Source organism: Chenopodium album, chromosome 16 (assembly GCF_948465745.1).
Source record: "Chenopodium album chromosome 16, dcCheAlbu1.1, whole genome shotgun sequence".
In the NCBI taxonomy this organism is placed as follows: domain Eukaryota; kingdom Viridiplantae; phylum Streptophyta; class Magnoliopsida; order Caryophyllales; family Amaranthaceae; genus Chenopodium; species Chenopodium album.
In genome coordinates this window covers 20,605,489-20,677,577 of record NC_137849.1, presented here as the reverse complement: position 1 = coordinate 20,677,577, position 72,089 = coordinate 20,605,489, and the positions used below count along the sequence as shown (strand labels likewise).

Below are 72,089 nucleotides of genomic sequence, written 5' to 3'. Positions count from 1 at the left end.
TTGATTTCAAATACCTCCCAAGGGATGAGAATCAATTTGCCGATGTGCTAGCAAAATTAGCCTCAATGATCAACATTCTAGATTACTTAAATATGATGTCATTGTGCGTTAATAGAAAAGACGAACCAGCTTATTGCAACACAATAGAGGAAATAAATGACATCAAAGGGGAAAGTCCTTGGTATGATCAAATCCTCCAATACATTACTCATAACATATATCCTGCAAATACTTCATCAAAAGACCAACGAGCTTTGAGAACACTCGCAGCCAAATATGGTTTATTAAATGAATTATGCAAGAAAGGGACCCAATGGTCAAAGCTTATTGTGTATAGACCACCCGGAATCCACACGCCTTATGGAGAATACTCACAAAGGTGTTTGTGGACCTCACATGAATGGAAAAATGCTTGCTAAAATAATCTCTCGACAAGGGTACTTTTGGTCCATAATGGAACATGATTGTATTCAATACGTCAAGAAATGTCTAGAGTGCCAAATGTTCGCTAATTTACAACACCTTCTACCATCCGAACTATATAACCTCACTTCCCCTTGGCCTTTCTCGACTTGGGAAATTGACATAATTGGAAAAGTTTCTCCAACAAGAGTAGGAGGACACGAGTACGTACTAGTAGCCATCGATTACTTTACTAAGTTGATCGAGGCCGCTTCATACGTTAATATCACTTCTAAACATGTCGCAAAGTTTCTCGAACGAAACATATTTTGTAGATATGGAGTTCCACATGAACTAATTAGTGACCAGGGATCTCAATTCAAAGCAGAAGTTGAGACCCTCTTGGCTCGTTATAAAGTAAAACATCATCATTCGTCTCCATATAGACCTCAAATGAACCGAGCAGTAGAATCGGCAAATAAAAACATAACAGTCATCATTAAGAAAATGGCAGAAAACTATAAGGATTGGTCGAACAAACTACACTTCGCCTTATGGGGTTATAGAACATCCATACGAACATCAATAGGAGTAACTCCATACTCCTTAGTTTTCGGCATGGACGCAGTTCAACCAGTTGAACTAGAAATACCATCCCTACGCATCGTACTCGAAAGTGCGCTACCGGAAGCTGAATGGGTACGAGCAAGAAATGAAGAGCTTTTATTCCTCGCTGAGCGACGATTAAAAGCTTTGCATCATGTACAAGTGTATCAACGACGCATCGCGCGACACTTTAACAAAAGGGTACTACCCCGTAATATTAAAGAAGGTGATTTTGTATTAAAAGAGGTTAGGGGTCCACAAACCGATCCAAGAGGGAAATCCAAACCTAATTAGATAGGAGCATACCGCGTAATTGAAATTTTATCAGGAGGAACCGTTCGATTAATGGATATTGGTGGCGATGAAATCCGTCAATTAATAAACATTGATCGACTTAAAAAGTATTACATATAAAAATCCGGATAAACTCGTTCATTCATAATTAACAATCACGTCTATTAGCATTCAATTAAAGATTCTAAATGTTATGCACTTTACATAATCACACGGTAAAGCTCATAACACTTGGGGGAGAAATTAAAAAATAATAATAATATACCATTCAAAGTATTCAGATTTTTTTCGAACATCATGAAAAAACTCTTCACACTTGGGGGGGTAAGAATCAATCAATCAATCAATCAAAGCCTTAATCCCAAAAGTGGGGTCGGCTAACATGAACCAAATTTGATTATTCCGTGTAGTCATCAACATAAATCTTTCTCCTCCATCCCTTACGATCCAAAACTTCATCCTCACGTAAATCCATGCACTTCATATCCTTCCTCACTCCTTCCAACCAAGTCATCTTTGGTCTCCCTCTTCCTCGTTTAATCCCTCCATGGTCCCACTCTTCCACTCTTCGCACCGGTGCACCCTCGGGTCTCCGTCTTACATGTCCAAACCAACGCAGACGATTTTCCCTTAATTTATCTACAATGTCCGCCACACCTACTTTCTTGCGAATAACCTCATTTCTGATTCTATCTCTTAAAGTGTTTCCACACATCCACCTTAACATGCGCATTTCCGTAACCTCCATCTTTTTAATATGCTCTTTCTTAGAAGCCCAACATTCTGTACCATAGAGCAACACTGGTCTTATGGCAGTCCTGTAGAATTTTCCCTTCAACTTTAAGGGAATGCTGCGGTCGCATAACACTCCCGTGGCCGCTCTCCATTTAAGCCACCCTGACTTAATCCTGTGGGTCACGTCTTGATCAATGTCACCATTCTTCTGGATGATCGACCCTAGGTACTTAAAACATTCACTCATGGTCAAATCCTTTCCATCCAAACTCACCACTTCATTGCTTGTCCCCCTCTGAGTGCCAAAACGACATACCAAATATTCAGTCTTACTCCGACTTAGCTTAAACCCTCTAGATTCCAACCTTTGCCTCCATTGCTCCAACTTGACATTAACCCCATCCTTAGTCTCATCCACCAAAACGATATCATCTGCGAACAGCATACACCATGGAACCTCATCTTGAATTGGTCTAGTTAATTCATCTAGAACCGTTGCAAAAAGAAAAGGGCTTAATGCAGACCCTTGATGCAATCCGATTGTAATAGGGAAATCTTTTGTCAACCCTCCGCATGTCCTCACATTTGTTGACACATCCCGATACATATCCTTAACTAGGTCTACATACCTTCGTGGGATACCTTTCTTCAACATTGCCCACCAAAGTATCTCTCTTGGCACCTTGTCATATGCCTTCTCTAAATCAATAAAGACCATATGAAGATCTTTCTTCTTTACCCTATAAAACTCCATCATTTGTCTTATCAAATGGATTGCCTCCATAGTAGATCTCCCAGGCATAAAACCAAATTGGTTATCTGAAATGCTTGTGCATGCCCTCAACCTTTGTTCAATCACCCTTTCCCACAACTTCATAGTATGGCTCATAAGCTTAATTCCTCGATAGTTAGAACAATCTTGAGCGTCTCCTTTGTTTTTATAAACCGGGACCAAGGTGCTCTTCCTCCAATCTTGTGGGATCCTTGTAGCCGTCCATATCTTGTTGAAAAGGTTTGTTAACCAATCAATACCAATCTTACCCAAACACCTCCACACCTCTATCGGTACCCCATCAGGGCCAACCGCCTTCTTAGGTTTCATCTTCCTCAGTGCAATCTCCACCTCTACTCTCCTAATCCTTCGCACATACTCCATGTTGATTTCTTCATCACTCATAGAGGTATCTCCTATCACAACTCCATTACTTCCATTAAATAATTCATCGAAGTACCCCTTCCACCTGTCCTTGATGCCCTCCTCTTGCACTAGGACCATTTGGTTCTTATCTTTGACACACTTCACCATGCCAATATCCTTCCTTGCCTCTTGTCTTCTCTTTGCCATCTTATAAATGATCCTTTCTCCCTCCTTGGAATCAAGCTTTTCATAAACCTCCTGATATGCCTTTTCTTTTGCTTGGCGAACAGCTGCCTTTGCCTTGCTCTTAGCCTCCTTATACGCTGCAAAGGTTTCATCACTCCTACATTTTCCTAAGGCTTGATAGCATTCCCTTTTTTGCTTAATTACTGCTTTCACCTCTTCATTCCACCACGAAGTATCTCTCTGTACCGAAGTTCTTCCCCTTACTTCCCCTAAGACCTCTTTGGCCACTCTTAGGAAACAGTTCTTCATTCGTAACCAAGTCATGTCCGGATCCACCTCTCCATCCCAATCCGCTTCTTCAATTACCTTTTCTGTAAAAACCTTAGCTTTTGCATCCCTTAGGGTCCACCATCTTATCCTTGGTTCTTCTTGTCTAACTTTTTTCTTCGCCTTCTCTTTCAGACGAATAGTCATTACCAATAGCCGGTGTTGGGTGACCACACTCTCCCCTGGGATAACCTTACAGTTTATGCAACTTTGTCTATCTATGCTCCTTGTGAGCAGGAAGTCTATTTGAGTTGCATTTGCTCCATTCCGAAAAGTTATCAAGTGTGAATCCCTCTTCTTAAACCAAGTATTAGCCAAAATTAAATCATATGATTGGGCAAAATCCATAATAGCTTCACCACCGGCGTCCCTCTGCCCATACCCAAAGCCTCCATGGACACTCTCATAGCCATCTCGGCTCGCCCCAACGTGCCCATTTAGATCCCCTCCAATATATAACTTCTCTGAGTGGTGGACACCCTGCACCACCTCGTCTAGGTCCTCCCAAAATTGTCGTTTCTCTTCTGCATCTAAACCCACTTGGGGAGCATAAGCACTGATAACATTCACAATCTCCTTGCCACATAGCAACTTCAGCCTTATCAACCTATCGTTCTTCCGATAGACCTCGATCACCTCTTTTGCCAACCTCTCATCGAGAACCACACCAACTCCGTTCCTAGCTCCACCATTCCTTGTTCTGTGGCTCGTTTCTTGCCCAACATACCATACCTTATACCCCAAAACCAAGCCTCGAGCTCCTTCTCCTGTCCATCTTGTCTCTTGGAGGCACATGATGTTCACGCGTCGTCTTTTCATTACTTCTACCAATTCTGCTGATTTTCCCGTAAGAGACCCCACATTCCAAGAACCAATCCGCAAACTAAATTCTTTTCTCCCACGCTCCCTCCTGATCCCAACTCCAAGCCCTTGATTATTTGACACCACAATTGGGCAATATGGCGCGTCGCTTCTGGGCGACGACCTAGCAACCCTTACATACTTATCACTGCACCCGGGTCTGGGAAGTGCAGCGCGTCGCTCAGTAGGGAACGCCCCAATGGCACGCCCTTGCTCATTTGACACCACACTCGGGCAATGTGGCGCGTCGCTTCTGGGCGACGACCTAGCAACCCTTGCATACTTATCACTACACCCGGGTCTAGGAAGTGCAGCGCGTCGCTGAGTAGGGAACGCCCCCACGAAAATATCTGTTTGGCTCATGTCATGGGATGTGACGAAGTTTTATACTGGCTGTCACTGGCCTACCGTAACCCTCCTCCTTTATCCAGGCTTGGGACTGGCAGCGGGAAACCCACTGGCGGGAAACCCACTGGCGGAGTTGGGGGGTAAGAATGATTAAAAAAAATTTAAACGCTCGTAGCACAAGTGTCGCGCGCAACTAAATCAATTGCGCACGGATGTCACGCGCAACAAAAGCAGTTGCGCGCGACATGCACGCGCAACCTTGAACGTTGCGTGCGCCACAAAATGACGAACTACGGACCCAGAATTTTACGTTGGAATAAAACTTCGATTTTTACTAGTGATAAAATAAGGGCGTATTTTTTTAAACATTATGTATACTCGGGAAACAACAAAATTAAACTTTGATTTAAGTTATTAAACAAAGTTTAATTAATTTTTCATTTAATTTCTACAAGTAGGATTAAAGAAAAATTACAAAAAAAAAATATATATTTAACTTTTTTTTGCAAAGAACTATTGTAGGGAATATTTCAAGCATCCCACACTTGAGCCCCACTATGATCATACACTTAGGCATGGTGGCATCCAAAGGGAAGGAAGCTAGATCAAAAGAGTCGCCAACAAGTTTTAGGAACTTGTAAACCGTTCACAGGGTGAAGGGTACACCCCTTCACGATCCATGAGATCGCTAACTCCATAATGGTCCGGAACCATGACTGGATATTTGGGGATGAAGGTACAAATCCAACCTAAAAGAGATTGAACCTGCCCTAAAAATAGGCCTCTACTTTATTCTTCTCATATTCATGTGCGCTTTCTGACTAACATACAATCAATATATTAATCCTAAACCTGTTTAATCTATGTTGGTTGAATATTAATGCACAAACAAAACTATTATTGGCCTGGCGATCACTTGAATCAAAATCACATTAGCCAAGAATCAAATTATTAATTATCTTATTAAGCGTGATTACAAGTACAAATTCCCTTTAAACCTGCAAGAGAGGGCGTGATCAAGCAATAACAATAATAATATCAAGCAACAAAATAATAACAATCATCATAATAATATCCTCATCAAAGCATAATAATAATATTATTAGCAAGATCCTAGGAATGATACTAACAAGATTAATAACAAATCCTAGCATGTCACTAAACAATAAAAAATCAAATCTTTAACTCTATCATGATACTAACATGATAGAAGAAAATAGGAAGCAACCTAAGCATGATACTAGAAAGCAATAACATTCTAACATGATACTAGGAATTAAAATAATCTAAGCATGCTTTCTATAGAAATAAAGCAATAAAACAACTTACTTTGTTGCCTCGTATCTCTTTCTATCAAAACAATACACACGTTAGTAACTTCAATGAAAATATTAAATCAAACAATTAATTTAAATAATTAAAATAAGGTTTTGGGACCAAACCCTCATAAATTATCAACCTTTCACGTCTAGGGCGAAGGCAACTTCGAGCTTGGCTATGTGTGTCTAGAACTCGTGAATCCGGAATATTGTATTTGTAAAGGCTAGGTTAGAAAGAAGGAGAAAGAACAAGCTTCTAGCTTTAAGAGAGAGAAGAGATGATGATTGTTGGTGATTGTTGGTGATTAAAAACGAGGAATAAAGACCTTATTTTTTAGGAAAATAGTCCCGAAACGATCAGAAAAAGATCGAATTTGATTCGGAGTAAAACTACTTCCATCGCGGCGCGACAGGCTCCATCACGCTGCGATGGAGCTGTCCTTTCGTGATGGTGAACGCGTTAATTCCAAATTGTACAAAGTCCTTAATCTAATTAAATTAGACTAATTAACGTCCATACTTATCTTTTAAAATCAGATTTAATCTTTCAAAACGCTTGTTTTATTCCAAATAAAATTCTTAATTTTTCTAAAAGATATAATTACTAATCCTAATCCCACTAGAATTTAAGATAACCCTCTAAATTATTCTAGAAGATTAAAGTCAATCCTAATAACTTTAGAAATATTAATTAATGGGCCCTCCACTTAATCATTGGGCCGTATATAAAACTCATTTTAGGCCCAATTTAGTATTTTGGCCACAACTTCCTCATTATTCATCATAATTGGGCTTATAACATATCGTTTGAAAGCTCTTTTCGAGCCCAATCCAACTACACTATTATTGGACCCTCATCATGGACCAAACTAAACTGGACTGGACATTTTCCATAAAAATAGAGTAAGAAAAGAAATATTTTCGAAAACAGAAAGAAGTATTAAAACAACCGCATCACAAGACTTTTCACATTTCACCTTGTTCGATAATCAAATGACTTGAAAGATATTCATCACTGGGTTTGGTTTTTGGGGAGACACTATCAAGTGTCTACAACTACGCAAAGACCTGATTTCGTAATACGAATACGTAGGCAATCTTTATGATTCGGTCATATAAAAAAAAAGAGCTCATTTTTATTCCAATCAAAATTCAAAAGACATTATAGAACTAGATAATAAGTAATTAAGAAAAAAAACATAGTAATGATTACACTTTATTCAAAAAAATTATTAAACTACTAATATTGTGTAACACTATAAGGTTTTACTATGTCTTCAATCGTCATACTTAACGGAGGAGTAGTTTCCATTGCAGTACTTTCGGCAACCTTAGAGCTTTCCCCTTCACCCTTCTTTTTTACCCAAACATTATTCTTCAACTAAGGAATAGGGGGCTTTTCAATTCTCTTTCCCTTGTCCTTTGTATTTGTTTGAGCCTTCTTGCGAGGATTTGGTGAAGGTTCCTTAATCTTCAGACCTTGTTGCGCGGGTTTAGGAGGAGCCTTTCTTTTGGGTTCCCTTGAACGAGCCTTAGGTGATGAGGAGAAGTCTAACTTTCTTCTCACTCCTTTGTTTTGGCCATTAGGAGGAGTATTAGTGGCCAAATGCATCGAAGGCTTGGGTGGATTGCGAGCCGAAGCGGCTTGATTTTGCGATCGAGCCTTATTTAACTCTCCTTTGTCCGCCGCGTTCATCCAAGTCTTGTAAAAGAAAGATAGTACTATGCTCGCCGTAAGATTTGCACCACCCACTTTGGAAGACTAGACCAATATTCCATCCAACGGGAATTCGTTCAGGTTTAAAGTTCACATCCTTAGGGGCATCACAATCCTGTGGGGGAATAATTTGTTTCATCTCATACTGTCTCAGCACCCTGCAAGGAAAGATATAAGAAGTGCTAGAGAGGCCTAAAAGCCTAATGTATGGACAATTAAAACTATTCCCAATCATACTACTTATGTTCCACTAAGGAATCACAAAGCATATGTTAGAAACCCCATGACAGAAAAAAGACGTCCACTCTTCCTCATTCTTATGTTTGTAGAGAATGCGACGACCAGGGAACGTTCTCACTCCGTTGGCCTCAAGATTTTGTGGTTGATCAATGATTCGCAAACGCTTCATGAGCCAAATCTGAAAATAAAAAAGAGAAGAAAACATTAATTTGCGATATTACACCAGCAGGTGGCACGCTCAAAACAATCAATCGCACGCGCCACTCGCGCGCATCCTAGAAGATTGCACTGGTCATACTAGCGCAACTTTATAGGTTGCGCTGAAATACGACATAAAAAAAAACGTACGTGTAATAGGAGTGGACTTCCCGTGAAACCATTCTCGTTAGGGTCTCCTCTAAGGCGATTCAAGCACAGAACAGTTTTCGCCAGAGCTAAGGGAGCAGGTGAATGACACCCTTCTATTTGCTCCACTATGGACACCATAGGTTAATCTTCGTATTCTTTACCTGTCCTAAGCAAACAATTGACAACAAGACAAAAACATAAAGCACGAATTTTAAAACGTTGTTTAGTCAAGTTGTCACGAGGGATGATGAAGTGTTCAATAAATTGAATTAAATTCACACCTTCTTTTGTCCCAATTTTGGCCATATCATTGTCATTCAAGCCAAAAAAATCGTTGAAAAACAGGTTTGGAATCTGACAAGGTAGGGGCATATGTCACGGGGAGAGTATTTGCAGGGAAGCCTAGTAGAGCCTCAAACTCGCCAGGTAATGGGACAATTTCATCCCCTTTAAAAAGAAAAAGATGGTGGTTCGAGTCCCAATGATTAACTGCAGCATGGAAAAAATCAAAATTTATATTAAGTTGCATATAGCTTAATAGGGGATTAAGGTGGTATATTTTAAAAGCTAATTTATCCTCGGTTAAAAGGGAAGTGGCCCATTGTTTCAAATGTTGCTCAAAGGTTTTTACCATTGTTCAAAAAGAAAAAGAGAACGAGTAAAAAAGAGAGCAATAATTTTCTTGATACTATTACTAGCGAATGAATGTGAGATGATCAAAAGCCTACACGAAACCATGTTTAAATAGACCCAAAAGGGGTAATTTTTTGGCAATTTTCGCCCAAAGAAAGTTCACCCACAGGTGGCGTGCGCATCTCCGTAGTTGCGCGCGCCAACTGCGCGCACCAATTTGCATGCGCGCGGCAGCCGAGCGCAACCCATCTAGTTGCAGTGCCCTGTTTTTTCGCGACATGTTGGTTGGTTTATTTCCGTATTTCGGACTATCAAATAACGGAATGTCAACGAAATCTTATGACTAATCCATACACTTGCCTTTGTTAGTTTTGTTTCCCTTCTTCATCCTTTTTATTTTATTTTTTCTTTTTCTTTTCTTTATATTTTCCTAACTTCCTATTTTTCTTATTTCTTTTATGTTCTTTTTTTATTATTTTATTTTTCCTTTTACCTTTTTTCTTTCCCCTTTGGTTTTCTTTTCCTTTTTTTTCCTTTTCTTTTCTTTTTTAGTTGTTTTTTTGAGGGGGAGTAAGTCGGGACCCTTTCCCTCCCTCGGAAATTTTTTCTTTTTCGCTTATTAACACTTATAGAAAAAATATGATATATACAAAATATGTGTCATATGTACAACAATAAAAATAAAAAAAATGTGTGTATATGTACATTTTCCATAAGCAATATATATATATATATATATATATATATATATATATATATATATATATAAAAGAGGAAGTCAGGATGCTCGGCGACTCCCGGATGGTTGTTGTACATCTTGCAAAATCCAAAACAAAGATTAATACACGAAATGTGTAATAACTTTGAACAAAAAAAAAGAAGGCAAACAAACTTACTGCGACCATCCGATGATCACGGCTGGACAAAGCCACAAGGGCTCTCTCATAAGCAGCTCGGAAAGCACGCATAGTCCTCACCATGCCGTTCACGGTCTCCCGCGGAACCTGTTACAAAAAGGTAAATATAAAGGACAGTTATAAAACAAATGTGTATGATATATAAAAAAGAAAAAAGAAAGAAATATACATGTACAGAATAAACATACCGACTCAACTGTCTCCGGTACGAATAGTATGTCCTCATCCTCCACCGCTGGAAGAATCTCACGAATTATCGACCCAAAAGCATCGGTATACGTGATTTCCGCCGTGGGAGGCACCCAACCACCCAGCTCGACTCGCTAAAAATATGATAACAAAGGAGTCAAGGTTCCGTAAAATAAACAAAGAAAAAATACTAACCGGAACGAAAGCTGGAAAAGGAGTCAGCCTAGATGCGACGAACGTCGGGTAAGATGCACCCGGCAGCACCAGCTGCTCCGCTGGATAACCAAGGATCGCCTGAGTTCGATCCTCAGTAGACAGCAGATCCGGACGCAGCATCCGGATCGGAGGATCCGCAAGAACCAAAGGCTCCTCAGACGAAGACTGCTAGAGAACGCGCTCGCCTAAGAACCAAGCATCCGTCCTCTGGAGCACAGGGAGTCCCTGATAAAGTGCTCGAAAACGGCAGCGAACCATACCTTCTCGGACAGCCTCAAGAACCCCGACGATCAAACTCCAAGGACGGAGATCGATCTACAAAACACAACCACATAAGAAAATCATTCAAAAAATATGCGTACATATGAACATGTGTGTTGTCAAAACACTCACCGACGCACTAGTCGTCGAAAGAATCCTCTTGCGAAAGTCGCCAGCTAAAGTCGCTCATTTCTTCCTAATCATGACCAGACGATGGCCGATAGGAAAATGAGCCTCCCCAAGTATCCTGGGGGCTAGAAAAGGCAGGTATGAGTACCCCCAAGCCTAATGAAAAAGAATACGATTAATCGAAAGCCGAAATGATGATGAAAAAAAATACAAAAGATTAAGATACGCAACTTAAGGATACGACCATGCCACGAAATTGAGACCTGAGGCACCTCAGCAGCCGCCGTGGAATCCATCACCCAGGTCACCTTGCCCATAGCTATAAGCATATGAGCATACGACACCTCCGCCCAACTCAAGTTACCCACTTGCCCCAAATCACTAGGGCAAATGAGTAACCCGATAGCAAAACGTTCTCCTAAGATCACTTAGAATACTGACGGAAAGAACATGAGCAATGTATATCCAAGCCAGCTACTCAGGTGTACACTGTCAATCAACCTCATCATCCGACAGCACGTCGGCAAGAACTGTGTACGGACGAGACTCCGCGTACACATGAAGGGTCGTCGCAAGACGGTCCCCCACAAGGTCATGCAACCTCTCGTTTGATCCCTTCACAGCCTCCATAACCACAGGCTCACCTCCGAAAGGAAAACCCGTGATCATAGAAAAGTCGAAAGGGGTAACCGTCATCTCTCCCCATAGGAAATGGAAAGTTTTGGTGGAATCCCACCAAAACTCCAACAACCCACGAAAGAAAGCTGACGATGTAGGCTGACTCGATAAATCCCGAAGAGCCGCCAGCTGGGGGCTAATCCCCGAAAGCTCCACCACCTCCTTTACCAAGTCAGGTAAACTCTTGAAGCGGCCTCTCAAGTCACCCGGGCCATACAAACGCATGCTAGGCTCGCTCTAAAAGGAAGTACACGAAAAAATACGGTTATGGCTTTCAAAAAAAACCCTTATATAAAACAAAACGGAGACGCAAAAGAACTCACTATGCCGCGCCAACTTCGAATCAAAACGTGATGGTCTGGGTCCCACTGAAGGACTTGAGGGTCCCAGTTGGGAGGAGCCTCCCAGACCACATCCTCATGGCGACGTCAATCAGGTTCAACGCGTCGCTCCTGAACCTCTTCACGAGGACGTGTCACCCTCTTTCGAGGGCGAACTTCCTCGTCAGGTCCGAGTCCTCCTCAACGTCGACAAATGGAGGGGAATCCATGCTATAACGGATAAAATTCCTTATTAGTTTGTTTTTTCCTAAAAAGATTAGTATACCTGTTCTAGACTCATTTTGGCAGCATAACGGCTGCCGAAAGGGCAAAACACGAAAATCGAATGCTACCCACGCTTAAGGGCTACGATACCTGCAGTTAAACTCAGTAAATGGGGGCTTTTAACACCCACAAAAGCCATCCTATACCAGTTTTAACTAAAGTATTCTAGGGATTACATTTCTAAATCTCAAATAATCAACTATCTTTAGACGAACAATAATAACATAAGCATAATTATCATCTACCAAACAATCTTGAGGTTCGAACATGGCAAAAACAAGCTAAACTATATACTTCGCGCCATTTTTCGGATTCAAAATATTCGAAACATGATTCATGAAAGTAATTGTAATTCTAAAACTAAAATTCACTTCATAATCAACAAGTATAACCAAAATGAGCAAGTAAAACAACAAATTCGAGCTAAAATTCGAAGAAATATGCCAAAAACGAACTTAAACAAAGAAATGCTCATACAAAGTTCAATACTCAACCATTTTTCGTGAAATTTACTGCAAAACACTCCTTAAACATAGCATAACAACATGGAACAAAAAATTTCAAGAATTATGGAGCAAATAAAAAACCCCTAAATTCGAAAATTGGGGTTTTGCGGTTCGAAAATTCCCTAATTAAGCAAAAAAAAATAGAACAAAACTTGTAAAAACTTACATTGAATTGTGGCAAATATGAATAGGGGACGATATCTACTTCCTTTAGCTTCAAAAAAAAAAAAGAAATCTGAGCTTTTTAGAGAGAGAAAGAAGCGAAAATGGCGAAGGAATGAGAGAGAGAGCGAAATGAAAAATAGCGCTCAGCGATTTTCTTTTTGCTGATTTAAATGTCGTGCGCAACTCAATCCATTTGATTTATTTCTAACGGTTTTTTCTCATTGTTAGACGTAATGGCGTGCAAAATCATCAAAATCTTTTAATTTTCTTTGCATCATGTAGTTTATTTTCTTCTTTGATAGTTTTTTGCATCATCCTGCATGCACACCGTGCTTTGTGCCTGCCCTAAGCATACGTTTTGGACGTTTTTCGTGAGAGTGTCTTAAGACGTTCCGTAGTGGTGCTTTACGTAAAAGCTCCCATAGACAGGTTTGTCATTTTACTGAACTGACTTTAGAAATCTCACGTTCTTTTCTTTCTTTTTGGCGTCCACAGCAAAAAGGATGGCATTATCGTACAACATAAAATTGTATGGCGTAGGTGTTGCGTAAAATTTCACCTCTTCCCAGCAACGTGATCTACCTCTCATAACTTTAACGGTAGAGTTTCTGTCTTTTTGTAGGCGTTATCTAAAACGGGTCGACTGGCACGCTGAACCAATCGAGAACAGAAACTTCTCGATTGGAAGCAAATACGGTAGTTAGTGAGCTTACTATCTTACCGGACAGTTAGGGTGTCCGTCCACCCCTTGTATAAAGAGCGATGTGCGATGTCGCATCTATTTAGGCATGTGTCCCTAGTCTTGGGACACGTGTTTTCATCTTGTGGATAAAACTGCTGAGAGAGTTGCCGATTTTCTTCTCTCTCACTGGATTTGGATTTATGCCTCCAGTCCTAAGACATGTATTTCTATCTTATGGACACCGAATACTGCGTTTTGACAAGCGAGTGTCAAGAACTTTATTCACGTGTTAGGCTACAAATGCCGAAACACCTCTCCTTTTATCATCTTTTTAACTTGTTAAAATCAGACTAAAGTTTCAATGACATATCGAGGGACTTTAGATCAACGATGCCATAATTGAGAGGATATCATCCTCTTTACTGTTTTTTAACCGATATCTTCTCATGACATGACATCACCCAGGATAACCTTTACTTGTAAAAGCGGTCTACATTTGCAAAGGATCAATCTAGATTCTTTAGCGCGTTAAGACTAGAAAATACTTTTTTCTAGCCTTAATATTCACTTGTCTTAAACACTTAACGAATAAAGGATCGTTTCGACATCCTTAACACTATTAAAAGATTTATGTTCTTAGGGAACTTTGCAGAATGAGTCTCGGTTTTATTTCCTTGGCTACTTTGATCCTCGTCTATTCTAGACTCGATCAAAGTAGGGGCTAACTGTAGACATCTACTTTGGCCTCCTGTCCCGACAGGAAGTGCTATGACGATAAATAAAGTCATCTTTGTGTTGGATCAACATGAGGAATGCTTATGGACAACAAATCAAGTCACAAAAATGAAAAATTACTAGCCAAACCCAAAACAAAATGAATTAAGGTCCAAGTCGACTAAGCCCGATCATAATTAGGCTTAACCCCCAGGTTAAAACCTAATTATGACGGATTTAGAGGCGCCTAGGTTAAAAATCAATGTTGTCACAGAGAAATCCGCACGCATCTCAATGAGTCGCGCTGGTCTAGCGCATTCAACTCACAAGGTTACGCGTGACACCCGCAACCTCTAGTGATGCGCTTGTGGAAGATTCAGAATTTCATAAAAATATAAAATTGAATCTTACCATAATACCGCGCGCAAGACATTTAGTTGTGCTACTCATAGCAGCGCATCTAAAAAACTTGCGCTAGGCTGTCGCGCGCAACCCATTCAGATGCGAGTGACACCTGCTGTGGCAGAATACGTGAAACCCTAAATGCATCCATTCCTTATAAATAGAGGTTTAATACGAGGCTGAAACAGACATAAATTAACCTAAAATTCTGGCAGAAACTTTGTGAAATTGTGTACCCTTAACCCTCTTGTCCTAAACACTCACCCCCCCTCAATACTTGTTACTACGGTGGAGGTTCCCGAACAAGAAGGAGTCCATAAGTGTTCTAAACGAAGATCTATCAAGGAGAAGTGGTAAATTCCCCAGCACTTAGATCAATCACCTTTATTTTCTTGTTTAAATAACCTTTAATTAATTCATTAGTGTTGCTTGATCACTTTAAACAAACTTTTAATTAATTAAATCCACATAGTACCTTGTGTTAAGTAAAGAATAGAATTGAATAATTAATTGTTGATTGATCACCTAAGTCAAGGCAAATCTTGTTTATTTTTCGTTCTTTTCACGAATATTGATTAAATAAGAATAATGACCTTTGCAATGTAATTCCTACGTGATTGATGCTTGTAAATAAAATCAACTAACTTAGGTTTAGGTATCACGTTGAATGCATTGTTTGGTGATGAAATTGTGAAAAAGGAAGAGCTAGTAGAAGCCGTACTAGGGCTAGGATAACGATTTCCCCCTAAAGGGAATGTTATTTTAGTACCCTTGCTCCCGAACACATTTCTGGTACACGTAGACCAATTTGGGCATGGGTAAACTTACGATTTGTGCTAAATATCCCTTGAAGTCTACTTGGGAGAAAGGCATGAATGAGGTTTATGAGTTTTCCTAAAACTCATTGGTGACTCATACTTGTTTCTTACAAAAAAGCGTAATGACATAATCAATTCTGATTCAAGGTCCATGGGCATTTAATGAGAAGGATCCCCTACGATGGGCACACCCTCCTTACAGTAGGTGTTTTGGGTGTTTTTGTCCCTTGGGAGAGTTACGTCACAAAGACTGGTCTGGCTCGAGTTTTACCTGCAAAAACAAGGAGACTCCGGGTGGTGGAGCTCCGCCTCCGACGATCAAGTTAGTAACTTGAAGAGGAGTAAAAAGTGCGAAAATTTAGGTGGGGATCTGCTTGGATTCCAAGCTCAGGTATTCTCTGATGTAAAAGAATAAGGATGTAATAAATGATTGTAGATGTCCCCAAAATGGGGGAATATCTCCCTACTTATAGGGTCGTTGGGAAATGTGCCCCTCCCTAGGTCATTCCGACCTATGACAAATGGGCTGCGCCGCAAAGATGCGAATTTTGGGGAATTGGGCCTTTGAAGGCCGCCTTTCAGAGAGAACATCTTGGACCACCACGTGTCATTTGGGGATTGATCTAGGGTGACCTGCCAGCCCTTGACACGTGGCACTCCCTCATTGGTCCGGGTGTTAAGGGTAAAAATACCCCAAACATTTTCCCCTCACAGGGGTGACGTGGCAGGCCACGTGGCGCCTGTGACACGCGTCCCCCCAGGAGGGGTGAACAGTAAAAACAGCTAGTAATTAATGAGGGGTGTGACGGGGATCCCCCCGTTTTACCCTTCTATAAATAGAGTTTTACACCCCCCCCCCTTTTCTCTCACTATTTTTCTTTGTTTTGACTTTCTAGAGAGAGAAAGAGAGATTTTAGAGAGAGATTCTCTGATTCCGGTTGCGTTCATTTCTTCTCAAGACTTCCGTGTGAGCCCTTTGACGTCACCCGGTCACCGACTGTTGCGGTTTTCAGATCTTTTCAGAGCTTAAAGTAAGGTAACCGCCTGTACCCTCTTTCAGCTTTTTCTTCATTTCCGTCTATATACATTCTTTTTTCCGTCTGTATACATTTTTCTTCAAAAATAAAAATGGACTCTCCATCCACACATGGCACTGCCTTGGACATTCAGCCGGTCTCCTGGTAGGCTGAGTCTAAAACCGGGGGTGCCTTTTCTGGACGAACATATCAAAGCTCCGGCTGCCAAAGCCTCTAAGAAGAATCCGCCCACCTATCCCTCCTCTGCCAAGGAGCGTCCCACAATTGGGGGCAAGTCCCCCGCAGTTCTGAAGACTCTGAGTGAAAACTCAAAGTTAAGAGGGAAGAAAAAGTCGGATACCTCTCAGGCATCGAAGAGTGGCGAGCCACTCGATGCTGCAGGTGGTGCTGCAGCGATTGGGGAGGGCGAGACGGCAAAGCCACAGGCCCAAGGTAAGATGCAAATTGAGATTCCTTGGCCACTTGACTTCATGAGAGTCAAGACAAAGGTCGACCCTTCCGGGGGCTCAATTAGCAGCCGGCAAAGAATGAATGCCAACTATGCTGCCACTCTTTCACCAAGTACTTCTTTTGGTGTAGATGCTACATCTGGGCCCCCTGATATGGTGGGCTTTGCCAAGAGGATGGTAAGGACCCTCACCCAATCGGAGAAGAACTCCGTGCCTGAACGGAAGAAGGTAGATTTCGACCGGATCATGGGTCAGCTAGCGGAGGTAAGTTGATCTCAACTTAACACTTAGTCTTTTCTTTTCTTTAATTTTGCAAAGTACTTAACTTTTCCGGCTGACCCCTTACAGGTGATGTTGAGAATGGATGGGCTCCGAGTCCCCTTCAGGCAGAAACAAGATGAGGTAAATGACGCCAAACGGAGGGACAAACAAAACCTCAACTCTGCTGAATATGCCAATTATATGTCTGAACTTGCAATTAAAGCAGTGGAGTTGAAACAGGAGGAGCTGATCCGGAATTTGACGGCTGCAAACGATGTAGCTAACAACCGGGCTAACGACCTTGAGCTGAGATTAAAGAACGCCGAATCGGACCTCAAGGCCTTGGAGGGAGCCGACCAGGAGAACACAACACTCCGGGCGGAAAATTCCCGGTTGGTGTCAGAGCTGGCCACCTTGATGGCTCAGCATAAGGAGGAGATTGCAGGGGAGCAGCACCGGCTGATAGCTGAAAATGAGCGAGACAACGAGGCCCATCTGAAAATAGCTTGGGGGGCTCCTCTACCCAACCATAGACTATGAAGTCTATCAGCTTAGGTATGATTACGCCACTGCGTTGTATGATGCCCAAGCTATTGGGGAGGCACCTCCGCCTCGCTTCAAGGTTTGGGCTGCTGAGATGGGGTAAGAGGTCTCCAATGATGTGGAAGAGGAGCCGGCGGAGGAGCAGGGTACAAAGGATAGCCAACCTCAAGTGGCTGATGATCTAGAAGGAATCATCCCAACCGGCCAGGACCAGCAGAAGGAGCCACCTCAGCAGTAGTTTTCAGCTTTCTTTTCAGCGGTAGTATGCCAACGTGTTTTCTTCTCCAGCCTGCGTGCCGAGTATGTTTGTAGTTTTACTGACTATGGAGTCAGGTTGACAATTTTTCTTTTTTATCTGCACCGGATGTTTTTCCGGTTAACAATCTCATTTAGCCTTGTGCCATTTTAATTTATGAAGTATACCGACACAGTCGGTTTTTATTATTTGCGTTTGATTTTTGAATTTTGCATATATAATTGATATATACTCGACATTTTGCCTAACTTATGAAAAGCATGCGATAGATACTTATCCGGTTATCCTTGCCCCTGGACGGCTGTGTGGTTGGTTTCATCTGAGATTGATTGATTGGTTTGGAAACGTTTGATACTTTAGAGAGTATGGGATGTTTGTAAGCAATTCAATCACAATAGTGATTACCCCAAACCAAGTGCACAGCCGGCCATTAAACAGGCGTTCCAGCCTCTGACCCAGGCGGTAAAGAACCGTTTGGGGTGTAGTGCATAGCCATTACGCGAAGTGTTTTGCCCCAATAGGAGAGTGCGTAATTTAAGAATGAAAAAAGCTTAAGTAAGAACTTCGGTTGATTTCCGGCTGATGTCTTGGGACATCCGGAGTTTCGCAAACTTAATCGTTCTAAAGACTATTCACGTCAGACGGCTATGAGTTGGCCAATTTGGCCGTTCAATTTTTGTCGTCTGCATGGGTACGTAGAGCAAACAGGTAGGCTGCTCTCTGCGACGATTGCACCCGGAGGGGTGTCGCCGGACGCCGTTATCCATGTTGGGATAGGCGATTTTATGATGAAAACAACCATCCGGCCATTGGCCTCTGGTCTAGTTTAAGACCGGCTGCATAGCCACTAGGCGATTTTGTGCCTAGTTTAGATATCTGGCCATTGGCTGCATGTCACCTTGGACAGTAAATCAATTGAAAACAAAAGGCACTTTTTCATTAATACTTTTGTTTACAAAAAATTTACAATACTCAGAAGTAATACTTTTTTAAGTTGTCTACATTCCAAGTTCTAGGCAGGTGTCTGCCATCTGGGGTTTCCAGGCGGTAGGTGCCATCCCTAACTTCTTCATAGATCCGGTAGGAACCTTCCCAATTAGGAGTTAGCTTTTCAAGCTCATTGGCCCTACCGGTTGCCTCCATTTTTCGTAACACGAAGTCGCCAACTTTCAAAGGGCGCTTGTGAACTTTCTTGCTGTAGGCTCTCATCATTCTCAGATGGTATATCTCATGACGTAGGGCAGCATTGCCCCTGCGTTCTTGGAGGGATTCCAATGCCAGCCGCATGGCCTCCCAATTTGCCTCTTCTTCATAGAGCATCACTTTGAGATTTGGCTCGTAATGTTCAATGGGCAAGACGGCTTCAGCGCCGTATACCATGAGAAATGGGGTCTCTCCGGTTGCCCCTTTGGCAGTTGTCTGGATAGCCCATAGGACATGAATCAATTCTTCTTCCCATAAGCCACCGGCTCTTTTAATTTTACTCAAGCAAAATAATTTGAGATCCCTTGATCTCCCAACCAAGTCTTGAGCTGAGGCATCTCAAACTGAGGGCCATTATCGAACACCATAGATATAGGTACCCCAAACTAGGTTATGATGTTCTTCCGGATAAAAGAGATGACATCCTTTGTCTTGATGTTTTTAACCGCTTCCGCCTCCACCCACTTGGTGAAGTAATCCACAGCCACTAAAATATAACGTTTTCCGCCTGGTGCAGGCGTATAAGGACCCAAAATTTCCATGCCCCACTTAGCACATGGGACTGGGCTATGGATTGCCGTCAGGTCAGTAGCCGAGCGATGAATAAGCTTGCCAAACCTCTGGCATTTGTCACACTTCTTCACCAATTCCTTGGCATCTGCCTCAAGAGTAGGCCAAAAATAGGGCCGCCTGGCTCTGACGGCTAGGGACCTACCGCCTATATGGGAGGCGTAGTATCCCGCATGCAACTCTTCGAGAACTTCCTTCCCCTTTTCCAGGGTAACACACTTCAAAGAGGTTTAAGGAAACCCGCCTTGAAGAGCTCTCCATTTCTCATCTCGAAATTTGCTGCTCGTTTCTTCATGATGGCTGCCTCCTGTGGTGAATCAGGAAGCGTTCCGTCTGTTAAATATGCACGGATGCCATCCATCCAGGTAGAGCTTCGGTCCAGGATTCTAATGGGCTCTTCATATATACTTCTTTTTTCCAGAACTTCCCAAAAGACTGACCGAGGCGTATCACAGCAGGCAGAGGATGCCAGTTTGGACAATGCATCCGCCTGGTTGTTATCTAACATGGGCACTTGAATCGGACGGAATTCTTCAAGTGCCCCAGCCTCTTCTTTGATTGCCTGAAGATACTTGATCATAGCCGGATGAGTTGCCTCATATTTTCCCTCATACTGGCTTACGACCAACTGTGAATCAGAGTAGGCATCAATTTTTGTTGCCCCTACTGCCTTACACATGCGGATTCCGGCTAGCAGGGCTTCGTATTCCGCCTCGTTATTCGAGGCCTGGAACTTAAACCGCATTGCATATTCAAATATGTCCCCCTCAGGGAACTCATATATAATTCCTGCACCGCAGCCGTTCTTCGTCGAGCTCCCGTCTACATACACTTTCCAAACCTGATCAATGTTATCCGGTAGTACCGGTCGAGTCATTTCGACAATAAAGTCGGCAAACGCTTGACCTTTCACTGCTTTCCTTGGTTCGTAGGTGATTTCAAGGCTATGAATTTCAATAGCCCATTTTAACATTCTGCTGGATGACTCCAAGGTAGACATTGGCCGCTTGAGGGGCTGATCGGTGTAGATTACAACCGGATGTGCCAGAAAATAAGGCTTCAGCTTCTTGAATGCCATATACAGAGCAAGGCCAAATTTTTCAACCATGGGGTACCAGAGTTCAGCATTTTTTAACACATGGCTAATGAAATAGACCGGGAACTAGATGTTGTCTCTCTCAGCAAGGAGAACAGCACTTAGGGCATGGTCTGAGATGGCTAGGTACATGTACAACTTTTCTCTAGGTAAAGGGCTAACAAGCCTTGGCAGAGTGTGTAAGTGTTCTTTCAATTTCTGGAAGGCCATCTCAGCATCATCCCCCCATTCAAATCTAGTCTTCTTCCTGATTGCTTGGAAGAAGTAAAGGCATTTGTCACCTGACCGGCTGGGGAACCTCCCCAATGCAGTCAGGCAACCGGTAAGTCTCTGAACTTCCTTGACAGTGCGAGGTGACTTCATGTCAATCACCGCCTGTATCTTCTCAGGGTTAGCCTCTATCCCCCTTTGATCAATCAGGAATCCGAGAAACTTCTCAGACTCAACACCAAGGACGGATTTCTTGGGATTTAACATAACCTTATGCCGCCTGAGTGTGGTGAAGGTTTCTCGGAGGTCAGCAAGGTGATCCACCTGCTGCTTGGATTTGACTATCATGTCATCAATATATGCCTCTACATTCCTCCTAATTTGATTAATGAAGACTGTATTGATCATCCGTTGGAACGTAGCTGGCGCATTCTTTAAGCCAAACGGCATCACAGTCTAACAGAATAACCCCAAATCATTGACGAAGGCCGTCTTCTCTTGATCTTTTTTCCACAGGGGTATCTGATGGAAGCCGGAATAGGCATCCATGAAACTCATCAAGGCATGACCTGCTGTAGAATCGACTAAGCTGTCAATCTTTGGAAGTGGATAACTGTCCTTTGGGCATGCCTTGTTGAGGTCTGTGTAAACACACATACGCCAGGTACCATTTGGCTTCTTTACAAGCACAACATTGGCCACCCAGTCGGGGAAATTACATGGCCGAATGAACCTAGCATCCAACAGCTTTTTTACTTCGGCAGCTGCCGCCTGACTTCTTTCCTCGCCGTAATTTCTTTTCTTTTGCCGGATGGGCTTCTTTTTTGGATCCACGGCGAGTTTGTGGACAGCGAGATCCGTGCTGACGGGTGGCATCTCTTCCACTTCAAAGGCAAAAATGTCTTTGAATTCCTTCAGCAGAAGGTGCCAACTTGCACCCAGGGTAGCATAAGCAATAGTCCCAACCTTTATAGTTCGCTCTGGACGCCTGTCATCCAGAGCGAGATCAATGTTTTCACCAGCCGGTTGAGGGTGAAGCTCATCTGACCGTTCCCCGGTCAGTGATTGCTATTTCTTTTCTTTCTTCACCTCCACCAGCTGAGCAGCTTTCCTTTTCTTTCCAGCTGCTGGTGGGGCTGGACTGGCATCCTTGACATTGTCAAGGTCTATTGGTTCCTGCCCTTGGCCGTCTGGGACCACGGTGTCTTTGACGGCTAAGAGGTAGCACTCCCGGGCCGTCTTTTGATCCCCGTTCAGGGAACCAACAGAGCCATCATCCCGCTCATAATTGATGAGCATAAGAGAAGGGATGATTACAGCCTTGGATTCATTGAGGGTTGGCCGGCCCAGAATGATGTTGTAGGTGGTCAGTTCCTCAACAACCAAGAACCTGACGACTATGTGTCATCCCTCTCCTTTTTCTCCCAACCGGATGGGTAAATCAATTCTTCCGGCTGGATAAACCATCCCACCCCCAAAACCAACCAAGGGGTGGGTAACCGGATGCATGCTGCTGGTGTTGTATTTCAGCTTTTGCAAGCACCGGAGACTGATAATGTCTGACGAGCTGCCGGTGTCAATAGGATTCGACCAACCAGCTGGTTGGCGACCTTACATTCAATGACGACCGGATCGTCATGCGGACGACGTATAGTGCCCCTGTCCTTCTCAGTAATCAGTACGTCTGAGAAGGAGGAACTATCTGCCGCCTGATCATCATCATCGTCATTGTCCATCTTTTGAAGATGGCTCTTGGTGCCCCGGATGGTAGGGCCACCGCATGAGAACCCGCCTGCTATGGTGTAGACCGGCTCCTTATCGGTGTCTGAACTACTAGCAGGCTGGGGTGTCTTAGATGACTGCCCCGGGTTCTTCTTATTAGTCCCTTTGGACTTAGAAATGTAGGACTTTAACATCCCCTTGTCAGCCAGACAGTCCAACGCCCGTTGAAGGCTGAAGCAGTCGTTGGTGTCATGGCCAACTTCCTTATGGTATTGGCAGAATTAATTTTTATTCCTTGATTGAATGGAACTTTTCAATGGATTCGGCTTCTCTAGAGACAGCCGGTCCTTGATCTCCATGAGGATGGAGTTGCAGTCCTTGTTAAACTCGTACTTGGGGACGTATGGTTTAAATTCTTTCTTTTTCTTCTGGGACGGCTGGTCAGAATCACTCACCGCCCAGACTTCTTTTCTCTTTTTGCTCTCATCTTTTTTCTTGGCCGGCTGTCTTTTTGCCTGTAGACTTCTTGGAGTCCGACTGGCTACCAGGCGAGCAGAGGTCGGTTGCTTGAATATAGCTTTCCGCCTCCCTCAGGGCCGCCTGCAAAGTAAAAGCCCCTTTTCTGACAAGGTCGAACTTAAAGGTTGACCCATCTCTCAGACCCTTAAAGAAGTCTGTAAAAGCTACCTCATCAGACAGTCCTTGAATCTGAATTCTGGTCAGATTGAACCGCCTAACGTAGGAGCGTAATCCTTCTCTCTCTCCTTGCTTAATGGTGCTCAAGTCAAGACTTGTTTTCTTCGCAGGGATGTTCATTGAGAAGTTGGAAGCAAACAAGAAGGCAAGCTTCTTGAAACTATCGATGGAGCCGGCTGGCAGGTTGCCAAACCATTGTTCGGCAATGCCCTTCAATGTAGCCGGAAAGCATCGACACCAAGTGACATCATCCAACCCCTGTAAATACATTGGGTTGGTGTAAGCCATGAAGTGATCTTCCGGGTTGGAGGTACCATCATAAGTACCCACCAACACATTTTTAACCTTGGCCGGCTGTGCCGCCTCGGTTATTTCCCGGGTGAACGCAGAAGGTTGTTCACCCAGGCGTAGCAGACGAAGCTGCCAGTCCAGTGGCTGGACATTGCTGAATGTCACCTGACCTCCGAAGAGGGCCGACTGCATGTAATGAGGAGAATACGAACCGTAGACCATAGGTGGCACATACGGTGCATTCCCAATCATCTGAGGGCCAGAATGGACGGTATTACCGCCTGTATGGCTCTCATGCAAGGATTGCACATTCCCTGCAGATGTATTCTTAAAGCTTTCTGTAAAGCTTGATGTAGAAGCTGACTCATACAACTGTTAATTCCTCTTGCGGGTGATGATCTCCCGGGCATCAAGAGGTGATTTTTTGTTTCCCACCGGCTGTTCACTCCGGCGGGTATTGTTGGTGTTCCTCTTAGGCAGAAGAATCTTGGACCAATCAATGGTCCCGGTTGCCTTCTCTTTTGGATGCGGAGTTGGCTGCCTATCTCTGACTGACTTCCCCTTCTCCAGAGGAGTCTTCCTTGCCGACTGACCCCTGCTTGGGCCAGCCCGGCTCTTGGTGATCAGATCCATAATTTCACCCTTGAAACTTGTCATGAATTTCATGAGTTCGTCTCGAGTGACGGGAGCAAATCCACTGGCCGTATGGGTTTCCCCTTTCGGCTGTCCAGGGGGTCGGTTTGTACCCGCCAGGCTGGCACCCCGCTCCATAGTGTCTCTGGGCCGGATGCGCTTGGTTATCAAAGAGCCATCACTGGCTATATAAGTTTCGACTTGAGGATCGTCGTCCTCTTGGTCAGTAAAGACTTCCGGTTGGTCTACCGGACGCTCAGGAGGTGGTACAGACTCTTGAACCATCCTTGAGGTACTCTCCCCACAAACGACGCCAAATGTTTTGGGAGTTTTTGTCCCTCGGGAGAGTTACGTCACAAAGACTGGTCCGGCTCGAGTTATACCTGCAAAAACACGGAGACTCCGGGTGGTGGAGCTCTGCCTCCGACGATCAAGTTAGTAACTTGAAGAGGAGTAAAAAGTGCGGAAATTTAGGTGGGGATCTGCTTGGATTCCAAGCTCAGGTATTCTCTGATGTAAGAGAATAAGGATGTAATAAATGATTGTAGATGTCCCCAAAATGGGGGAATATCTCCCTACTTATAGGGTCGTTGGGAAATGTGCCCCTCCCTAGGTCATTCTGACCTAGGACAAATGGGCTGCGCCGCAAAGATGCGGATTTTGGGGAATTGGGCCTTTGAAGGCCGCCTTTCAGAGAGAACATCTAGGACCGCCACATGTTAGTTGGGGATTGATCTGGGGTGACCTGCCAATCCTTGACATGTGGCCCTCCCTCATTGGTCCAAGTGTTAAGGGTAAACATACCTTAAACAGTAGGCGTATTACCGTCACGTGATAACGTAATAAGACTATGATCTAAAACTCAACTCAATAATAAACTTGCATCAGAAAACCCTTCCTTATTAAATACTTAAGATAAACCATTGTTATGAGTACTCGAAACTGAAATAAAAAACATCCAATATCCCTAAACTAGATAGATGAAGCAAATCTCAGGAATCCATATGCTCATTCAAAGACTCTACTTGAAAATGCATCACTAGCTGCTTATCATTAAGTTAGGTAAACAGGGTGAACAAAAACAAATAGAAAATACGAATTAGTAAAATATGCTAAGTACATTTAAGTGCAAGATAAGTAAAATCAATTTATTAGCAAACATGCATTTTCACAACTAATCATGGAAATTCCAATATTTATTCCAATAATTCAAATCTCATAATTCCAAACCAATCCTCAAATAACTCAAACAACTCAATTATCTCAAATAATTCAATTAATGTTTCATATAATGAAAACCTATTCTTTTCAAACCAATTTCTCTCCTAAGTGTATGTGCACACCCACAAAGTTAATATCCATCATTGAGGAAAGACCCGATCATACAAAGTCTTAAGTCTTATAAAACAAATCCACATAGCTAGTGGGAATAATTTAATCATTCTTGTAAAGCTTTAATATATAATTCAACAATTCCTCATAAATTCCTCCATTGAATAAAATCATTCTTTTAATTAATTTCCAACTCAAATCCTTTTTATTTAATTCAATCATACTTTCAAAATCAAACATGATAAATAATTCAAATCATTCAAAATATGATATAAAAGTCAATTCCTCAATAATATTTATTAAAACATACGTTAAAATACATTCTTCAAACTTGCCTCTATGTCGCAATACACCGTATTCAAACATAATTGAAATCACATAAAACATGTTGATTAAATAACACTTTGATAAACTATTTAGCCACCTAAATGTACCTTGATTCCTCGCTCGGAAAACACACAAAGAACACAAGCACTCTTATCAAGAACACCCTACAAAGAAATATAACCCTAATTAATATAATGTTATAATAATTAAACTCCTAATTCTAAGTACATAAATCATTAAAAATTATTTTTAATAAACCTTGAATAATTTCTGATTTTATTGAATTAAAACACTAATAATAATTTTATGTAAAACCATAATAACAATAATAGAATTAGTTAAGAAAAGAGAGAAAAAAGAGAATGAAAACCGAAAAGAAGAGAGGAGAAGGGTGGCGGTAGGGTAGGAGCTCGACGGCATGTGGCTGCTGTTCGTGGTAAGAGGCGACAGTCGCCAGAGGGGGCTCATAGACGGTGGTTTGGGGTAGTGGATGGAGCAAAAAGTGGAGGAGGAGAGAAAACCGTGAGATCGAATTAAGATGGAAAATAGAGGATTCTGGTGTGGGATTTTGCATTAGCATAAGGGAGTATTTATAGGCTCATGAATGTAAGAATTAAGGTAATATTTTGTAGGAAAAATTCAGATAATTTTGGTTTATGTAATTACTTGGAATGGGAGCTTAAAGTTAAGGAAAATATATTTTTTGATGATTAAGTAAATAAAGAAATATGGTGAATTATTGATCATGAAATAAAAGATGATAATTATACTTGCTTGGAGAATAATCAAGAGGCAACATATCCACTAGTAGAAAATAGTAAATGGCAAGTGGTTCAAACCCCCTAATAAGAAGCGGTTTTGAACCGCTTGGGCTTGGGGGGCTTCCCATTGCCCATTTTAATGGCAAGCGGTTCAAACCGCTTCCTATTTGCAGTTAATGGGAAGTGGTTTTGGCGCCAAATCTCTTCCCATTTGCATTTCACACATGATATGTGAAGTGTCGGGGAGTGGTTTTGGCGCTAACCCGCTTCCCATTTTTATTTTTTTTCTCGACAGTAATAATAATAATAATAATAGTAATAATAATAATAATAAATATCAGTGACCTGTCATAATATTAATAGTGATTTGTTATATTAATATTATTAATTAATAATAATATTAATATTACAAACAATAATACAATAATAACATGAAATAATTATATATATTAAAAGTAACACCATTAATATATTTATTAACAATAATATGTAACTACGCCAAAATATATTAAGATAACATTCACAAATAATACGTAATAATTATAATTAATTTTAATATGTAAAAATTAACTAAAATAATGTTCATAACTAAACTCAAGCTCACTAATTAATTTGGTGTGTGTACACCCACTCCGATAATTCTAGATGCCATCAAATGTCACGAAAAAAACCCACATGTCGCAAATTTCATTAATTTCTTTGCTTGTTTATGGGCCTTCCCTTTGAATCTTGCAAACCTTAGGAAAAAAAAAAACAAAACAAAACCAAACATTATCATGTGTATTACAAAAAATTCAAAAAATGTCAAATATTTCAAAGGCTATATATAGGAAGCTAAAGTAAGACTTTTATTTCACATAATGACCAAACATGACAAGTTTAAGTACAAGTAACAATTAACATTATGGAAACAAACAATTAAGATAAAATTGGGTTAACTAAATTTGAAACCCTAACTTTAAAGTTTGGGAAATTGTTGAAAACATATAGATAAGGAAGTAAAATTCAGCGTGAACTCACCCTAATTTGAGAGTGAGAAAGAGAAGGGACGCAGGATGAGAAGGAGAGGTGTGGTGGTGGTGCCATGTGAAGTAGTTGCATCAAGGGATCGAGAGAATGCGAGGTGAGAGGGGCAGCAAGGACTACGTAGCAGCAGCAACACGGGCTTGTGGTGTGGCCGACTGTGGTAGAGGCGGCAGTGGTGGCTTCGATGGTTGCGTCGTGATGATACCCAATGAAGCAGTAGCAATAGTAGTAGCAATGTTAGGTGTGGTGGTGGTAGGATGTGTGAAGCAGGGATTGGTGGTGGTGGTTGACGATTGGCGGTTAAGTGAAGCAACAACAGTAGTAGCAATGGTGGTGGTGGTTGAGTGCCGACGTTTGAGAGTGAAATGGGAGTGGGATTGAAAAGGAGGAGTGAAAGAGTGAAACAAATGAAGCAGGGAATGCGAAATTTTGCAATTAAAACCGGCTAAGGGTTTAGATTTATTTTAAAATCCGGCTTATTTTTAAAATAAAAAATTGAAAACAGTTTGAACCGCTTCCTATTACATTTATGGGAGCGGTTCAACCTAAACCGCTTGCCATTTGATGACTTTTTTTTTTCTTTTTTTTTGTGTTGGGATTTCAAAGCAGATTTTAATAACCGCTCCCCATTTGGGGCTTCCCATTAGCTTTTTTCTACTAGTGATAAGGAAAAATAATTCATGGTCACATATTTGTAAGGTTGGAATAAGGAAATTTAGGAAAATAAAAAGATTTAAGAAAGATAATTAAATTACAAAAATTAACAAATAATTAGTCTTTACCAATCATTGTTTGTCGAATAGATTAAGCAAATATATGCTCACTTATTTTGGACCTCTTATGCTAATTAGGACCATTTTTTTTAGTTTTAAAGATCCAAAGTTTATTGTTTATATAATTCAATTTTAGAAAATAATTAATAAGGAAGTCTTTACTTTAAATTAAACTAAATTAACTTAAGACAAATCAGATTTTCTACACTTAGAAAATCCAAAAATCCTTTGCTAATTAGTTATGAAATTCGTCCCTCTGATTAATTAAATAGGAAATATATTTTTGCTAATTAAAATATCCAAAATATGTATATGTATAATTCGATTTTCATTATAATATATAAATGGATAATTAATCTTATCTAAAATCTAAAATAATAATTGAGTTTTGAAATATTTTTGACACCAAAATTCAAATATCATTTTAGTTTGAAATTTCAAATACTTAAATAAATTATTAAAATACCCTTTTTAAAAATTAAAAATTTATTAATTAATCAGAAAATGTGTCTTAAAAAAACGGGGTATATATTACATCTTCACTGACTATCTATGTAATATATTATGTATAGCTTACCAATACAATATAATTAACTTATAAAATAATGATATAGTGTAAAACATACTAGCTTACAAAATTCAAACTAAACAGCATTTAACAGCAGTTGGTGGCGGTTGATGTGGGGCATGTGGGCTATATGGTTGGTGGCACGCCACATGTTATGGATATACAATTGGTATAGGTCAGTAGGTTAGTGTGGCCATGTGGTTTGAGGTTGGCTTGGATCTAAGAGAGATAGACGAGAGAGAAATTAATGTAGATTGAACGCGCAATTTCTATCTTACGTACTCCTGGAGTACCATGCACAAGGTACTTCAGGTCTATAAAATTTATGTTATTTTGATGTTAACTTCTTATTATTTTAATTTATATATATGTTATTTTGAAATAAGTACATGTTATTTTCTATTTGCATTTTTTTTTTAAAATATATTCAACATCGATCATTTGATCATTTCACTATACTCCAAGTTTATAAAATTCATGTTATTTTGATATGAACTTCTTATTATTTCAATTTATATCTATGTTATTTTTAAATAAGTACATGTTATTGCATTTTTACATGTTGTTTTATTATACATGTTGCTGAAGTAAATAAGTAAATAACATATTGTTTTAGCAAATAAGCATAAGAATTATTTAAAATAACATAAGGTTTAGGCAAAATAACTCAATCATAAATGGTATGGAATACATGATCCAGGAGTATATAATACTTACTTGATTGAATGATAGATGGGGGATCAAAATCAATCAAATAATAAGATTTTCATTTTGTAATGAATGTTTTTTTTTTCGAAAAGAAAATCCAACAAAATGGGTCAGTGGATCAGAGTTGGGTCCGATTTAACCCACAAATTTATGGGTTGGGCTTTTGGGTCGGATCACGGATCAAAATTTTACATGTAACAACACAATTAAACATCATATTCAAGAGTGCATAAAAGATTATTTATCTAAATAAAAAGAGCACAATTGTTTTTTTATTTCCAACTTTAAAAAGTGAAACTAACGCCAAACAATCATACTATTTATGGAGAGTATCTTCTATTGCATTTATATTTTTTTTATAGGGTGCTTTGTGAAAGAATGTAAATTGTAGACATTTGTAATTATGAACATAAATAAATAATAAGAAAATGATATTAACAAAATTGTTTATCATATAAGTGGTAATAAAGGATAATTTATAGTAAACTAACAAGATAGTGCGACATTACTTTCTTTATGGACAATAACACATTTATTTTATCATTTTTTTTTCACTTTTAGATTCGTGCATTGGCATAGGCACACCCTCATTTATACTATTTTTCTTTTCTCTCATACTAGCAGTTAAATATATATTTATCCCCGCCAACTATAAATTACGAAGTATATATATTATAGAATCCTCCCTTTGAACCTGAACCTATATTTTTCCTAAATTGTTGTGCAACGTCTATTATTGCAATTAATACAAAACAAACGGAGTAGGGCCCTAAGATTGAACTAGAATTGACTTGAATAATCGAAATGAAATTAATTGAAAATAAGTCAAGTAGATTACAGCATAACACTTAATATTCCAAAAAATTAATATCGTCACAATTCTAATTTGGTTTGTCATTTATATTGTCAACAATTTTATTTTAACTAGGGTGGCTAACGCGCAGGTAGCTATGTTCGAAAAGTCTTTTTAGTTGTTGGCAATATTAATGAGAAAAAATCATGTAAACAAATATTTCTAGGAGTATAAATGTCCATACATTATTATTAAGAGTTCAAAAAAAAAAATGGCAATTGATATTAATTATGGCAAATAAGTAAACAACAATTTAAATAGGGGGTGTAAATGAGCCGAGCCGAGTACTACCTTATTCATGTTCAAGTTCATTTATTTAGGCGAGTCCAAACACGATCCCGAGCTTTCAAACGAGCTCAAAAATTTATTCCAACTCGGTTCATTTAGTACAATATATGTTCACGAACGGTTCATGAACAACTTGTTTATTAAAAGAATGTTTCATGAACGAGCTTAACAATAAATTAAACGAGCTTTTATAATAAACGAGTTTTGTACTTTTGATATTATTTGGAAATCTCAAAACTAACATAATAATTAAATCTTAATATAAACTTAAGAATTAAATTAACAATTGTGAATAAAACAATTATTCATAAACATACATAGATGAGTAGTTCGTGAACATAAATATATAAATGAGTTGTTCATCAACTTATCAGAACGATCATATCTATGTTCGTGCTCAAACTCATTTCTTAAACGAACTTCAAAATTTGTTCAAACTCGGCTCATTTATTAAATAAACGAACATGAACGGACTTCAATTGAGCTCAAACCGAGTAATTTAGTGATCAGCTCGATTCATTTATGCCCCTAATTTTAGAGGGCATAATTGTCCAAAATACTAAACAGTTATTAAATCATCAAATTATATGAGGAAAAACTTAGAGACAATTAATACCATATAAAAAGTACTATATTGACAAAAACACATTTTTAAAATATAATTATCCTCGCAATATTCATTAGTGTATTCTCATATTTTTTAAATGGTTGGGATTTGTCCAGTACAAAAAGTTATTACACATTTGCATAGTCTATTTCTTTCTGCATCATTCTTAATTGGAAGTTTGTCAAAATTATTATCAGTTACAATTCGCAATCACCATAAATTTCTTCTGGGCTACTAGATATCCGTGAAGATAAGGAAGTCTGTGGTATAAAACATGTTGGGTAAGTAAGACGTGTACAAATGTACAATTATTCGTCGGCAGAGAATCTGAGATAAGGTTTATGTATTAAAATATGCCTATTTCATCACGTGTGTAATTTTTTCATCCCATGATTGCCATCTATTGACCTGTCCACTCTATGCATGTGGTCACTGGTCAGTCCGCTGATTTTTCAAGATTTTTTTTTTTTTTTTTTTTTTTTTTTTTTTTTTTTTTTTTTTACAAAAGATTCTAAAAAGAGTAAAGAAACTAAGAAAATTACAACCCTAAAAAGAGTAAAGAAATTAAGATTTTTCAAGATTAATATGAAGTATTTTATCATATTTTAATTCGGATTGATGGTTCGAATTTTGTTTCAGAATGAAATGGGTCGGCTTGAATTGTTTTATTTGATTAGCAAGTTAGGTTGGTTCGAATCTGATTACTATCAAGTCGGTTAAGTTACAATTTATATTAGCATGGTTTCAAATCAAGTCGGCTCGTACTCCGTAACAATTAGTTTTGTTCAATAACATTTTGGATTGTAATTGTGTTAATTGAAACAGATCGGGTAGTGAATGGGTTTACTCCGGTTAATGCAAATTTAATTTATTATCCAGTAAGATTCTTAAACGGGTATCAAATGGCAGATCGAAATGGGTCAGTTTAAAATAATGTTATTCGATTAGTGGGTTGGTGAAAAAAATTACAGTAATGAGTTAATATCCTCATTTCGTTGTTATAAATCTGTATAGAACATCTTTTCATAGGTATAAAGAGCTACTATATTGCTTCGGAACCTTTTTATATATACGTCAACCTGAGTTGGGTTAGCCGTCTACATTAGGGCTGGCAAAAACTGACCCGACCCGAAAACCCGACCCGAACCCGACCCGAACCCGACCCGAAAAAAGCGGGTTAGGGTTGAGATTTTCGACCCGAAAACTTAAATGGGTCGACACGAACCCGAACCCGAAATTAAATGGGTCAGGTTAAGGTTGAAAATCTCAACCCGAAAACGACCCACTTAACCCGAAATAAATTTCAGGTCAAAATCAGGTCGGGTAGGTCGGGTCAACCCGAACCCGACCTGATAACCCGAAGTATTTTAAGTGAAAAAAAAAAAAAAAAAAACGTAAAAAGCCTTAACTCTAAATAAGTAAATAAGCCCAGCCCAAATTCCTTAGAGGCTTCTTAATATAAAAGGAAAACCCTAAACCCCTCTCATCCTACACTCATTTCTTCAGCCGTTTTCACTACTTTTTCCCACTTCTCTCTCTTCTCTCTCCTCAAAAACCCTAAATCTCTTCACGGCTTCACCATTGTTCAATCAAAGTTCTTCAAGTCTTCACAATTGTTGATTTCGACTACAATTCTTATCTTCTCACTCTCATACGGTACTTTTTTTGTTTATTGTTCTTAATTTGTGAGTTTATACGAATTGATTTTGTTATTTTACAAGTATATACAAATTGATTTATGCGAATTTATGTTGGTTTATGTAATTATATGAATTGATTTATGGATCTATACGAATTCATGCTAGTTTATGTAATTATATGAATTACTTTATGCAAATTTATGCGAATTTATGTTGGTTTATGTAATTATACGAATTGACTTATGGATTTTTGCGAATTTATGCTACTATGCTAGTTTATGTAATTGTATGAATTGATTTATGTAAATTTGTGCGAATTTATGTATTTATACGAATTGATTTATGGATCTATGCGAATTTATGCTAGTTTATGTAATTATACGAATTTATCATGCTAATTAATATTAATAGTTGTATTTATACGGTTTTACATACTGAAATTATGTTCTTAATTATTGTTTGTGTTATTTTTAATGGCAGCAAGTTGCGGCCACTCAAATCCATCTTTCTTTCAGAGAGGAGAAGATTCATTCACTATGGAGGGTGGGCATAACAAAGAGATTTGAAGATTTTATTTAAATCACTATAGTTTTTGAAATTCAATTTGTAATTTGTTAAGTAGACTACTTGGTTTGTAATCTATTAAGTAGTTTTGTTAGACAATTTTGTTTGGGTTTGAATCGCTGTTTTGAAATGCAATTGAATGAACTGCAAAAAAAAAAAATAATACCTTTTGAATGAATAAAATCAGATAGGCTGGGTTGACCCAATCCAAATAAATCAACCCATTTTAAGACCTAAAAAAGTTTTGGGTCAAATCAGGTCATTTTCGGGTTGACCCGAACCCGAAAAAATCAGGTTCAGGTTGAGGTTTTCAACCCGAAACATTAAATGGATCAGGTTCAGGTCAGGGGGTAGCTGACCCGAACACGAACCCGACCCGACCTGATCCGATTGCCAGCCCTAGTCTACATCCTATAAATAAATCATCTTGTTAAAGATACAAAAATTATACCATAAAAAGTACATACTTCAATTCCTCCGTTTTTTAGTACTTGCAACACACATTATGCTATTTAAGAAAAGTTGGCTCACAAGATTTAACAATATAAACCTAAAATGAGGGTGAGAGATTGTTAAGAGTATAATAATTTAATGGGCCATGAGATTTAAATAGGGATAACAGTAGAACTTTCAACAAAAAAATTTCCAATTATAATATGTTGCAACTTGCCAGGTCAATTGACCAAATTGGTATAAAAATTAACACCTTTGTAATACATTGGTATAAAAGTTAACACAAACAACAAAGTATAAAAGTTAGCACCCTTGAGATATATTGATATTAAAGTTAGCAAATGGCGACATTTGACCTCTTTTTTGCTGTTGGAGAAAGCGCGTATCATATAATTGCTCTTATTATTATTGTTATTATTATTATTGTTGTTGTTGTTGTTGTTGTTTCGGGTGATTTTGTGATTTCCCCTGGGACACTGGTCACGTTCTTCTAACAGATGGCCCGGACACTTGCAAAACACGAATATTCCGTTGACGGAATATTCGCCTCCGACGGTTAAGTTAGTAACCTGAAATCGGAAAGGCTAGAGATGAGAGAAAATAGTGAGAAGTTGGAGCTGTTTTTAATGCTCTATTGAATGATATATCATAATCCCCCCTCCCATCATAAATCATTGGGGTATTTATAAGGGTGGGGATTTGTGCTTTTTAGGGTTATTATCCTAGAATGACGTTTTCTGATTGGCGGTGCAATCAAGCATGGACACCTGTCCTTGGAGGACGTCGTTTTGCGGCTTTCTCGAGATTTGAGCTTCCTAAGGAGGCCCTTTTCAGGTGCTCTTAGTAAGGCTTTCATACGTGTCATCTTCCTATAGCGACACGTGTCATCCTTCAATTGGGCCACGTGTCACTACGAGATTGGTCAACGTTTTAAGGTAATTTTTACCCCAAACAATTATTATTATTATTATTATTATTATTGTTGTTGTTGTTGTTGTCGTCGTCGTCATCGTCCTCGTCTTTTTTAACATTTATAGTATTTTCTTATGATTATTATAAAATAATAACAGAAAAATTTGTAAGAGCATATATAATTCTCAAAAAGACGAATTGAAAGAGAAAGAAAAAGTGATAAATCTATAGAACGGGAAAGAGGAGAAAATGCGTGGGAGAATAGTTATTGATCAAACGTTGTTCAAATTGGTATATTTGTACGTTGAAGTAGCAAGTAGCTAAATTACTTCTTTTTTTATTATTTTTTTTTTATTATTATTATTATTTCATATACTCTTATTATTATTTGGAGTTTTAAAAATGAGAATTATTCTAGAGAAGGCCTAAGATTTCATGGCTTAAAACTTATATATATACATATATATATATATATATATATATATATATATAATATTATATATATATATATATATAATGAGAACCAATGCTATAATAAGAACTAGGAACTAATCTAGACCCTTAAATCATGTTAATCGGATGGCTCACATGCTTCCCGTGTCATTAATGGCATTTTCGTAATATTTCAACTTTGTAAAATGTTTTTCAGTTTTATTTCTAAAAAGTAAATAAAAAGTTTATAAGAGTAAATGAAATCAGTCATAGAGTAAATGAAATTGCCTTAAAAGTTAAAAAATTGAAAAAAAGTTACAAAAACCGCAAAATTACGAAAATGCCATTAATGAATGCGGGTGAAACGTGAGCCATCAGATTGAGTGCGATCAAGGGCTGAGATTGGTTCTTAGTTCCTATTATTCAGCTTGGTTCTCACATGATCTCATTTCTCTCTCTCTCTCTCTCTCTCTCTCTCTCTCTCTCTCTCTCTCTATATATATATATATATATATATATATATATATATATATATATATATATATATATATATATATATATATATATATATATATATACTTTTAGGGTCAAATGAGAAGTTTTTTAAAATTAGAAGGATGAAAAGAATTTAATGTGCATAATTTTTTATACTCTTTTATATTGCAAAAATTAAAAGTTCAATGCAAAATAAAAAATGTGTAATTAAATCTCAATCTCGCAATTTTTCTTGAATAACTCTTTTGTATTGTCTTGAATTTTACCCTATTTTATTTTTTCCTTTTTTAAAAAAAAAAATTATTTAGTTGTTCTTTAGTTTTTTAATTTTAAAAATATTAACCAATACTTAACACTAAGGGCCTGTTTTGATTGACTGAACTGAGTTGAACTGAACTGAACTTATTGGAGCTGAACTGAACTGAACATAATATTTTATGAGAGAAGGAAATTAAGAACTGAACTGAACTTATTGGGGCTAAACTGAAAATAACCCGAAAAGAACAGGTCCTAAGAATAAAATTAATAAATTTAAATATATATGATTGTAGGCGTCATTTGAAGTGCGCCTACGTTAAGCATGTGTGAATATGCTTGGCACTCATAGGAAGTGAGAAAAGACATAATACGATTAGGGACAATGAAAGTAGGGAGCCGCCAACAAGTTTTTAAGGAATTTGTAAACCTTTCACGAATCATAAAAGGCAACCACGATAAGGGACAACGAAAGACAACAACGATTGACCCGTGAAGGTTACACCCCATTCATAATCCATGATATTACTAACTCCATATGGTTCGGAATCACGAAAAGAGGATCGGGGATGATGGTACGAAGTGAGTCATGGAGTCACATTCGCCTGTATTGGCCTCTACTCGATTCTTATAGTGAAAAGTGATTCCTGCAATCTCAAAGGCATGCAAACAAAGATTCAATTTGCTCCAAACTATTATTATGCTAAATTGGTTGAATTTAATGCAACATATAATTCTAAAATATTGTGATCACTTGACTAAACAAAATGATTAAAAAGGAACCTAAACCGGTCGTTCGAATTATCTTATTAGTCGTGATTTTCAATTACATATTCCCTTTAAACATGCAATATGGTGATCAATAATATAACAGAATTAACATTAATATTGGAAGCAATTCAACCATAATAACGTTATTCAAATTAAATATAAATTAACCTAATCATGATACTACCAATATAAAAATAAAATAAGTAATTAAATTAATTAATTACTCACATTACGTGCGTTCCTTAAAATTGGTACATCATGAATAAATTGTTAGTAACTTCAATAAAAATATTAATCAAATGGAAATTAAATTAAATAAATGTAGAGTTGATTTGGTCCAAACCCGCGTTGGTTTAAGGACGGAACCTCGGGTCAAGTATGGACTCCTTGGAGTGCTTAAGGGATGTATTATGGAAGAATAAGGAGGCTAGTGTTTAGGCTAAAGAGGGAAAAGAGAATGATTTTTGGTGTAAGGAGAGATAGAATGATTTTTGGTGCCCCGAACTGCAGAAAGGAGGCTCGTATATATAGAGGAAATGAGTAGGGGATCACACGGAACCCTAGAAAAGATAAAAACCCTAATTTGGGGCGCCGTGACACGGTCAGAGGGTGTTGTGACACGGTACAGATTGCCGTGTCGCGGTGCACTATTTTGCCCTAAAATGGTAAAGCACGATCAGTTGTGCACGCGGAGAAAACACGGAAATTTCCCGTGTCACAGTATGTGTACCGTGACACGGCAAAGAATGTCACGGTGCGGCAATGTCCACCGTGGCGCAGCATGTGGCGCCGTGTCACGGTGTACGGGTTTTCCATATTTGCGTCCAAATTCATAAGCGTGTGAGAAAACTCAGAAAATATACGGAAACACGGTGAAAAATACCGTGTCACGACAATATGCACCGTGCCATGTTAGCTTTTTTCGTGATGCAGCATTTTAGCTGCTGCGCGGTAATTCCAGTTTTTTACACGTTTTTAAAACTACGATAACTTTTGATCCGTAACTTGGAATAAGGCATATAATATATCATTGGAAAGATTATCAAGTATAATTTCTAACCCAATTAGAATCAGGTCAAAATAATTTGTATATTTTAAGATATTGCCGTTTTAGTGAAAGGGTGTCGGTTTTGGGCCGAGTTTAGTATTTTGCTCATATCTTCTTCGTTTTAAATCGAAATTGGGCTTATGATATATTGTTGGAAAGCTTATTGAAAGGCCTATCCAATAAAATAATATTTGGATCAAAATTATAGGGCCAAAAAAACAGTTTCTCTCGGTTTTTTGATGTGGACATGATTAGTGGAAAGTATGTTATGGTTTAGGGAAATGAGCTAGGAATTGGATTGGTTTGGGAATGAATATGGATTTAAGCACTCCAAAGGTTAAATACTCAACCCGAACAATAATGGCGGTGAAAGTTTATTCATCATCAGGTTTGGTTTTGGGGAGACATTTTTAGGTGTCTACAATGATATATATAAGCACTTTCTTCCACATAAAAAAAGGGCTTACTGTCATTGTTTACTACTCCCTCCATACCTTAATACAAAGTCTTTTTCTCTTTATATGTGAGTAATAAATGCTAAAAAGAGGTTTTGCATTAAGGGACAGAGGAAGTAACATTTATACCAATCTGCCACTTTATGTAAACTTTTATACCAATTTGTCTCATTTTACTAACTTTTATACCAATATGTCGTTGATTGTAATTTTTTAATTTTTATACCAATATTTCGCAAGGGTGATAATTTATACAAATGTGGCTAATTGGCCCAACCTACCATATTGTAACATTTTCATTTTAAAAAAGTATTGTAGGTATTAAAAAATAGAGGAAGTATGTGAAAACGATAAGCTACATATCACAAAAATTTTAAAAAAAATTAATAAAAAAAAAAATCACGGATGGAGTACCTAGTACCTGATGTTGGATACCTAATACGCGAGTACTCGATGTTGGATACTTCGATACCACTAGTATGAACCATGAACCATCAATAAGCAAATTCTGCCTATAAAATGAAACAACTCAATGAGTCTTCTTCTCTTCTTCATAAGTTCACTATTCTTAAAAATAGTTACACTAAAAAGTCGTCCTTGGTCACCGTATTATAGCTAGCCAATATGTGGAAACCAAACATTGTAGTATCCTCCATTATCATCTTGTTTTCCCTCTCTTCCATTTGCATCTCCAACGGTGAAACAACCCCGTTGTGTCCACCATTGGAAGATCTAAATAACAACCCTGTCATTGGCATCTTGAGCCATCCTCGCAAATATAATGGCTCATACATCCCCGCCTCGTACGTCAAGTTTGCCGAGGCTAGTGGTGCTAGGGTTATTCCACTCATCTATGATGAGCCTTGGAGTGTTTTATCTTCCGTAAGTAATAGTAACTATTAACTAGCTATATTGTTGTTGTTAGTGTCTTAGTGACTTAATTATGATTACTGTATTAGAATTTCTGGTATTAAATGAGCTCTAAAAATTACAAATGCAACTAAATTTATCCTCACTTTATAAGTTTAATAAGTGTTACACTTTAAGCGGTATATTGTTTTAGGTCATTTAATTGACTTAAAAAAATAAAAAGAAAGTGGGGTAATCGAAATATTAAAAAAATTGCAAAGAAAGATAGTGGGGTTAATCATTTATTGAAAAATAATGAATATGAGACGAAAGAAATAATAAAAAAAAAAGTAGTAGTTGATTTAAATAGGGACCATAAAAGGAGAAGAGTTATATTAAAATGTAGCTTTTTAACAAATAAGGAAGTGTAATACTTAAAAAAACACTGCTGAATTTGGTAAATATAACACTTACTGTAACATGGAGGGATTAAATTTTTTTTGTTAAATTATCTTTAATTCAAGTGTACACTACATAAAACGGTGTGACTTTTGCTATGTTAAATCTTTAAATTAGTTAATGATAATTATTACGTACGAAATGGTACATCATAATAATAATGTTTTTTCCTTTTTAATTTACTCCTGTTTTTATGTTTGAATGTGATGCAAAAACTTGATTTGGTAAATGGAGTGATCTTGACCGGAGGAGTTCGGAAATATAGCTCTTATCTTTCTGTTATCACAAAAATTCATCAGGTGCACAATTTACATGCATATATTTTCACATGTCAAAGTTAAACTTTACTCGTACATTTTAGTTCCTCCTATTATCTCCCCCTCTCCTCTTTCCTGACATAATTAACCACCATCATAAATTATACAATATGACAGACACTATCACAACCATAAATTTCATTATATACGTAGTATGAGAAAAACAAAATTAATTAATGATAACTAATGACTATATGTTAGATTAAAGAGAGTAAAATCCATGTTGATTAGTTTACTCCATAAGTAGGTTGTGACCTACAACGTTTGCCAACAAGTGGGTTGTGGAGTAGACTTTTCCATGTCTATTCTAGAAGGAAATCAGTTTACTCCACAAGTGGGTTGTGACCAACTACGATTGCCCACAAGCGGGTTGTGGAGTAGACTTTTTGATGTCTAAAGTCATTCTCTTGGTATTCTTCTTCTTTCTCTTGGATTCCCTTGTAACCCCCCATTAAAGTAAATAATTATTCTGATTTAATCACTCCTTTGGTGTAGATTCATTCTTTGAATCTCCTTGCGATTTATATATATTGCTTGAAACATTTTCTCAAGAGAATATATATGCCACAATATACTTATCCACAAAGTGCTAAACACATTTCTTCTTCTTTTGGGCATAAGTTTATATGGCTCAACCTCTCACCCAAAAGTGCCTTTGAGTGAGAGTGGTGTATAACCTTAGGGAACGTACCGGCGATACAATGTGCACCCCCGGTTGCGCCGGAATTCGTTTTCAAAGTCAGTGACGAAGTCACGCCACACCATCTTCCTTTTGAGTAAACAAACACATAACATTATTTTTATATTTTTGTAACCTTTGAAACACTTATTTTACAACAATTTTGAAAACGAATTATTAATTTTCAATGGCTACTCAATGGGTAATGATTGAAAGATTGTATGGTGTGAAGAAAAAAATAATTTTTGAAAGAAAATTCTGTTCACGTTTTTTTGGGAGCAGTCCCAAAGATGGTCCCCGACCAAAGGTCATTTGTTGTCGGATTTGGCTGAAATTTTGGGAGCTTGTTTGGGACTTATGAGGCTTCATTTTCAACGGTTGGATCATTGATATATGCTCACGTTTTATATTTATGACTATATCTTTGAGCTGCTGTTTTGGAGAGGATATTTGAGCATACTACGGAGAATGCTTATCTTTGACACTTGATTTAATTCAAGGGAGGTCCTTTCTAAATTAATTTTAATTTTGATTATGCTTAGCATGTGATTTTAATTCTAATAATCATGTTGACAAATATATATGAGTTGTGATTTTTGGCATTATAATGTTGGATGATTATTTTTTCCATAATGTATTATTATTTGTTATAAGACTATTAGTTTATAGGCTAATGTATATAATCCATGTTATATATGTGTGATATTACATGATATGATTATTTCTATGTCTTTGTTCTATGCTTGTGATTTGAACTTAGTACTTAGAAATATGTTAATTAGTTTTATTTACCGATTTGTTGGTTTTTGAACATATGGATTATTTTGTTCATTGAGAAAGTATATATTAGGACTATTGTTTTAGATTAACTTCTATTAGCAATTTGGTGAGTAATTAATGTTTACATGTCTATATTGATATAGATAATTCATGGTTTATTTTTAAGACTTGTTAAGTTGTAGGTTTTATAATCTTTACCATGAATCTCGTGTTACGATGAGTATGTTATCAAAGCTTATTATTTTTAGCAAATATATACATTGATATGTATATGTCATGCTTGTGGAAACTATGTTCATGCTCATAATGCTTACTTTGCATACTTCTTTTCAAGAACTTGTGTTAATTTTATCAATTTATTAAGTATGAGAAGTTTTTGAATAAGAATTATGTGATTATTTTGTAAAGAGTCATATGTGTATTCTTCTCCATAGGAGAATATCTTTATTGGTTGTTGTTTTTATGACTCTCAGTTGTGCCATATGTTTATAGTTCTTGTTGGGAATACATGAATAGTTCTATTTATTATGCTCTTGAATTTTTTTTTTGTGGTTATTTTTAATATTTTAGTGTGTTAACTAAGTTGTGTTAACCTTGTGATAAATTTTAGAAGTATGATAAAGTTTGAATTATTTTTAATTCAATGGTTAGATTATCTTACTTTCTTTTTGTCCACCTTAAGATAAGTTTTCAAGTGTTTTGAAATTTTATTTTATGTCTTCCCACTTATGTGTTCTTACTTGGTTCACTTTAATTAATTATTGGCATTTGTTTAAAGAGCCTTTGACGGTTTCTTTATATGTGAAAAATAATTCTTAAGATGCTTTTCTCTTTTGATGTTTACTTAGCAAATTTTCACACGATGCCTACATGAATCTTGTAAAGAACAAGAGTCTAAGTGTACTTCAAGAGTTCAAAGTGGATGCACAATCAATATAAGTGGTGGTCATTGGGTTGTTCTTCATTGATCGCTAAGGTAATTTATTAGAGGCACCATAGAGGTATGTTCGCCTATTCCTTTCTCCATACTTAACTAATGTCTTGATTTTAGACTTAACTTTGGCATGTGGGGGTTATGATTCTATGAGTTTATAGAATTTCCTCGTAAAAATTTAGTTCTTATTGTTAGCCCCATTTGATATATGTAGAGTTTTTCCATGTCTAAATTCAATAAGAGAAAGACCTTTGTCGTCCAATGTGGGGGAAAGTGTAATATGATGAATTAGTGTTGGATTCAAAGTCTTGGTTTGTGTAAAATCTTGTCTATGCTTTATGAGTTGTTTATGCTTTTTAAGCAATTGATTGTATACTCCATGACTTTGTGTGAGAATGTTGGTTTATCTCCATGTCCCTCTATAATTGATTGTATACTCCATGACTTTGTGTGAGAATGTTGGGTTATCTCCATGTCCCTCTATAATTGTTATCCTTTACTAAAAATAATTTGTTTTTAGCAACTTTTATGCATTATGTTATGTTTAAGTGACAAGTGATTGGCTATGCATATTGGAATTCTCATGTCTTTTGATTTCTATATTCCCATCTATGTATTTATTTTGTTTATTGAGTAAACAAGTTTACCATAGAGGAATAGGAGGCATTAATATTAGATATCTCTATTGTTTGATGCAAAGCATGAAAGTGACTAGTTTTGCTAAAAGATCTTATTTGTTTGCCTTGATTTGTTGTTTTGATGTCTCTATGTTTGAAGAGTGTTTCCTTAACTTAATGAATTGATGACGTGAGTGATAGTTTACCTTGAAAGAAACTATTGAGGATAAGTTAGATCATTTCTAAGATGCTTAGAGTTCTCCTGTTCTTTTTATGGAGTGTGTTTCCTAATATTTCTTCTAAGTTATTTCAATGTCAATTCACTGAGTGTTGTTGAAAGTGTTTAAGGCTAAACTTGTGAGTAAATATTACTTTATTTTTCTTGTTTTAATGGAACAATGTAGGTCTCACTTATAAGACTTAATTATTTTGGATCTTGATCCTTGATGATAAGTTTCCTTTAGTGGTTGAAGTATATATGTTAAGCCTTTTAAGTGGTGACTTAAGTGAGTAGATTGGAGAGTTCTATGTTGAAGATAAGAAATGTGAAGTGTGATTGAAAGTTCAAGTGTGAGTTGACTTGAGATTATTACCTAGGAAGTGGTACAAGAGTTTGGTTAGTACCTTGTGAGAATCTAATACTTGTGATTGAGTTTTCTTCTCACTTCTTACTTCAAGGTAATATATTATTTTATGAGTTATTTCTACAATGTGAGTAATGTGGTGGTGTTGAGAATCACATGAGTAATTGTAGTGAATAACTTTCTTGAACTTCTTATCTTTTCAATTTGTTGAGAAATTTTCACGAATTTGAGTATGACATGTTGTGTTTTATTATTTTGAGAATAATAATAACTATTATGAGTTTTTGGTTTTTTCCAAAGTGTCATACATGTTTCGTTATTGGAAAGATTTTTGCGTTGATATGATATTTGTTGTTCATGTCATCATTTGAGTAGAATATGTTTTGTATTAGGCTGAATAATGTGTACTTTAAGGAAGTCTTAAAGTATGTCTTGATTGGTATATGCTAATACATTTAGCAATGTGATAGTAATATGCATTGTATTTATTTTAACGTAGCATAAATTTGTGAAATAGTTGTAGTGCAATATTTTACAAATTTAATAGTGAATTACTAACATTGTTATTTAAACTTGCTTCATCTTTTACTAAGTATCTTTTTAGCTACGAAGATCGTGATATACATTAGCCTCCGGGAAAAGTTGTTTAAAAATTTCAGAAGGCAAGTGTTGGTGATTGATGGTTGATGAAGAAAGTTCACTAATGCGTCTATGTTATTTTCAAGGATTGAACTTGATTAAGTCTTTGAAATTTCAAGTTTTAATTTGGGTTGTCTTGTTACTTTATTCACCTAATGGTGAATGAGACATATTTTCCTAACCATTTGTGCAAATTAAGTTGATGTTGGTAACATGCTAGTTTTCCTTATTGGAAAAGTATTCTAACAAAAACAATTATGCATGATGGTAAGGAAATTGGGACATGTAACAATCCTAGATAAACTTGTGGAAATGTCGAGGGGGATAGGCCTTAAGCCCATGTGGAAGGATTAAAAGCATTATTTTCCTATTCCTATGGCATGTGTTGTAATGCTTGTTTGAGGTTGAACTCCTTTGAGTTCTTAATGGATCAATAAACCATTTAGGTTAGTGCTATTTGAGACGCACTTGATTGATCCACCGTTTGAGGATGAGTCCTTAGACTCTTAATGAATCCAAATGTTTGAGTGGACGCACTAAAACTTTGGAATCACCGATGTTTATAATTGTTGTGACTTGTGAGGTTGAGCATTATGCTCTTAATGAATCCATGGTTTTGTGGGGGTTAATAGCTACGATGTAGCATTTGTTGAGTTCTTGGTGACATATTTTAACCCCAATGACTAAGTATTATTGAGAAGGGCTTGTGATTCACCTATGTGGTTGCGAAGACTAGCCATCTTCTATGGAAAATTTGGGCGAATTTCCTAGAGCCTTCACTAGACCTAAGGTGAATATGTTTAGCTATAAAAGAACATATCTTTTCGCGGAGTTTATATAAAACTTGGAGTGATGTATGTGTTGTGGGGGTCATGTACTAAATCTTGGAGTTTCAAGGTTCATCCACTCCATGATCAAGAGTCTTAAGGGTTTCAAGGTTTGTCCACCCTTAAACATGTAGTTCATTACCTCATACCACTAAGCACTAGATTTCAAATTACTTATGTAACATCTATGTGTTAAGTACTAATCTCCTCTTATGCCTAATATGTTGCTTCTCATCTCTTTTTCGGTTTTGCTTTTCCTTTCTTTAGTGGGGGATTGTTGGATTAAAGAGGGTAAAATCCATGTTGATTAGTTTACTCCACAATTAGGTTGTGGCCTACAACGTTTGCCCACAAGTGGGTTGTGGAGTAGACTTTTCCATGTCTATTCTAGAAGGAAATCAATTTACTCCACAAGTGGGTTGTGGCCAACTACGATTGCCCACAAGCGGGTTGTGGAGTAGACTTTTTGATGTCTAAAGTCATTCTCTTGGTATTCTTCTTCTTTCTCTTGGATTCCCTTGTAACCCCCCATTAAAGTAAATAATTAGTCTGATTTAATCACTCCTTTGGTGTATAGATTCATTCTTTGAATCTCCTTGCGATTTATATATATTGCTTGGAACATTTTCTCAAGAGAATATATATGCTACAATATACTTATCCACAAAGTGCTAAACACATTTCTTCTTCTTTTGGGCATAAGTTTATATGGCTCCTCCTCTCACCCAAAAGTGCCTTTGAGTGAGAGTGGTGTGTAACCTTAGGGAACGTACCGACAATACAATGTGCACCCCAGTTGCGCCGGAATTCGTTTTCAAAGTCAGTGACGAAGTCACGCCACACCATCTTCCTTTTGAGTAATCAAACACATAACATTATTCTTATATTTTTGTAGCCTTTGAAACACTTATTTTACAACACTTTCTCTGTATAAATAAAAGGGGTTTTTTACATGGGTAAGGTAAAAAAAAATATTGAAAGGAATAATTCCACATTTGCTACTTCTGCTCAAAACAATCTCATTGTTGAATAATCTTAAAACAAGCCCAGCTTTGCCCCCCATTCACTCATAACAATCTCATGATAGGTTTGTTAAATTGGAAACTAGTTGAAGATGGTGACTTGTCACGTGTCACATTTTATTCTATATTATTTTGAAATTAAAAAAAAAAAGCAATCTTCCCTTCACATTCTCGTTCTCGTTCCCTCTTCCCCAATACCCCCACCCCAAGGCCCCCACATAACACTCTCCCATCTAGAGCCAACCCACCCCCTTCCATGCTGAACAATAGCCCCCCACCCCCTTCCCCGAGTTCTCCTTCCAGGTTTAGGGGTGAAGGTGGGGTTTTGGTGAGGGGTGGAGTTCGGCTCACAGGTAGGCTATAGGTTTCGAGATCCACCAGTGCGGTGGGGTGGGGCTCAGGTGAGAAAGGGTAGGTTGGTTGTTCGAAGTGGGAACAGGTGGGATGGGGTTCTTGGCCTGTTGGGGTAGGGGTAAGGTGTGGGGTGTAGAGTGGACGGGGATCCGTTGGTCCAGCGGGCCAAGGTGGGGTTGGGTGTTCGGGGGTGAGGGTTTGGTGGGATCAGGTTGTGTTGTGTGTGTTGTGATGAGGTGGTAGTTATGGAGGGGTGGTGGTCATGGTGGGCTGCCATGGATGAGGGTGGGGAGGTGGGAGGAGAGAAATTGTCTGAAGAAAAAAAAATAACTTTTAAATAAACAAGTTGTAAGTAAACGAGACTATTTTGAACATATATATGACGGGCAAAGCTAGGCTTGTTTCGAGAGTATTCAAATGTGGGATTGTTTTGAGTAAAAGTGGGAAAAAGTTGAATTATTCACTTTTCCCAAGGTAAGTTAGGAAACAATGAGATGACAAATTAAAATAGGAAACAATGAACTAACAGTAACTGATTCTTGGTAGAATTCTTGTTGAATAATTCACGGTGTTTTGAAATGAAATAATGGGAATCGATGATTGAACGTCAAGATCTACAGACAGCACGAGGATGGTGGAAGGAGCGGTTGGGCATGGAAAGGGTTTTTTATGGCTGTTTTGTGGGGTTTTGGGTTAAGGGAATGGTGGTTTAAGGGAAAGAGGGAGAATGGTCCAGGCAGCGCCGGCGCCGGGGGAGGGGGAAGGTGTCTTGGCGGCGGCCGACGCCTGGGAGTCAAGGGGTTGGGCTCGGTAACGAGGGTGGTTGGGTTGAAGGCTGCTATTTTTTTTTCTTTTCTTTTCTTTTTTTATTTTTAATTTTTAAAATTTTTTTTTTACCAATCGTAGGATGACATGTTTCCAGTAACTTGTAATAGCAAGTTGGATGATCGGTTGGGACTGTTTTGGGCGGATGGAGTATAAAGTTGGGATTATTAAAAAATAATCCAAAGTTGGGATTATTTTGGGCGGATGGAGCAAAGTTGGGATTATTCTTGACAATTTTTCCAAATTAAAATAGGAAACAATGACATGAATAAATGGAGAAATTTTGAGGTATTTTATATGAAAGGTATAAGTAAAATTATGTAAAATTGAAATAAAATGTTAGAAACAAACTCAATAACCTGATTTAAAAGGTAAATATTTTGAGCGAGCACTTTACAACCTAAACCTAATTATACTCGAACCTGCATTTTACAAAAGAATATGATTTTAACTTAAGCTTGTAATTTTTTAACCCAATCAATTTTGGATTATCTAATTATTAGGGAAGGGACGTGTCATTTTATATTCCAGCCACAAGAATAAGACATGTGGATTTTATTTTACCTCTTAAATTGACATGTCCCTCTTGTAGTCTTGTTAATTAATTTCTATGTCTTTTGCAGAAAGTAAAGGAGAAAAATGATGGTGGAGCACACTTTCCTCTCTATGCTATCAACCTAGGGTTTGAACCTGTTAGTAGAACTCATTAGTGAGGTAATGTAATTTTATTTGCAATTTTGTAATTTTTTAGGCTTTTAATCATCTTGAAATGACTACATATTTTCTTTACCAATCAATAAAACTAGATGAAGTCCGTGCGATGCACGATTTGTTAGTATTTTTTTAAAAAATATTTTTCATATTTATGCGATTAAATTTATTATTATATTAGTTTTAAAATATTAGATAAAATTCTTAATATCAAAAGATAATATTTTGTATTTAATTAATTTAAACTTTAAAATCTCATTCGTCAATTTTGCTTACGTGTCATTTGAATTAATTAATTGTAAAAGAAATTAATAATCTCTTATTTAATTGGTTACAACTTAAATTTATAATCCTACATGGCGCACTAAGAAAATTAAATCCTACGTGGCTCTCCAAAAACTCGGGGAAAAACTCCCCTTTATACATATACTAGATGAAGCTCGTGCGATGCACGGTTTGTTTGATTTTTTTTTTTTTTTTTTTTTTTTTTTTTTTTTTTTTTTTGTATTTATGAGTTAAAATTTGTTGTATATTTAGATAAAATTCCTAATATTAAAAGATAATATTTAAAACTTAAAAATCTCATTTGCCAATTTTGCTTACGTGGCGTTTGAATTATTTAATTTTAAATCAAATTAATAATCTCTTATTTAATTGGCTACTACTAAGATTTATAATCCTGCATGGCGCACTGAGAAAATTAGATCCTACGTGGCTTTCTAAAAACTCGGGAAAAAACTCCCCTTTATATCCGTGCGATACACGCCTTGTTTGAATTTTCTAAAATATATTTTTTTGTATTTACACGCCTTTTTTTTTTTTTTTTTTGTATTTATGAGTTAAAATTTGTTGTATATTTAGATAAAATTCCTAATATTAAAAGATAATATTTAAAACTTAAAAATCTCATTTGCCAATTTTGCTTACGTGGCGTTTGAATTATTTAATTTTAAATCAAATTAATAATCTCTTATTTAATTGGCTACTACTAAGATTTATAATCCTGCATGGCGCACTGAGAAAATTAGATCCTACGTGGCTTTCTAAAAACTCGGGAAAAAACTCCCCTTTATATCCGTGCGATACACGCCTTGTTTGAATTTTCTAAAATATATTTTTTTGTATTTATGTGCTAAAATTTGTTACATGTTTAGATAAAATTCTTAATATCAAAAGATAATATTTTATATTTAATTAATTTAAACTTAAAAATATCATTTGTCAATTTTGCTTACGTGGCATTTGAATTATTTAATTGTAAAATAAACTAATAATCTCTTATTTAATTGGCTACAACTAAACTTTATAATCCTACGTGGCGCGCTAAGAAAATTAAATCCTACGTGGCTCTCTAAATACTCGGGAAAAAACTCCCCTTTATATATATATATTAGATTAGATTTGTGAATTGAAAATATAAATGAAGTTTTTACTTTTATTTATCTAGTTATTTTTTTTTTATTGTATGCACTATATATAGAACAACGATGTTTTGGAAAGTGTTGATGCACAAAAGTTGACAACCAAACTTCAATTTGAGGATGTGCCCGTAAGAGGAACAGTTTTGGGAAGGTAATTTGTACACATTTTTATCTCTCTTAATATTGCAAATTAATTCTAACCTAATAAACTAAGCATTTTACTAACTTTTCATATTTTTTAAAATGTTTTTATACTTTGTATTTATTTTTCTAATATTTGCAAATTTTGGCAGTTTTCCTTTATATCTAAGGAATAAGCAGAAGTCGGATTGCCTTGTCTCACTCAATAACAAAGTAAGTTCTATAATAATAATAATAATAATAATAATGATGGTAATGCTATATGTAGCCTTAAGGGCTATATATAAGCATTAAATACACTATTAAAAATTGTATAAAATTAGGAATTCATAACAAAAACACGCGTAAATCAGTGTAATTAGTGTTTATATTTTTATGATCTCTTAACTTTTTACGATTTTCAAGTGTAAATTTAATACTTATATGTAGCCCTAAGAGCTATGTATAGTATTTTCCTAATAATAATAATAATAATATTAATCAATGATTTGTTCAAGACAAATTATATAAATCACAAAGATCATGAATTTATGGTGAAGATTGGACCACTGGACTAAGAATGTGAACCAATATGGTAGCTTTAGAATGATGATTTAGTTCTAATTAGACAACGCTATTTCAACAAGTATGGTATATCAAGGGAAAGATTCCTTAGTGATAAAGAACTATCTGGTTTCTTCAAAGCCATTACCACTTCCAAAGACAAAAATAACAAGGTACGTATAATTTTCAACCCCTTATCAACTTATTATCTTACCTAGCTATTAGCTTATTATGTGAAAGTTTCTTAAATTTTTGTGTTTTCTTTTTTCCTATAGGATTTTCTCACCCCAATACAAGCTTATAATCCTCAGGTTAAATGGTTACTTCCCCCCCCCCCCCCCCCCTTCTTTTTTTTTTTTTTTCCAACTTAGATCGTGTTTTGATGATACAGATCCCCTTATCTTCAAAAGTGTTATTAGTGAAGATTGAACTTCCGACCTCAATGCTAGAAAGTTCTTTTTTTACCACTAGACCACCATTTTAATGGTAAAATGTTACATATTTGTATATGTAAAAGCCCTTTTACTACTCGGTATAGTACTCAGTAATTATACAAATTTTTTAGAACGCAAGATTAGCTATGTAAGCTTAAGTAAATTGCTTTGTGTTTGGATGCAGAAAAATGCATTTGAATGGGGATCACCTGAAATTCCAAATTCTTTGTATGCTATTCAAGTAACACAATATGCCGCAAACTACCTTGTTAGGTACATATTTTAAAATGAACAGTTGAACTTTCTCAAGAACTTATATGTACATGCTACTTAATTTTCTAAGTCTATTTTTGCATGTTTTATCAGTGAGGCTAGGAAGTCTCGCAATGAGCCACCTGCTGAACAAATCCTTGACAATCTCATCTACAAATGCAACACTTACTACTCCGGAGCTAACGGGTTAGTTACTTAGTTCTCGCTAATGTAATCAATATTTTATCTACAAATACATTCATTGTATTGTTTTGATCTACCACGAGACATGATCAGTCCATACGTATATACATCAGTTGATAATATATTGCGAAACTGTGGCCGGTCTTGTGATAGCCAGTCACAGCTGCCACCCAATGGTTACAACGTACAAGTGGTTGCGCGTTTGAATTTCACGTCAAGCAATTTAATTAGCGTGACAGTCATTTGGTAAACTCAAACTGTTGCTAATACCATATGTTTTGAAAATGTGCAGGAAAGGATTTGATGAGACGTACTCTTTTGATGCGTACGAATCAACAACTTCAATTACAGCTTTGGCCGAGGAGTAATATTGCAGCTTCAATTTTGATGCGAATGTAATGTACTATTTATTGCCTTTTTATCTTGGAAGGCAGACGATATGCTTTTCTTTTGTTAAGTACTACTATCTAATTATCTAAATAAGGGGTTTACACAACCAGATTTCAATCAACCATCTTTATTTTCTCCTCTCTTTTGTTTGAAAAAAACAGGGGCCTTTGTCATTAATAACCCGTAAAAAAAGTTGATAATTACTACTCCCTCAATCCCTTAATTAGATTCCTACTTCTCTCTATTATGTGAGGAATAAATGCTAGAAATAGAAATCTAATAAAGGGACGGAGGGAGTATCTAAATCCAGTATAAGTATTACGGTTACTACCTTCTTTATTTTCCGATGACTTAAGGCTTTGATGTCCTATTCCGGTGAATTGAAAATCTAGTTTAAGTCTAATTAACTAATCCTACTTTAATTAAATGGATGAAAAAATAAACTATTTTTAATTTTAGAATTAATTGACTGCATAAAAATAAGTTTTTTAAAAAAAAAAAAAATCAACCCTCACTCCTCAATTCATCTCATCTATACACCTTTTCTTCTTCCATTGGTCTGAACTTCATCTTCACCTCTCATTCAATAATCTTCATCTTCTTCTCCCATTAACAATGAAAGAGCAATGCTTAAAGGTTTAGTTACTGCATTCATGCTAAATTCCGGCAGGTTGCATAGTCAATACACCTTGCTAATGTGCTACATTAGGCCAGGTTGCATAGTCATCATGAAAGATAACCCCCTACGACTGATCTGAAAGCACTTAAGCAAACTGATACAAGAGTATCATGATGCTTTTGATGCCAAACTAAAGTTATCCAAGGAACACCTATTAAGCTACTATGTAGGAGAATTAGAAGAAGAGATCCAACTGCGACTACAGATGTTTTCCCCTACCATGGTATTGGGAATACAATGGTTCTTAACACTAGGACCTATTCTATGGGGTTTCAAAAATCTCAATATGGAGTTTAAGCAAGGGCAGAAGAAAGTGGAGCGTAGAGGAGTGAGGGGGGTGAACTATCCATGATGTAGTTAATCCTTAGGATTATAAACTGGAGTCCTCATATAAATTCAGTAGAGATGGAAAAAGATGATGAGAATGAACAAGCTATTTCACTTGGAAGAGTTACTGCAAGAATTTTTAGATGTCTTTTGGGAGAAATTTGATCATCGGATACCATTAAAAGAGGGTACTAATTCCATCAACATTATACCTTATAGATATCCCATGAATCAGAAAGATGTCATTGACGAATTGGTGCAAGAATTGATAGATCATAGATTTACTAGAGATAACAACTCTGGTAAATAAGAAGGATGGTGGGTGGAGGATGTGTGTAGACTATAGAGCATTGAGCAAGGCCACTATCAAGGACAAGTTTCATATTCTTGTAGAGAACCAAGTTCTTTACAAAAATTGATCTCAAATCAGGTTATCAACAGAGCATCCTAATGATGTTCATAAGATAGCATTCGAGACTCACTTTGCTCATTTTGAGTACCTGTTATGTCCTTTGGGTTAACCAATGCTCCATCTATATTTCAATCCTTTGATGAATCATGTCTTGAAACCTTACTTGAGAAAGTTTGTCTTAGTGTTTTAAAATGACATTTTGGTGCATAGTTCTAGTTGGCAAGAACATATCACACATTTGAAGACTATGCTAGAGGTTGGCTATGAGAGTTCACTCTTTGCATGCCAACCTCAAGAAGTGTTCTTTAGGTGCAACCTAGATCCATTATCTGGGACAAGTAACCTGATCTCTAAAGTTGGAGTCACTACAGAGCCGAAGAAGATTCAATCTATTCTGGAATGGCCTCATCCTAAGACTTTGAAACAACTCATAGGGTTTTTAGGGTTGTCAAGGTACGACAAAATATAAAGGTATGTTAAAAACTATAGGAAGATATTAGACCTCTAACTAATTAATCTACTTAAGAAGGAGGCCTTTCACTTGGATGAATATAATACGCTATTGCAACTTTTGAACTTTTGAAGCAAGCAATGACTTCCCCTCAAGGCTCTACTAGATTTTCAACAACTATTCACCATAGAAATAGATGCTTCTAGAACTGGTCCACGAACTATGTTAATGTAGGGTGGCCATCCCATTGCATTTTTACAGCAAGGCCTTATTAGCATAGAAGAATTTGCAACTATTAGCTTATGAAAGGGAGTTGCTGATGGATATATATATATATATATATATATATATATATATATATATATATATATATATATATATATATATATATATATATATATATATATAGTGTGTGTGTTGTAGATAAATGCCAACACAATTTAATGACATTACCCTTCACTATCAAGACAGATTAATAGAGTAGGAAATATTTGCTGGATTACAAGATAATGGCACCTCACCAGCAAAAATGGAAGGTTATTAGAATATGTGATTGATGCTTTGTCGAGGATTCATGGTTCTGAGCTTTCAACTACGATAGTTTCCTCTATTCATTCATCTTTATTGGATGAAATTCAGAAGGTTTGGCAAAACGATCCCAATATACATAAATTGATTAAATAAAATCTTGCTACCCACCCTTATTATACCTGCAGCATGCATAATCTGTTTAGGAGAAAAGGAAGGTTGGTCATTGGTTTTGATGCTGGACTATAAGGCATAAAATATTGCAGTGGATGCATGACTCTTCTGCAAGGGGTCACTCGGGTGTAGAAGCTACTTTCAAGAAACTTAGGGGTTGATTCTATTGGTCAAGCAATAAGAAGACTATCATAGCTAGAGTACATAAGGAAAGGCTTAGTCTGGCAGAAGTGCACGTATATCGTAGTGCTTCACTAGGGCTTTTACAACCCCTCCCTATTCCTTACAGGGTGTGGGATGAAGTCTATATGGATTTGATTGAAGGTTCACCTAATTCCTTACGTAAACAAGTCATTCGGTGGTAGTAGATAAGTTGAGCAAATATGCTCATTTTATACCATTGTCTCATTCCTATACTGCTCTTAAGGTAGCACAAGCATACATGGATCAAGTATTTAAGTTACATGGTTTCTCTAAGTGGGACAAGATCTTTATTACGAGTACTAATTTATGGGTGGAGTTCGCAAAACTAGTACAATTGTTACAATTATTACCTTCTTCCCACCTCGGCACCTCCATCTTCTTCCTTCTTTTCCTCTTCCCACCATTTTTATTTTAAATCCCAATATTCCATTGAAGCTGGTCGAGTTTTCTTCTCATGAACTCCCATTTGCACTACCATATTTCCAGCAGCATCGCCACCAAATTAAGCGAAAACCCTAGGAAAAATTGGAGAAATAAAGGCATGGTAAAGGATAGGGGTATCATCCTTCTCCATTGAAGCCCCTTCCATTCAAGTTCTTTGATTCTCCATTGAGCTTCTTCTATTTTTGCTTGAATTCATTACAATATTAACCCATAAGGTCTAATCCCTATACCACAAGGATATGAAGTGAGGAACAATGTCACCACCTTACCATATCTCAACCTCAAGGTCTATTTTGACATTATCTTAGTGTTTTTTATGATAAGAACCCTAATCAGACTAAACCCTCATGATTCTTTTAGTCCTATATTTGCCAACTACACATTTAGGAGTGTAGTGGGGAGGATAAAAGAATCTCTATTCCCAAGTACCTCACTTGGTAGATTTCAAACCCCAAATCTCTACAACCTTATCAAGCAAGCCAAAACTTTGTCATTTGCACGTTTGTATATAGGGTACCAAATATCAATCCAGACCAACTAAAGCTGCTCATCAGAGTGTACCAGAGGGATGGAGCACTCCAATTGATCAATAATAAATGTATTGGTAGCCCAGTGTTCTCAGATCATGCCAATTATTTTATAATTTGCCACTTTAGAGTTCAGACAAATCACGTTAATATGCAAAGTTAGACAATTCAAGCTTAGCTATATATAAATGACATACTTTGCATTAGGTAATACTGCTAAACTTTACATAATTATTGCATTCTAAACTCAAAGGCCCTGTACATATTAGGCCTTGTCTAGTACCAAAAAGGGGTTAATATCATTTTAGTTCCAAACGTAAAGGTATCAGAATCAGCATTTGCACACTCCAGGTTGTGGGTTATATGTATCAAAATCCTTTTACGTTTGACACGAATAAATCGGTTGTTGATCATCATACATCAGCAGGCAAGTTCAAATCAAAAAATCTGTCTTCAAAATCTGCAGTTGCATGTTTGCTAGAGGAGCATCCACTCTCAACTTGATTCAAACTGAAACTAGAAGATTCTGCCCTAGCACGTTTTCTTGAAGAGCATCCACTCTCAGTTTGATTCAGAACCAAGTCTGTAGATGACTCATCCGACCCCTTCACTCCTATATGTATAAGAACCAAGCCCGTATGTATCAGTAGTTTTCGAAAGACCAATTGGCGTTATTCTATCTTCAAACTTTCTTCACTAAATTAACTGAAAGCCAAAAGAGGTTATGACTTGGACCTACTAACCAGGTCAATTAAGCAAAAGTAGAGGTTAACTAAATTAAAATCAAGAAAGAGGTTCAGCAGACGTGTTTTGGCTTCAAGTAAATTTGTCTAATCTCCCAAACAAAACTTATATATTCAGAATTTAAAGTAAAAAAATCAACACAGCCTTTTAACTGTCTTTTACTGTGTCCTTTCAAAGGATAGATGAGCATCTAAACTTATATACAGAAGAATTTCTACGTATTCTGTAACAACGGTTTACCAATCATAATCACAGGAGATCTGCTACAAAAAACTTATATGAAGATGACAAGAAAGAAAGAGATAAGTCAACCCAACAAAGATATATCAAAGTGGGTATCACCAAAAAAATTAAAAATAAAAAATAAAAATCAAATCCAATGAAATGTTAAGTTAAACTAAATTGCATCACATAAACTGTTTTTTCAACTTAGATCATTCACTAAATGCACTTTATATATTTCTAGGTTACTATATAGAAAAATCTCTAGTACCAAAAGTTTTTTTTTTTTTAACTTCAAGTAACTTCTGAGTTACTGGTTTATTCTTAGTTGATGACCCAAATCTTCAGGTCAGGGACAAGGGGGGCGGCATATTATTAACCAGCCTAATCATTTTAGTCTAATTCTATAACAAAACCAACTACCTTGAATCTAAAAGTTAAAAATCCTTACCGTTAGAGCTGGAATTTCTCTCCCTAGTATAGCTATGGTTCCGCCAATCAGTTATTTCTGATGCTTTCTCCAACCCTTTTGACCTATACGGAGCAATTATGTGTATTGTGTGCTGAAGAGATCCTAACAGATCACCTTCAATGCATTCATACCTGCATAAAGTACACATTAAGCAAGTAAATGAAGTGTCCAAAAGATATATCTTTATACGCTAGGAAAAGAACAGATAACAAAATATGATATGCATCTGCCAGCACTATACAAGATGGAAGAAATAGTTGGTGAACCCACATTTTCCTGCATAGATTGTCAACAATGGTCATCATAGTTATTATCCGCATTCTTGTTTCTAAAACTTTGTCATCGTCAAGAGTATGAAATGGCTCCTCCAGACACATTGAAAGTTTCTCAATATTGGCCTCCAATTGCTGTTGCTGGTCTTCAAACAAGTTCTTTTTTATTTCTCTTTCCTCCTTTGTCATTTCATTCCTAAACAGCTCATTACCAAACATGTAATAAGCAAATGGGTATGAATATGACAATATACGTCTGGACCTAAACAATCTGTAAAGTCCATTTGTCACCCAGCTGAAGTCCTTGGAGGTTGTATCCCTGTCTTCCAAACTTGATATCTTCTCCTTAATAGTTTCCTCCAGTTTAGCTTCGAGCTTATATGAATCTGTGTGAGCTTTATAACGATTATGATAGTGAATATAACGCCACCATTCCAACTTTGCATGCTCGGCTTTCTTTAGATCATCTTCTTTGAATCTCCCGCAACTGTGACCGGCAATAGTAGACCATGTATGCTCTCTACCTGTAGCTCCACCACAAAGCCAGCTGCATCCAAAGACCACTAAAAGATTAATTCACAAACAAGTACTCTAGGAGAAATCAAAATTCCAGTTACAGTCAAAACCAGCATAATCAGCAGAGTTCTAATTTCCGTCTACTTTTTGTATAACTCCAAGACCTTTAAAAGATGAAGGAGCTTGTAATGTGATTATATGAAAAGGTTAAACAAGTGAAAAGTAAATGAGGTTAAACAAGTAGCTTCAAAACCACAAAATATGTTCAGCCATTTAAGTTTCTATTGAATATGGAGTAACCAATGTGTCAACTCTGTCATGCAACTATGCAAGAAAGCTATTTAACACCTATCGAAAACTTACACATTGAAAGTAAAAATAAGCATGCAATTGCTACTAACCAGACACAAGATATAGTCATAAAGCTAGGATTAGAAATTAAGAAGCCTTTAATCACACAAAAACATGGAAACAGAAGAGGTACAAACCTTGTATGTTTGCATGTGCTCATAATGTGTATGTATACACACTGAAACACATATATGACGCATGCATACACACCGAAACACATAAATGATGCATACATACAAATTAATACACACCAAGCTAAGCTTGACCTAGTGGAAACTAAAATGGAGAGCATCTTCCAACCATGAGGTTGGAGGTTCATTTCCCACTAGGGAAAATTTGAGGAGCAGATTTCCTTACCTATCCCACACTTTCCCATATTGTCTAGACGCTTACACGGGCCAAGTTGACTGAGCAGTTCCAGCCCGATAGGGCCCTTAATCTTATAAAAAGAAAGGAAAAAAAGAATAAAAATACACAGCTGGAAACAATATATAGTTACAACTTACAATCACCCCATGGTCTCTCCACAAACCATAAAATCTAGTTGAATCTTGGTCAAATGGATAAATAGGTAATTACAGTAATGACTCGACACTTAAATGACAGCATGACAGAATTTAAAGCTACTGATAAAGATGATGTATATATCAATCTTTCTTTATGAAAGGAGCAAAACAGCTAGATATCACCAGGTGTTGATCATAAACAATCACTGCAATCGCAGAAAGAGCCTGACAGAAGTGCTTACCAGAATGCTTGGCCACAAACACATACAACAAGGTTGCATCCTCCATTTTTTTCCACAGGTTTGTGACATTTAGGACAAGGCTTTGTGTGGCTTGTGATCCAATTAACTGTCTCTGATTCATCTTGACACTTCTTCATCCAAAGCTCCCACATCAAACAGGAGCAAGGAGAGTGTGCTTCAGATGAACAGCCAAAGCAGAACTGATGACCACATGCACATTCAACCTCAAAATAATCATCCTCCTCAACACGTATAGCATTTCCACAATGGGGAACACTTGGGCACCACTTAACCCTTTTATTATCCTCTATGTAGGACTCCAGAAGAAAGCGATCAAATTTTTCAGCCGCCACAGAATCTCTCTTACTAACCAAATTTCTTATTTTCCCATCATCACAAATCGCATTGCATTTATGTGCCATGCATCTAACTCGTCTACTCTCACCTTCATTTATCCTCACAATAAAATGTTCTGTCCAGCCTAGTTATCAGAAAATAGCAGAAAGGTAAAATTATGTTAGTTGGTGAAAGAAGACATAAGAAAGAGCAAGCTTTAATGTGCAAAATTTTGCAAAATAAACTATAGAAAAGTTACAGCCTTTTAAGGATCAAGAAGATATGCAGCCAGAAACTTAGACAAATCACCAAATTTCTATAATTCAGAAGTTGAATTACATGCGAACAGTCACATTGCACCAACTTGCTATTTTATAACTACTTTTATCTTAGTACCCCCAAGAAACAACTTAGTTTTTTTAACAATACATGCGAACAGTCACATTGCACCAACTTGCTATTTTATAACTACTTTTATCTTAGTACCCCCAAGAAACAACTTAGTTTTTTTAACAATACCCACAACCATTTACCTACTGTAGGGCATGTTCTCTTCACCTTATTATTGATGAACTGAAACCAATTTTACTGAAATAAGATTGTTATAACTAGAATTACATTATTTTTACTGAAATTTAATTATTTTAACTGATTAAAACTTATTTTTACTGAATCTTTATTATATTTGTTCTTTTGATATACTAATTTTATACTTCTGAATATTATTTGAATAAGGTAAGGTGAACAAGGCCTTAGTTCATTGAACTACATTCACAAGTTAAGAACCCTAAAACAAGCAAAATTTTCTTTTAATTTATCCAAAACTCTGAAAGCTTTAGGTGAAAATGGAGCTAGAGATGAACAAAGGCCATTAATTCATCCTAATAAAGCACTGACTAGCAAATAAAATAACCACATATTGACATGTTACTGTATCTGAGTCTGAGTACTCTATTGTTCAAATCTGGATAAGCTCTGATATGTTTGGTTAAATAGGATATCATATTTACAGCACAACAAAAGCAATGTTATAGTAGCATATTCACATTCCAATAAAACGTGAGGTGATGATCATAGAGAGAAAGTAGAGTAGTAGACTTAAAGTTGACCACCTACCCCACTCCCAACCATCACACAAACTTACACAAAGTATGTGTCCAACTTTCTTTTATATCCCCTAAATTTCGCAATAATTGTCGTGTTAAAATTATTTTGAATTCTTAACTATAATAAATGAGCTATTAATGTTTTTTTTTTCCTCTCTCCCTTCTAATAGCTATCTCCCTTTATCTCACTCATGGTGGTGGTTAATTTGCTTCAGGTTTCGCTGATTTAAAGGAGTATTAGAGTACCCTCTCTGTTCAATGATTGCCATATTAAAATTAATAAAAATCATTGACTATTATAAATGAGCTCTTCTCTCTTCTATTTACTACATCACCTTTATGCTGGTGGTGGTTAAATAGCAAAATTTGCTTCATGCTTGGTAGGTTTAAAGGAGCTAGGTTGTGGAAGGCTACAAGGGGTGTTATATATTGGTAGTTAGTGATGAGGGTTGATTGGAGTTGTTTTGTTAAACGCCGCGGTGTAAGGGGACTGGTTGTGTACCCGAACCATCTGAAAATCTACAAGAGTACCCGCGTCAAAAATTAACCAAATTAATTATCATTTTAAAAAGTTTTGGGTGCCCAAAAACCTTTTTTCTTTTTTTCTCAAAAGCCTAAACCCCTAAATTGTGAATATTAATTACATAATTTAGGTATCAGGTTTCTAACACCAAATTCAAATATTCTAGTACCTGTATAAGTATTGAATATCAGTTTAATGGTTATCAAATATTTGATTGATAACATCATCGGTTCAGGTACCCGACACATGCGCAACTCTACTGTATGTGTTATAAGACTTATAAGAGGGGAAGTCAAAAGGTATTAAGTTGATGGAGGTGATGGAATGAACTCATAGTACGGAGGTTATTAAGGAGTTGGTTAGGTGGTCGGGGTATAAGAAGAGTTTGGTTTAATCATGATAGAGAAATTTGAGGTGTTCTTAGTAAATGGGAAGAGGAAATGAAAAAAATACTTTCAGACATCATAAAAAAAGAGTTATTCACCTCTGCCCCCAAATAAAAGCTCTATTCCACCCAAAAACTTCGTATAAATATCAATTTCATTTTACTTTTATCTAGTTCTTTATTTGGTTATAACCAACCAACCCCTCTATCTTTTTCTCTTGTTTATCCACTATTAATGAACCAAAGCCTAACATATTTTTTATATTCACCTTTAATCAAACAAACCCCACTTTCTTATTATTCTATTCACAATCTTACAAAAAATTGCAAAAGGCAAGGACTTTGATTTGGGGACGAAGGAGGTATTAAAGCTTCTTAATTACCTTCACCTCCCCTACAAACACCGCAGCAAACACTTCCTAATTTCTACACATAAAAGGGAACCATACAGTTGTTAACTCAATTTCGGTTCAGGTATCATTGGAAAAGTTTAACATACTCAAGCCCCTATTAACCCATCTAAAAAGTAAACACATCACTGCATAATAACTCTTTACAAAATAATTTTGGTGGGTGCTTTAACAAGTAGCTATAAACCTGACTAGACCCAAGGTAGTCATCTACATGGCCGGCCAACAGCCAGATGCAACCAGCACAATTATTCAGGGCCCCAAACTTGTAAAGAGCACCTATTGTTCACTAAAGTTTTTTTGGGGTAATCAAATGAACTTTGTGATATTCAAGCAACCAATGTAGTAAAGCCCAATTCCAATCCTTTGCCTTCGACAATTCATCTCTTTGGCTCATCCCAACTTCCAATTCCAATTAATTATCTTCTCTCTCTCTCTCTCCTCCCAACAAACAACATCAACTCCCTAATGTTTACACAGCAAGTCAGCAATTACTAATCACCAATGAGCATAAAACATGTACTTATTTTGATCTTCACTCTTTAACATACATGTACAGTCTTTCCCTTAATTTATTTTACAGCTGTTTGGCAAACAAAATGTCTACCTTCAACACTAAACTAAATATATTTAATGTAAACTCATTGTTACTACAATAATATCCCCAAACCAATATAAAACAGCTTAATTTTTCCTCCCTCACATATCCCACCAAGTCTAAGCTTTCTATATACTACATCTTCAGTTGTTAGCTCGCGATCTCCAGTTTGTCATTAAATCAAATTCTAGCAGGCAGTGTGCCTTGTGAGTGGTCACAGCGTGGGTGAGTGTGTAGCTGAAGTGAGTGGTGCAATGGGTTGAGGTGAGTGGTGCAATGGGGATTTTTCTGTTTGAAGCAGTTAGGCACAGTTGTTTCAGTCCAATTTTCCATTTCCATTGCAACTAAGTTGCTGAAGAAAATTGTGTAGAAAGATTTACATTGTGTTTGGATAAAGAAAGGGGAAGGAAAAGACGAAGAGGGAGGGGAAGGGGAGGGAAGTAAAAGGGGTGAGAGGGAAAAATGATGAGTTTTCCTTCCAAACCTCTCCATTGTTGGAGAAATCAATTTCTTACAATTTAATCCCACTATTTCTCTCCCATCTACCTCCCTTCCTTCCTCATTTGTAATCCAAATGAAAGATATCCCTCCATTTCCCTTCCTTTCCCTCCAAATTTCAATCCAAACACACTGTTAATTTATTATTTGGTTTCAAAGAATCCTATAAAGGTGATCATCAATGATGTACAGAAAATATTAGTACTTTGAAGCAGTGATACCAGATTCATCAATCAACCTGCAAAAGCAAACCGAAAAAAGCAAATTATAATATACAAGTTTTTGGTTAAATTTAACAAATTAGGTAGTGAATTGTGAACCCGTACCAAATCTCATACTAGTGAATCTGGTAACTACGCTTTGGACAAGTTTGGACAAGTTTATTCATTCCAAATTAATTAAATTTTGAGAATTCCTAATAATTTAAGTAAAAACCTATAATTAACACACGGCTTCCAAATGTTTGAGACAGGCTAGTCATCCATGGGGATTATTTATTACGAAGTAAAAAAAATAAAAAATAAAATAAAAACATCAAGAGTTACTGAGTTTAGACAGCAATATCATTATTACCATATGACTATGCCTAAGAATGACCAGACTTAGACCAATATCCAACAAATAGATCTGCAAAAAAAGGCAATATAAACATATCTATCAATAGCAACAGCTATGTCGAACAGCAAAAAATGGATTTTCCTTGCTGCACTTCAAAGTATTCTACCACTATGTTGTTTAATGGCCATACCATATGTATATTTTTCCACTTAGAAAATTATGAGAAGCTGAAGTTTGAAATAATGCACGAGCACATCAAGAGAAATTTTCTGAAGGCAACTTTGAAACCAAAATAAGAAAATAAAAGATAAAAGTTGAAACAAATATATAACCACAGTCCATAGCTAGTAAATAGAAGTGAGAAAAGAAGATTGGTGATAACGAAGACTAGAATCCTAAAAGACAAAGAGAGCAAACTTTTAATTAAAAACATACAAAAAAAAAAAAAAAAAAAAAAAAAAAAAAAAAAAATCTATGACTATTAACCTCTTGCATTTTTACAATATGAGATTGGTTATCATCTACAAATTTAATTGAATATCTAGAGTGACATTTACTTTATCATAATAAAGTAGTATGAAATGCTAAACATGTAAAAGTCACAATTTGTTGCTATAAAGACCTGAATAAAAATTTCAATATAAGCTCTACATACTGTCATTAGCAAAGAGACTTACAATCATTGCAGAAGTAGTGGCCACAATCCATTGTTGTAAACTTATTGGCAGGATGTCCTTCCATACAAATGTCACAATCAAGAAAAGAACATGAAGAAGAAGGAATATTAGCATGTTCTGTTTCTCTGACACCAGCTTCCACATACAATTGTTCTTTTCCTCTTTCCACAAGCACTGCCAATATTTTTTCCACATCCCAACGATAATGTATAAGAAGGGTTCTTGCATGATGCTCCTTCAACGACAACAGATCCATTATTCTATGCAAGTCTTCAGTCTGCAACAAACAGTACCAGATTCAAAATCTTCAATTTTCAAGCAACAGATGCAAACCATAAAAACATTTCAACATAAAAAGTTACACAGAGAAAGAGCCAAAGGGATAAATGCTAACCTGCGCTACTCGAAGTGAATCCCTTCTGATCACCTACATAATGTCAAAGCAACAAAAAGAGATCAGTTAAAGCAAAATTTAAGCTATTATACAAACCACATTCAATTTTTGCCTTTTCTTACATTTAATGTTTTGATAGGTATCTTTCCTCAAAGGTAAATAAGTAACTTAAATGGAGAAATAAGCAGAGGCTTATACATAAACTAGAAACCAAATAACAATTTAACACAAAAACTCTATAAAGTGCAACAACATTCACATTCACAAAATTATGAAATAAATTCAAAATCCACAGTTTTATGACAAAATCAAAGATGATCTCCGTAAAAACGTAATGCACCAGAAATTAAGATCAACTCAAATTCGAAGCTAAATTTTTTTTTTTCCATAATTTGACTAATAAGCATATCCAACACTCTTTGTAATGCACCAAAAATTAAGATCAACTCAAATTCAAAGGTAAAAAAAGTATAATTTGTTTCCATAATTTGACTAATAACAACCACCAATCATATCCAACACTCTTTGTAATATTAAATGGTTCATGAATTGAGATCAAAGAAACTAAACCCAAAACCAGAAATTAAATTCCAGACACAACTATTAAACAAAGTGAGACGAACTAAACAAAAGTTGCCACTTAAAAAACAAGACAAAACAGAACTAGATCAAAAGAACACCATCAATGAGATTTTAGGGCAAAAATTTAAAGTAAAATTAAAGCATACATCATCTCAAAAGGAGCAGTATTCAAAATTGGGTGGTGCAAAAGAATAAAAGTAAAATTAAAAAAAAAAAAAAAAAAAAAAAAAAAAAAGGAAAACAAAACCTGCAAACTCATAGTTAATAGAGAAATGCAGCAGAAATTAAGATCAATACCAATTCGAAATCAAAGCTAATAAAATTAAAATTTACTTCCATAATTATACAGGCAACACTTATCAACCACATTAAAATTTATCAGGAAAAGTTGCCCTAAATTTTTTTATTTTTTATTTTTTTTTGAAAAAAATCATCCTCAAATAATAAAACAAACCCTAATTCAAGAGATTAGACAAGAAATCAAAATTGAGAATAGCAAATTTTTAAAATAAAATTAAAAAGAAACCTTGATTGATGAACCAGAGCGATTAGTGAGGGAAACATCAATATTAGCATCTTCAATTAAATTCAAAGAATCGCGATCATCTTCTTCTTCATCATCATAATAAAAATCATTATCACTATCAGCATAATCCTCCATTAAATTACCGCCAAATTAAACGCGAAAAATCAACAAAAAAAATCTGCAAATTAACAGAATTAAACTCCAGAATTTGAAATTATTGATCAAATTCTGAAATAAGTTAGGAAATTTAAGGAGAATTAAGGGTTTTACGAGGGCGATCGACTCAAAAGGAGAGCTTGCTGTGAAAGCCAAAACCCCAAGAGAGAGAAAGTAGAGAGAGAGTGAAGGTGGGAGAATTTTGGGCTTGTTCAAGTATATAAATATCTTCAAAATAAATAAAGCTGTTTTTTGGGTTTGTATTTGTTATCTATTAATTTTTATAACTTAATTAATGAGTTAAAAAGAAATCTGTTCAGAGAAGGAAGGAACAGATTACAGAACTACACTGGTTTGGCGTCAATGAGTCAACTTTGGGTATATATACCAGTACAAGTCTGCTTTTTATTTTAAAAAAAAATATATATATATATTTTTAGTTGATTAAAAAAAATTGTGCATTTGAAAATTGGGCACCCAAAGCTTTGATTTTTATTATAAATTGACATGCTAGGATTTGTTATTAATCATGTTAGTATCATGCCTAGGATCTTGCTAATATTATTATGCTTTGACAAAATTATTATGATGATGATGATGATTTGTTGTATCAATATTATTATGTTGCTTGATATTATTGTTATTGCTTGATCACACATTTTCTTGCAGGTTTAAAGGAAATTTGTATCTGAAATCACGCTTAATAAGATAATTAATAATTTTATTTAGGCTTATGTGATTTTAATTTAAGTGATCGCTAATAATAGGTTTGTTTGTGCATTAATAATCAACCAACATAGATTAAACATGTTTAGGATTGATATATTGATTGTATGTTGATCGGAAAGCGCACATGAATATGAGAAGAACAAAGTAGAGGCCTATTTAGGGCAGGTTCAATCTCTTTTAGGTTGGATTTGTACCTTCATTCCAAAATATCCAATTATGGTTCAGGACCACTATGGAGTTAGAGATCTTTGTGATAGTGAAGGGGTGTAACCTTCACCTCGTGAACGGTTTATAAGTTCCTAAAACTTGTTGGCAACTCCTTTACTCTAGCTTCCTTCCCTTTAGATGCCACCATGCTTGAATGCATGATTACAGTGGGGCTCAAGTTTGGGTGCTTGAAATATTTCCTACAACTAGAAATTTCATCAAGCTTAGAGATCACCTTATCAAGAGCACCTTTCAGAACCCGAGAAAACCCCAAACGACACTTAGGAGGGATAAACTTCACAGTGTGAAACCCCTTTGAGAACAAACTATCAAGGAGAGCCACATCAAAACCATAGTAAAGATCTCGCACCAAACCATCCACCTGCCCAATATGAGCACCAGAAGAGGGAGCTTGCGGCTTGGAAAAATTATGAAGCACAAAACGAACAATACCATCTCCTTCATCAGGGGGTGACCCATCCTCACCCCTACCATGGCGACACTTAGAACGAAGCTTATGTGTTTTGTAGCAAACCCCACATAACTAAAACCCCATACGCGTAAAAGTAGATTCTGCCTCGGTATAAATAGCCAAATTAGAAGTAAGAGTATGTCGTGTGATATCCTGCGCACTAATACAACAATGATGATCACAAAGATGCTTGATCAAAGAACTTTTAGTAAGGCCATTTCCACTCCCATCTTAACAACCACAAAAACTTCCCAATTATTATTATTATTGTTATTATTATTATTATTATTATTATTATTATTATTATAGAAAATTTACCAAACCCTATAAAGTCAATCGATTTACAAGAAATTAGTGGGGAGCCGAGATACAATCCGGGTTCCCACCCCTCTAGCTAAAGCGAACCCGATCTTGCTGAAAATATGAGCAGCTGTACGAGTAGGGCTATACTGATTGCGGTTTAGATCGCACCAAACCGCAATTTTGCGGTTTGGTGTGGTTTGCAGTTTGAAAATTGTGGGGTGGTTTTTGAAAATGACCAAACCGCGGTTTGCGGTTCGGTGTGGTTTCCAAAAAAATTTAGATCAAACCGCACTTTAATGCGATTTGCGGTTTTATACTATATTTTTATTATAAAAATATAAAAGAACTTAAAAAATATGAGCTTATATTTGACTATTAGCTAATTAAAGGTTTAAAAAAAGAGTTTAATATTTGAATTATAAATTAATTGTTACAAAATAAAAATAAAAGTTTTGTTTTAAACAAAATAATTATAATTTTTAAAAAATATGGTTAAACTGCAAACCACACCACACCAAATCGCATTTTGAGGTGCGGTTTGAAAAAAATAACCAAAATTTTGCGGTTTGGTGCGGTTTAGGATCCAAACTGCACTGCGAACACCCCTATGCACGAGCACCTATAGCCTGAGTCTTAGCAAACGCGTGAACCCGCTTCAACAACGCAACAACATCCTTCTTTAATTCCCCCAATGAAGAAAAGGAGAGAGAAAGAAAACCATAACCAATAGCCTTACAACGCGCCCCATACTTGTCCCACTTCCGCTGAGCAACAACTGACACAACATGACCAGGAAAGAAGTTAGACAACCCTGATTGTGTTCAAGGAGAAGTCTCCGTCAAGTCAACACACACATCAAGGCCTCTGTCCAAAGAATAAAGTAACACATCTGCAGGTCGAAGAGCTCCATCGTTCCCCAAGTGAACCCAACGTTAACCTCCTTTCTTGCAGAAATCCCTGACCAAAAAAAAAATATCAACAAGGGTATCACGAACATCATTATGCTGATATTTAATACCCACCATTCCAACACAGGACACTACATGATCCTCAAAAATATCCCGATCAAAAACCCTTGAGCAAGTTGAACACGGTGTCGAAACGGAGAACAAAGGAACACCCAACCTATAGGGATGTCAATGGAGCGGGTTGGACATATGTTGGCTTTCCCATCCCCATCCCCGCTTAACATTTTTATCCTCATCCCCACCAAAATTCATTCCCATCCTCGCCCCAGCGAGTACAATCCCAAAACCATCCCCGCCCACCCTCTACTTGGATATAGGGGTGAAACAAACTCTGTTTAAAACCGAACCGAACCGAATAACAAATATGGTTCGATTTTTTTGAAAGTGGTTCAGTTTCGATTTGCAAAATGAAGAAATCAAAATATATGGTTCGGTTTTGGTTCCGGAAAATGAAAAACCGAAATCGAACCGAATTTTCGACCCAACCCCAAAAAACCCGAGCCCAACTCTACATAGTATATGAAGAAAAAAAAACCCTAATCTTTCTCTCAACCTCTTTCCACCCTTTCTCTCTCCTTTCCTCTTTTCTTCTTTGCTCTTTCGATCTCCTCTTTCTCTCTCTTCTTCGATCTCCTCTTTTCTTTTCCTCTTTCTTGTCTTTCTCCTTGCCTCTACTCCTCTTTGTCTATCAAAATTAGCACAACGTCATAAATTTCGCTTAATTTGGCCAAAACGAAGGTTTTCATATCAAAGCAAAGATTTTCAAGGTCAAAACGAAGGTTTTCGTAACAAAATTCGCGAAATCTGGCCAATACGAAGGTTTTAATGGTCAATTTTGACCATGAAAATCTAGAATTTTTGTCGAATTTGACCGTTTTAAACCAAATTCGAGATGAAATTCAAGGCCATTTTTGGTTTAAAAGGTATGTTTTCTTGTTTTTAATTTTCTTTCTTTTTTTTAATTTTTAATAAATCCATTTATATGATATGATTTCTAGTAATTTTCATGCTTGTTTTGGTAAATTTCATTATTTTTGGTAAAAATCTGGTGGTGGTGGTTTCGGTTTGGTGTGGCTGGGGTTAGGTTGGGTTGGTTTCGGTTGTCGGTTTGGTGTGGGTGGGGTTTGGTTTTGTTTGGTTCAGTTTTGATTGGTGTGGTTTGGTTCAGTTTTTTTGCAAAATTTGATGTTTAGGATGCTTGATAGGAAAATTCGGTGCGGTTTGTTTTTTTTAAGAAAACCGAAATTTAGGTGGTTTAGTTTGGTTCAGTTTCAAAGCTAAAGTGGTGCGGTGTGGTTTGCAAAATCAAGAAACCGAAATATGGTGGTTCGGTTTCGGTTTGGGCAAAAAACCAAACCGAAACTGAACTTTCACCCCTATTTGGATATCCATCCCCACCTAAGACCCGCTTAATCCCCATCTTCCAAATACAACTATACTACAGAGTAATGATTAAAAAAATCATTGTTAAGTTATACATTTTTTTTTTGTAAATAATATAGGTGTATTACAAAGTATTATACTTTTACTACATTATTTTACTTAATTTTCATAAAAATGTTATAAAAGTATATATTTTTATGTAATAATATATATGGATATGGGTACGGGGTGGGTACAACCTAAAATCCACCCCCGCCCCATCACCCACTGGGGCGGGGATGGAGCGGGTATCCTACTTAACCCACCCTACTGACACCCCTACCAATCAGTAGCAAAGAACACAATAGTAAGTCTTACCATTCCTAGTCTGACCCAACCCCGATATAGGGGATCACCCGTAACCTGGCAGAAGTGTGATCCCCTTGCTGGTACTTTCATTAGGCAACTTGAAGCGGAGATAAGGTGAAAGTGGATGTTGCAGATGTAGTAACCTTTGTGAAATATATATATATGCCAACTTCTTCATGAGTTTGGGGGCAGCAATCTGACTAGGGTTACTCATAAGTTCAGTCTCCATAGTTCTATTAAAAAGACAAAGAACATCATTGAAGGCCGATCCTGGACCAACAATTCCAGAATTGCGAAGAAGCATAACCTAAAGACTAGTAAACTCCAAATGCGACACAAGGAAAGCATAGTGCCGAAGATCACCCGTTGAATAAACACCCAGTCCTCTATATGCAAAAGGTAGGGTGGCAAGTCGCCGTTGCCAATCACCAAAACCAGGCCCTGAAGCAATTATAATGCGCTCCAAAGAAGCCCGAAGGGCAACATCAAAAGAAAGATGGGCCGCTTCTAAATGACTAGGTGGACAAGTGCGCATAGCAAAGTAGAGTTTTGAAACCCCAGTAATATGTATAGAACTTGAAAAACCTTGGTAATAAATAGCCCTATTATTTAAAGAAAATAAGATGCTTGTTTATTTGAAGTGATAGTCACCTTATTTTTCTTGGCAAAAGACATGGAAAACATCGAATTTAGTTTGATTCAATTGCTTTACTAAAATGATGTAATCAAGCCAATGACTGTCAAATCATCCAAATTATTTGATTTTTTATTTGATTTTGTAATCATTTACTCAACACTTCATGCATTTTATGTTGGGCCACTACTAAAATTCGGTCAATTTGCGACCGTTTTTTTACGACCGTCATTAAAACGGTCGCAAAATATAAAATTTGCGACCGATTTTGACACAGTCGCAATTTTGCGACCGTTTCTAAGGCGGTCGTAGATTTGCAACCGTTTTTTGCCTATTTAACTGTCGCAAAGGTATTTTATCATTTTTTTTAAAAAAATAAAATTCATGTGAAAAATAAAACTAAACAAAAATAATATTATTGCAACCGCCAAAAGTGGTCGCAAATTACGAGAATTGCGACCGTTAAAAGCGGTCGCAAAAGGGTAATTTTTTTTAAAATAAAAGGTATAAAATGAGTCTCGAACTCACCCTAACCCTAATATTAATAAACCGCCGCTCCATCTCTCCTCTTTCCTTTCTATCTCTTCCTTTTCCTTTCTCTCTCGTTTCACGGTTCCCCTCCTTCTCCCTGATCTACTCTCTATCTTCTCCTTTTCTTTATTTTCTCTTTCTCTGAATTTTCGCCTATTGTCCCTCTCATACTCTTTCCTCTTCTCCTTCTCATTCTCTTTCATCTTTTGATCTACTTTTTGGAAGTTTTCCATCAACTTTGTTGGTGTTGGTGGTCCTAATTCTCTTGGTTCAATGCTTAGGTGGTGGTGTTAAGCAAGTTAATAGTTGAAGGTCAAATTCGACCATGAAAACTCTAGATCTAGATTTTTGATGGTCGAATTTGGTCTTATTAAACCAAATTCGAAGTCAATTTGGGGTTTGAGGTATGTTTTCGTGTTTGTAAATTTTTTGTTTGTTTTTTTTTTGTTCGAATTTGGTTAGATTTTTACTTGATTTTTTATTCGAGTTTCCCTGTTTGAATGTTGATTTTTTTCACTTGATTTAATTTTTGTTTAGTTTGGGTTTGAAAACCGTTTTGATTTTTTGTTAATTTTGAGATTAATTTTTGTTTTGATTTATGTTAATTTTGGGTTTGAATTCGTTTTGAATTTGAGTTTGATTTTAATTAATTTCAATTTTGGGTTTGATTTTAGTGGGCAGTTTTATTCATTTAGTTTTGTGGGTTTGAAAATTCATATGTTTGGAGGTGGGTTTAATTTTTGTGGGTTTAGGATAGTTTAGGGTTGGTGGGTGTTTGTAATGGTTGTTTAGGGAGGGCGGTTGTGGTGGGTAGCGGTTGTGGTGGGTAGTGGTTGTTTAAAGATGGTGGTGGTGGTGGGTAGTGGTTGCTTAGAAATGGCGGTGGTAGGGGGGTTTAGGGTTTAAAAGTATGCAGGCTAGTGGGAAGTGGTTGAGTGTGATTCTGTTTTTATTTTTTTATTTTTTTAAAACAGTTAGCGACCGCCTATGGCCGTCGCAAATGTCCATATTTGCGACCGGTACGGAAACGGTCGCAATCAA

The 72,089-nt window shown here is 36.7% G+C and overlaps 2 protein-coding genes across 3 annotated transcripts; one reads left to right on the top strand and one right to left on the bottom strand.

Moving 5' to 3' along the window:
* The first annotated feature begins 39,295 nt into the window (after nt 1-39,295).
* Nucleotides 39,296-51,774, top strand: LOC145583975 (putative gamma-glutamyl hydrolase 3). Its single transcript, XM_081640918.1, has 10 exons — nt 39,296-39,545; nt 40,184-40,278; nt 48,181-48,249; nt 49,749-49,840; nt 49,983-50,043; nt 50,415-50,546; nt 50,649-50,684; nt 50,992-51,080; nt 51,174-51,266; nt 51,556-51,774. The coding sequence occupies exons 1-10, from the start codon at nt 39,296-39,298 to the stop codon at nt 51,629-51,631; spliced, it is 993 nt and encodes a 330-aa protein (XP_081497044.1). The 3' UTR covers nt 51,632-51,774.
* A 3,810-nt stretch (nt 51,775-55,584) lies between these two features.
* LOC145586299 (putative E3 ubiquitin-protein ligase ARI2) lies at nt 55,585-65,744 on the bottom strand. 2 transcript variants are annotated; one of them, XM_081643084.1, is made up of 7 exons: nt 65,318-65,741; nt 64,210-64,242; nt 63,816-64,092; nt 58,725-59,205; nt 57,108-57,656; nt 56,817-56,968; nt 55,585-56,012 (listed from the first exon to the last, which is right to left on the bottom strand). In XM_081643084.1, the coding sequence occupies exons 1-7, from the start codon at nt 65,450-65,452 to the stop codon at nt 55,813-55,815; spliced, it is 1,827 nt and encodes a 608-aa protein (XP_081499210.1). In that variant the 5' UTR covers nt 65,453-65,741; the 3' UTR covers nt 55,585-55,812. The 2 variants fall into 2 exon arrangements, with proteins under 2 accessions (XP_081499210.1, XP_081499211.1); XM_081643085.1 differs by having other exon boundaries at nt 55,974-56,104; nt 65,318-65,744.
* Nucleotides 65,745-72,089: the final 6,345 nt, after the last annotated feature.

Bases quoted from the DNA above. Each gene is read 5' to 3' on its own strand.
- LOC145583975 (XM_081640918.1), top strand. From the start codon at position 39,296: ATGTGGAAACCAAACATTGTAGTATCCTCCATTATCATCTTGTTTTCC. The intron at 49,841-49,982 runs GTAATTTGTACA...AAATTTTGGCAG, and splicing joins AGAGGAACAGTTTTGGGAAG to TTTTCCTTTATATCTAAGGA. The intron at 50,685-50,991 runs GTTAAATGGTTA...GTTTGGATGCAG, and splicing joins TACAAGCTTATAATCCTCAG to AAAAATGCATTTGAATGGGG.
- LOC145586299 (XM_081643084.1), bottom strand. From the start codon at position 65,452: ATGGAGGATTATGCTGATAGTGATAATGATTTTTATTATGATGATGAA. The intron at 64,243-65,317 runs GTTTCTTTTTAA...GACATTATGTAG, and splicing joins GCTCTGGTTCATCAATCAAG to GTGATCAGAAGGGATTCACT. The intron at 59,206-63,815 runs GTAAGTCTCTTT...TCTGATAACTAG, and splicing joins CCACTACTTCTGCAATGATT to GCTGGACAGAACATTTTATT.